The sequence below is a fragment of the Chaetodon auriga genome, chromosome 10 (genome assembly GCF_051107435.1).
Source record: "Chaetodon auriga isolate fChaAug3 chromosome 10, fChaAug3.hap1, whole genome shotgun sequence".
In the NCBI taxonomy this organism is placed as follows: domain Eukaryota; kingdom Metazoa; phylum Chordata; class Actinopteri; order Chaetodontiformes; family Chaetodontidae; genus Chaetodon; species Chaetodon auriga.
In genome coordinates this window covers 5,261,366-5,312,374 of record NC_135083.1, presented here as the reverse complement: position 1 = coordinate 5,312,374, position 51,009 = coordinate 5,261,366, and the positions used below count along the sequence as shown (strand labels likewise).

The 51,009-nt window shown below is 43.2% G+C and overlaps 3 protein-coding genes across 3 annotated transcripts; all 3 read right to left on the bottom strand.

Moving 5' to 3' along the window:
• Positions 1 to 11,972: 11,972 nt before the first annotated feature.
• On the bottom strand, positions 11,973 to 23,561 carry tamalin (trafficking regulator and scaffold protein tamalin). Its single transcript, XM_076740687.1, has 8 exons — positions 23,265 to 23,561; positions 20,819 to 20,871; positions 19,544 to 19,598; positions 17,665 to 17,767; positions 16,444 to 16,537; positions 15,476 to 15,542; positions 14,587 to 14,653; positions 11,973 to 14,414 (listed from the first exon to the last, which is right to left on the bottom strand). The coding sequence occupies exons 1-8, from the start codon at positions 23,460 to 23,462 to the stop codon at positions 13,930 to 13,932; spliced, it is 1,122 nt and encodes a 373-aa protein (XP_076596802.1). The 5' UTR covers positions 23,463 to 23,561; the 3' UTR covers positions 11,973 to 13,929.
• Positions 23,562 to 25,258: 1,697 nt separating this feature from the next.
• Positions 25,259 to 42,379, bottom strand: dgkaa (diacylglycerol kinase, alpha a). The gene is made up of 24 exons (XM_076740686.1): positions 42,114 to 42,379; positions 35,323 to 35,426; positions 34,903 to 34,979; positions 33,561 to 33,690; positions 33,304 to 33,378; positions 33,167 to 33,216; positions 32,935 to 33,009; positions 32,499 to 32,615; positions 31,299 to 31,416; positions 31,035 to 31,123; positions 30,801 to 30,920; positions 30,348 to 30,446; positions 30,026 to 30,112; positions 29,785 to 29,858; positions 29,629 to 29,703; positions 29,384 to 29,469; positions 29,184 to 29,273; positions 28,832 to 28,992; positions 28,679 to 28,743; positions 28,250 to 28,340; positions 27,920 to 28,106; positions 26,670 to 26,787; positions 26,392 to 26,452; positions 25,259 to 26,245 (listed from the first exon to the last, which is right to left on the bottom strand). Exons 2-24 carry the CDS (start codon positions 35,396 to 35,398, stop codon positions 26,165 to 26,167), a joined length of 2,202 nt encoding a protein of 733 aa, XP_076596801.1. The 5' UTR covers positions 35,399 to 35,426; positions 42,114 to 42,379; the 3' UTR covers positions 25,259 to 26,164.
• Positions 42,380 to 44,219: 1,840 nt separating this feature from the next.
• On the bottom strand, positions 44,220 to 49,543 carry rnf41 (ring finger protein 41). The gene is made up of 7 exons (XM_076741916.1): positions 49,202 to 49,543; positions 48,244 to 48,340; positions 48,017 to 48,132; positions 47,656 to 47,927; positions 47,263 to 47,398; positions 45,892 to 45,995; positions 44,220 to 45,788 (listed from the first exon to the last, which is right to left on the bottom strand). The coding sequence occupies exons 3-7, from the start codon at positions 48,104 to 48,106 to the stop codon at positions 45,434 to 45,436; spliced, it is 957 nt and encodes a 318-aa protein (XP_076598031.1). The 5' UTR covers positions 48,107 to 48,132; positions 48,244 to 48,340; positions 49,202 to 49,543; the 3' UTR covers positions 44,220 to 45,433.
• Between the last annotated feature and the right edge of the window lie 1,466 nt (positions 49,544 to 51,009).

Here is a 51,009-nt window from a genome sequence, read left to right as displayed (position 1 = left end):
TTCACTGGTCTTTATATTTAACTCCTTATTGTGTCTAATATAAATTGTGTATAACACTGTGTGTACAACGGAGTCACTATGTTCGAGTTGGCTGTGGCAGATTATATGATCGTGTGCTGTGAGACAATTTATTATCAGACACTTCAGTATAGAAGCAAGAGACATCTTATCCTTTATGTATGTGATGGCTTTGGAGTTCTCAACTTTTGCTGACGTTTGCACCAACAAGGGGATGCATCACATACTGTTCATGCTCCATCTGGTGGCACAACATGGAAGCATGACTTCAGGTTTAAAAGGTTGATGTACTGTAGTTTGTTTTTGGTCTTGACAGCCACACTTGACACAAGAATACGATGAAGTCACACCTGGTGTAAGTGGAAGAAATCCAGATCAGAGGGAGTGTTTGATGTAATGGAGCTAAATCAATACAAAACATATTGAGAGTGAAAGTTCATTCCTCACTCTTCTTCTACTCCGTCTGCACAGCGAGTCTGAGGGACACGATCGAAAGCTCCAGAACAGCTGCTAATGGACTCTGTGGAGGGATCTGTTTTGCCAACTTCTGTCCACAGTGGTGCAAAAAGTATTCAGATCATTTGTCGGGTAAAAGTACCAATACAACAAAGTAAAAATACACTATTACATGCATTGCATTAAATACTACATTAAATATTATTCTAATTATACCAAATATGTAAAATGCACTTAAAGTATCAAAAACAAAAGCAGTCACCAGATTATTTTATTAATAATGATACTTTAACAGCAAACGTAAGTGCATTTTGGCTGAGGTGGAGCTGGTTTAAACTACAGTTTAGGTACTTTGGTCCAGTGGTAGGACTCAGAGGATGATCTGAGGAAAAATAAAGTCCTGTTGCACAAACTTCGATTCATATTATATATATTTCAATCTGAAACAATGTATTGCATTTGTTAAATTTAATCTGAAAATTAGCCAGTAACTCCAGCTTGTTGAAGTGGAACAGAAATATAAATTAACATGAAATGGAAATAGTCCGGTGCCTAAAAGCTGTGCTTAATTCCAGTACTTGATTAATGCATGGCTGCTGAGCAGGCCTGCTGATCGTAAACTGCGTGGCTGAAACTCATTTTGTTAGCTGGATGCCTCCGACTCTTACTGAGCCTGGACTCAGCACTGCCCTGACCAGCTGACTATGAGTCAGTTCCTTAACTTAATTTATACAGCACTTTTCAAAACAACAGCTACAAACTGCTTCACAGTCAATAATAAAAATGCATCATAGTGCACAGCATGAAAACAGGAAATACAGTTAATGAAATGGAAAAATACACTCAACAATAAAAGCAATATAACAAACAAAATAAATTAAAAAGACAAATTAAACCAATAGGAATATAAAAGGCTTGAAGCATCTTCTTTCATTATATTTAATCATACTGTTCTCTAATTATTGATCTGGAAAAAGCAGCGGCTGAGATGTTGCTCAGCAGCTTCTGTCTGCAACATGAAACCTGAAATTGGCCAAAGGAATCAGATCGGATATCAGCCCTGATATAATCAGAAATAAATCAGCTCTGTCCCTGGGGAAGTGGACGGAGTTAGACTCCAAATTTAGCAGCTGCTAACAGTTTGATGGTGTGCTCATTAACTATCTTGGCTTGTGTTGACTTTCAGGTCAGGGATGAAACTAAGCTCAAGGGTTGTGAGAATGTGTTGAAGGTAATTCACAGGTTACTGAGTCACAGGTGTCAATGCTGCTGGCTACGAGTCTCCTCTGACACCTCAGAGCTCCGTATTTGTTTAAGCTGTGAAAACCTGAGCCTGAAAAAAGTATTGGATGTGTACGCAGATATCTGAGCAACAAAACCCTCATTTCTTGGCATAGAATTTGGACATTTATAAAGACATAAAGCAATTCTAGCCAGTTCAAGGAGAATGTTGATATTTTTCATTGGCTTATAATGTTAACTGATAGAACTGATAACCTTTTTCATGAGGACATTTTGACATGCTGCCGTCAGGCAGGCACAGGTGCAAATAATAAATGTAACAGTGGCTGAAAGCTGCTTCAGTTTCAGGGCTGGAGCACCGAGCATGCTGGCTTACACAGCACACTTGAATATAACAAAGCCATCGTTAATGTTATATGCAACACCTGTGCTCTCTCCTGTGAGAAAGGCCCACATTTTGCTTGTATCTAAAAAGATAGAAATTGAACGCAGATCCCCCCAAAGACAGAGAAATGGCCCCGTATTGTTCAGGAAAAGTGCTCAGTGGAAAAATGACCTACATCTTCAGAGTCAAAGAAAGTATTTTTGACATAAATTAGGAAAAGTCAATTCATTTACATGAATTGAAATGCTGAACAACAGCCTAATTATTTAAATATGGAATATGTCCAGTATATGTCTGAGTATCCCATGACAGCATTTAATGTTTATATTTTCTTGTCTAGCTTATCTTTATCTACCCGATTTAAAAGGAAAAAAGTTGGTTTGTATCTTGAGACTCAGGTTTTCAAGGTGCTGTTGCTTCACTTTCCATAATTTTCCTCCATTGTCCTGACACTATGCAGAACAACCACTGTCTGTGACCACTGGAGGGCAGCATCCTGACATGACTGAGTAACCTCGTGTTAGAGGTCTCTTGTCTTCTAAGTATAATTAGTGATTGATTGTCATTGGCTGGATAATCGACAGCTGTGGCGATTTTAGCAATATATTTTAAAATATAATCAATTCAATGTCCTTTCTATGCAATAGTATCCCTCAAGTGTGGGAACAACTAAGTCTTATCTTGTCTTAAACTAATGATGGTTTTGATTAGTTATTGTGTTATTTGCACAAGTAAGACCTCCCCACAATACTTGATGTATTATTAAAACATCTAAAATTAGGATTTATCAATGGAAAATGGAAAAAACACAATACACAGCACAAATACAGGAGATTACAAATAAATTTATACATGCTAACAATCAAATAAACACACGATACATATGCCAGTTGCTCCTGATGGGCCTAAATACAAAATAGAAACAAGTCGAGAGAAAGACGACCATAATGTACAATATTGAAGCAGTTTGGCTCATCAAATGAGCGATTGTGAGAGACTGATTATGTTGAAATATGGCATTTATTCCACAGCTGAACTGAAAGAGAGTTGTCAGAGATCTTAGAGGATGTAAATGATTATCTAAATATGTGAGACATCTATTAAACATCAAAGAGACTGACTATACAGATGGAGACTAGAATAAATAGGCCTAAATTACACACAACTGAAGTCGTCATGTGGCTGTCAGTGTTGAACAATAGCTTTCCGTCCAGATTACATTAAGTGAAAATGACGCAAGGCCCGGCTGTCATCATTTCATCACAGCCCGGTTTGAATAATGAGCTCTGTCTTCATGCTTGTCTTTGTCAATGGGGAGGACAAAATCTTTTCTGTCATCCGTTTGTAGGTCACAAGAATGTCCCCATTGAGCCTTCCCACTCACATTCCTGCCTCATGGGCTGCCCACAGACACTGGGCCACACACACCGGGCCAGCGTCCATCCTCAGGGACAGACCTGCCCATGTCACTGTGGCAGTCAGTCAACTGTACGTGGTTTGAGCAACACTTACAGTCACAAGAACACATTGATAGAAATACTCTCCTCTTTACGTAAAAGAGTAGTTCCACATTTTAACATACAGCTTATTTACTTTCTGGCTATGTTAGCAGCTGGTTAGCTAGTTAGCTGGTTAGGGAAAACAGGGAAACAGCTAGCTAGGCTGTGTGCTACCAGCACTGCTAAAGCTAGCTAATTAAAACTGTATATCTTATTTGTTTCATTCATACAAAAACCGAAGTGTACACAGGGTATTTTGCTGTGTCATGGGGGCTATGTGCTAGACTATTTCTTAGCTGGGTAGATCACTTCCTCTCTGTCTCCGCTGGTTTCGTGGCAGCTGCTCAAAGCCAAGCCAACACTCAAATACATTTCAGATTTGGATGGATTAAACAAGCATTGATATAACATGTTAATTAGAGGTGCTAGAAGGTGGATTTTGTTACTGTTGCTACAGAGCTAGCCTAGCTGTTTCCCCATTAGCCTTTGTGCTAAGCTAAGCTAACTGCCAAAACCATCACCAACTAAAAAAGCACAAAAGTACCAAAACAAAATGTTGAAAACTTTTAAACTCTACTGGTTTCATCCGTACTGGTATTTATATTGTATTTTATAAGATTATTATATTTTGTGTAAAATATGAAAAGTAACCATAGCTGTCAAATAAATGGATGTAATGGAGTAAAAGTACAGTATTTGCCTATAAATTAGGATAAAATACAAATACTTGAGTAAAGTACAAGTACCTCAAAATTGTATTTACATACAGTACTTGAGTAAAAATACTTAGTTACTTCCTGCCACTGTAAGAAATACGTGTTTAAGGTGACAGTGAGGTCACGGGAGGCACCTCTGTTTTCATTCACGCCTCGGTTTTGTGTCTCTTTCCCTCTGGTTTTGAGGGGATGTCATTGTGGTTGTGGTCATCGCTGCTGTCTCTGAGCAGAGGCGTGTTTGAGTGGGGAATGTTTTCTTATAGGTCCCACAGGAAAACAGCCAGGAAGCATTACATGAGGCCCTAAACACGTCGTCAGGCCACGAGGCAGTGCCGAACACCTCCAGGAACTCCCTATAACTAGCAACTCCTCGCAGGCCTGCACGGCCGCCGTGGTGGGCTGCTGGTGCTTTGGTTTTGATTCCTCTCCAGGCCTGGGACAGTCGCCATCAGTGACTCACACATATTGGCTCTTGGCTGACTTTGGCCTCTTTTCATCTTAAACTTTTTTCTTCAATGAATTTCCTCTTGTTTTTCCAGATACAGTCCATGGATGAAATAGCGGTGTTATTGTCTCAAAGTTTCCTGGACCTGTTCAAGGTCAGGAGCCAGTTGTTTAAGAGTAAGCAGGGGGACTTTATAAAGAGTTTGTGCGTGCACCGGGGTTGATTGCACTGATGCAAGTGAAATCCCCAAACAATACAAAGCCTGGCTTGTCAGTATTAGACGGGGATTGAGGAAACTTGTACAGAGTGGAAGGGAAATGTCAGCTGTTGCAACCACAGCTGCCATTCAGCTGAAAATGGATAATAGCTTTTCCCCCAATGTGCTTATGTTTGGTCTCTTTTCAAATCGCAGTAAATTCCCCAGTCTCATCAGCATGCAGAGGACAGTCACTGTCTGTTTTGGTGCTGAGTTCAGCCCGACAGACTGCTCTCATACGAAACTTAAGGGACCAAATGATGAAACAGGGAGTTGTGTGACCGTTATTGCTCTATTAGTGTTAAAGATTAAACACAAAAGGAGATTTTTCTTTTTTTTATCCAACTCTACATGACCTTAGCTCTAAATTATTAGACATGCTGTGAAAAACAAAGAAACGTGCTGTGAGATGTATTCTAGTAATCATGGGATCTAAAACCAAATGGAAAAAGAGAAGAAGAGGCAGCAGTCGAGAAACCACAAAGTGACTAGACAGACGCACAAACTTCCTCCTTTCCCATTGCTGTATTCAAAAATATAATGATCAGTTGCAGTAGTTTCAGCAATATGATATCACAACTTTCGTAGCGTCTCCTTTCGTAATCGTCATTCGCGTGTCACCTTCCCCCTCACAAAAAAAGAAAAAAGATCTCAGTGTGAAGTGTGTGTGTGTGTGGGTCTCCATCACCGCAGATGAGTCAGTTCTACCTTCTTGAAATGAGAGTCAGAGACTTTGAGGTGGATTGTCTGTGGGCGCAAGGTGGGAACATTTGAACAGCATCAGATAAAAGCCCCTTTCTGTATAATATGTACCCACACAGTGTATAACAGATACAATACTGAGCTTTATGGATACTCAGAGTCATCTCAGGCCACACTCGTATCAGTTTCAGGTTGTTTTAACATGGAAGAGGGAAGAGTATCCCTTTGTGACATTTCCAAATAAAAGCAAAATGTCATCTTCCTTACAGAGAATTTCAGCTAATTGGAATCATAATGTTTTTTGGGAACACGGTACAGTATCTCCAGGCTCCATCCTCCCTGTTTTCCTGGAGCTAGCTCTTGAAAAAAAAAAAAAAAAAAACAAAACCCCGGTGAGTCAACATCCTCTCTCCTCTTGGACAAACACCGCAGCTTACAGCATTCCTGAAGCCCAGGCGCTCCTGCTCTGCAGCCCGAGCTTTCAGGCGGCCATGCTGATTTCATTTGCTCTGGCATGGTGGGAGATGAGGACAATATGCTGTACTCTGCTGTACTGTTCAGTCAGTGTGGAACGCAGTGGTCGTATGTGTTCAGAGCTCCCTGAAAAAAAAAAAAAAAGACGTCAGAACAGGCTGATCCCCACCACTTCCTGTCTCTGCAGACAGGAAGAAGTTACTGTCGCCATTCTCTTTCGTTCAACCCAAACGTGCATGTCTATAGGTCTGCGTATTACTCTAGACACCAGTGGTTACACAGATCGGTCGTTTTAGGGCTTTGTTTTAGAGACACAAGTGGTCGGCTTTGACAAACAATCCAACTGAAATATTTAGCTGTTACAACTTCTGGGAAAAGCTTTCAAACTGCGGCCACACAGTGATTAAAGATATAACCCCATGACACTTCCTGCCATTGTATTTGAGGACTTTCTCTGTCTTTGTGTGCACACTCTGCTCTCACACTCGCAGCTGTCAGACGTTTTATATAACAGCCTTTCAGTCCTCAGCCCTCAGATGCATGCTGGCTCAAAATGAACTGGCTGGTCTGTCTTTTTTTAATTTTGATTTATTTTTTTTCTTATATTTCAGCATTTCATATACTAGCTTGAATTTCTTTTCTTTCTTTCTTTTCTTTTTTTTTTTTTTTTTTCCCAATTCTTGTTTCTTTCAAGAAATGTAGTTTTTGTTGACTTTTATGATCCCAGCTTTCCATAAGTTAGTCCAAATGAACCATATGCATTCATTCTACTGTGGACATTTATAGGAATCTTTAATCCTCATCAGGTAAGTCATGTGCAGTATTCACTCCTGAGGAAAATTCACTGCTAGCTAGCCTTAATTAGCTTTATTTAGGCTAATGAAAATGGCCTAAATAATATTACATATTACAACTCCATTTCCAAAAAAGTTGGGATGCTGCATGAACGGTAAATAAAAACAGAATGTCACCATCACCAAATTAACTGTATTTGCCAACAACAGTTTTCTGAAGTGTTCCTGAGCCCATGTAGTAATATCCTTTATACAATCATGTGTTTCACAAAGTGGTGAAATGGTATTATTGTTGAGAAAGATCCTGAATATAGCTGAATATGGCATAGATTTAGCCTTCACAAAAACTGACTAATGGGGGTATCTCTGGCAAGAGAGGCCGCTTATATGTTAATGATCGTGTGTGTGTGTGTGTGTGTGTGTGTGTGTGTGTGTGTGTGTGTGTGTGTGTGTGTGTGTGTTGGGTGGGTCAGAAAGTGGAAGCGACAGAACATTGGCAGGTGGCGCCTTATCTGACATTGTGTTCTCAAACATCATAAAAACATCATGAAAATGAGGAACCTGCTTAATTACTGAACTTTCGGTCTGAGTCCTGTCGTACACCATCTGTACACACACTGTGTAGGCCCCTTGTTTCACATCCTAGGGAAAAACATCTCAGATACCCCAAATCAAGACAATAACCTGCAGATGATTAGGTTTAATCCAGATTTAATCTTCCAGATCTGCTTCTGTAAGCGGGACAGGAAAGGCAGAGAGAAGCAGAGTTAAAGCCAAACACAGTCACATGTGTGTTGTATTAAGATTTAAGCTTATGATGCACCACTTCAGGATGTTTTTACTACCAACTAATGTATTAAAACAGTATCAAACAATAAACAATTCATTCATTCACCCCTGAATTTATACTGAGATCAGCCACATGCAGCTGTTGTTCTTTCTTGTGTCGGCATTAAAGCTAAATGGTCATGACTGTCTGACATATGAGCAGCAAGGCAGAATAAAAGCATATTCAGTGTCACAGACTTTCACACCTGTCACTCACTTAAACAGGATGTAAGGATGTGGATGTGTGTGCGTGTGTATGCGTGTGTGTGAGTGGGTGGGTTATGGGTTGGGTGGGGGAAGTCATGTAAGGTTGCTTTGTAACTAGAGATAGCCACATGGCGAGATGATGAACAGGAAGTGTTGCTACAGTAACCGAACATGGTGCTCGTTTATATCTGCGGACAGTCAAGTGCTGCCTGTTCAAACAGCTTCACCTTCACTTGTCTGCTGCGTTACAGTCAAACATACCAAACACTGACTACCTGCAGCGGCTTTCCCCGAAAGAATTAAAACAGCTCCGCTTAATAATTAAAGATCTGCTCAGTAAACCCCATTTAATTGCTTCTCCCACTGATCCTTTAAAGGGGCTCTGGAGTCATTTAGCATTGCGCTTTCATTAGCTTGTGAGACTCACAAAAAAACAAAAAGAATAGTCAAACTTCACGCAGCAGATGCTCAGATATCCTAACTTTTAGTCACTAATACGGGTGAGGCTGCTAACGCCATGTCCTACAATTCCCATGATGCAGCATCTTTCATGAGATCCTCCCTGTCTGGTAAACGCCCCTGTCTTTCAAACTCAATCCACAAGTTCTGTGAAAAATACGAAGCAGAGACGCTGTCAGCTGCTTCCGAGGTGCAAAGTCTGAGGAGGTCAGCAGCGACTGATCATCATACAGCGCAACTCTTTACATTACAAGGATTGCTGGAGTTTGAAGTGATGTTGGAAATTTGAAGTCTCATGCATAATTCATGACAACCGTGGTGAGATTATCGCCGTTATTGTCTTTGAAAAGCACATAAAACTGTTTTCACAAGCTTTGTCGCACTCATCATGAGAAGTTAACTGATTTTCACATGTAAAAATTTGAGGGATGTCCCTTTAAAACCCTCATTTCTAGTACAGGAGTCCAACATATGACAGTTTATTTCAGTGCAGCCTCTCTCCAGCTTATTAGCCTCTTTTATTTATCATTCTGCCAGATTCAACAGTATTCATGTCCCTCAGCTGTCCTTTGATGCAAGCCAGAAAACCCAAAACAATTTTCCAGTAAGAGAGTCCAACTGATGCAGTAACCTACTATAACTGGTTTTATTTTGCAAATGTATGCATGTGAAAGTATTCCTCTACAACATGAAACATCCGTGACTGAATCAGCAACGATTAAAGTTGAAGTTTGTAAGAAAACCATCCTTTGCTATTATTCATTCAGCGTTTCACACTCTGCTTCATCGGGGGTGCGTGGGTGTTTGACCAGATTTCACTGATCGTGTCTGGCAACGTTTGCAAACAAACCACACGACTGTCATCAGATTGTGATTTGTGAACGCTGCTTCACGTTGAATGGCTCATGGAAATACAGTATGTGACATCGCCGTCTTCCAGCTGAGGACTTCAAACCAGCACGAGAGCTCTGGACAGAGACGTTTCGTGTAAAATAAGCAAAAAACTTGGGCAGAAAATTTGTGGCTGCATTGCTCATAATAAGAAGCAGATTGAGAAAATATGTTTTCAGGCCCTTTAAACTTTCATAATGTAAGCTGCTATTTTTAAATCCAATGAATCTTAATAATCAAGCAATAATCATGTTGAATTGTGTGTTTGAAGTCTGTTAGACCCATGCAGCTACTGGAGGACATTTTATGGACTGTGTCTAGGGGTTAATAAAACACACAGCACTCCAGTCGCTAAATATGAAGCTCTGACTGTACAACTGAGCTGTCCATTAACAAGCTGTTGGGTGGAAATTATGAGCAGCGACTTCAGGAAAGAGGTTATTAAAGGCACAACGAGACAATTTAACCTTTAAGGTATCAGCTCAGTGCCGCTGCTGGGAAACCAAATGCAGGAGCTTTATCTCAGACGCAGATTATGAACAGCGTTCTGCGGTTTGCGTTTATTCAAGTGCTCAGATACCGTAGCTGCTGACGGTGACAGCTGCTGGTTCTGGAGTAAAGCTGATTCATCCGAGTCACGCTGGAAAGTTTTGCTTCCTGTTGTTGCACGCGTGTGCTAAACTCACCATTTTGTGGACATTTTACAAGTGAAGGATGGATTTTATGTGTAGCTTTTGAGCCTGAACTCTTCCTTAATTCACACCTGTCCTCTCTGGAGGCAGGTGTCCAGTCAGGTGAGGCTTCTTTTATTACCTGCTCTCTCTCTTAGTCAAACACACACACACAGCGGCAAACATGGAGATAATCACACGCACATGAGGCTGGCTTTTTTTAAACTTTGCAGTCGGTTATATTCTCTTATCTTTATGGTGGATTTCCAGCACATTTGAAACCCACATCCTTTGCCTTTACAGGCTCACGCTCCTATCCATCTATCAGACGCAGCAGACACAACTCCAAAATGCCACACAGGCCACCCACGCCTTATGACACCAAAGCTTCCCTTTTGAGCGATATTTCAGCTTCAAACAGGTTTACCTCTTGCATGAGACTAAAATTTGTGGTTTTGCCTGGTGTCTTTCTTGTATCTGTAATACTGCTGCGAGCGCTGAGCACAAACATCCAACCGCTTCCTTATATTTAACCAGCAAGAACATCTGCAGCGATCCATTAATTTGACTGGAGGCACTAACGGCCCGTCAGAGGCTGTGACGCACGCCACACTTGAGAAATAGCACTCTGGTCTGAACTGTTTCACCACAGAGGCTCAGTTTAGTCCTGCAGGCCGTGCTTCCTCTTCTCAAAGCTCATTGCTCATCACTGACGGGCGGTCACAGGACTGGACAAATAGGTAATATGTTTTGGTGACTGAAGATTCAGCGATCAAAACTTCAAATGCATTCATTCATTCATCTTCTATACCCGCGTATCCCTTTTGGGGTTGCGGGGGGCTGGAGCCTATCCCAGCTAGCAATGGGCGAGAGGCGGGGTGAACCGGTCGCAGGGCAACATAGACAAACACCCATTCACACTCACACCTATGGACAATTTAGAGTCACCAATTCACTTGGTGAGCATGTTTTTGGTCTGTGGGAGGAAGCCGGAGTGCCCAGAGAGAACCCACGCATGCACAGGAAGAACATGCAAACTTCACACAGAAAGGCCCTGCCCAACCCGGGGAACGAACCAGCGACCTCCTTGCTGTGAGGCACACGCACTACCTGCTGCGCCACTGTGCCACCCCAAATGCATTCACTTCGTTTTTAATGATTTCTGGTCCTGGACCTGTAACACGAGTCCTCGGCTTCTAAATCTTGCTCCCAGTGGAGGCAAATGTTTTCGCTGCTGTGTCGGTTCGTTCACTGAGGTACAAAACTTTTCAATCCATAATTGTGGACTGAAGGGACACATGGATTCCCAAACAGGCTGACCAGGTCGAGGGGCCCCTCAGCTAGAGACATTTCTTGTTGCAAAATCAAATAGTTCAACAACAACAAAAGCTCACTTCATAACTCCACACCCCCTTCACCCCAGACGGCACTGACTCAAGTGACATCACTTGAGGCAATTTATCCGATTTCAAGCGCCTCCCTCTGGAGCCTCAAAAGGCTCCTTCAACCTTTTTTATACATGCAGTTGTACCCCCTGTACCTGTAAACAGACTTTGATGTGTCCATTTACTTTTACAGTATTTCTGTTTGTTTTCACCTTCCTGATGCAGCTGATGCAATAGGCAACATGCTGCTGCAGCTACATACATGACGGGGGGGGGGGGCATCTATCTTGTTAAGAGTCATATTGGACGAGAGGTTCCATCAGGCTGCAGTGCAACAGTTCAGGAAACTCATCCAAAATTGTCAAAGATAAATATCCAAGTTATTTTTCAGTGTGAGGTTGGAAAATTGTGTTGGAGAATCATGTTCTGGTCCGGAGAGTCATGCCAAGTGTGGGTTTGTCTAACAAGGGAGATTATCATTGTAGACGTGATGTGACCTGATGTGAATGAAAGGCAAGATATGAAACAGTAAACAAACTGCCTTAAATACTCTGCTCATTTTATTTTCCTTTTCCTTTGACCCGTCTAGAGCTGCAATCATTGGTTGATAAATCGCAGATCGACAGAAAATGAATCGAGGAAACGCAGGGGTTTTACATTAATGCCAGCTGAATATTTTCAGGTTTTGGACATTCAATGATTTGATGGCTCAAATCTGATGTTTTATAGACTAAATTAGTCATCTAGAAAAGAATAGGCAGATTAATCCATAATAAAGAGCTTTTATTTGTAGCAGTATTCAGTTTTTAGATGCCAGGATGTCACTTTGTTGATGGTATGAAGAGTTCAGAGGACACGACTCCTGCTGGATGATGCATTTTCAGCTCTCAGTATTTGGTTCCAACCTTTCTTTCTCCTGATTACAAGTCAAATTTTAGGAGTGAATTCTATGTAAAACAGTGGAAGCACCCTGCCTGCAGTTCATACTCAAACATACTGCGGCACAGACGAAATTCACCACACAGTCTTTGAATCAACAGTGGTGTTTTAGCTGCAGGAGGACCTCCAAACATTTTCATCTGTTATTATTGACAAGCCACCACCCTATACTAACCTCCCACTGGGTTAATTACTGAGTGCCAACTGTGCCCTCCTTGTTTGGGCCCTCTGTCTCTGTTAAATGGCCCTTTCAGACATTGTTTTTAGTGTACCGTCATCTTGAATCATTACCCTCTCGTTATGCATTCAGGCATTTCGCTCTACACCCATGTTTTAAGCACCGACAAGCTTGCATAACAATCCCTTATGTCGGCGTCCCCCCCCCCCCCCCAACAGCCAGAGGAGGGCATGAAGAGGGCTCGGCTCTTACACATGGCCACATACCATCGCTCACCATCATCGACACTCCTGACGCATCTGTGAATGAGCGGCAGGGGACAAAAGGGATCAACGGCGCAGAGCCAACGGAGAGAGTGACCACCATGACCTCATGGGTCAGCTGGGATCCAGGAATGAAAAGACTCCAAGCAACCCCCGCCCAAACACACACACACCCAATGAGCTCTTGGACAACTGAAGCCGCCATGGGAATATGGGAGCGTGGAAGAAGAGGAATCGGCATTCGCCTGCAGGAGAAAGAAAGCGGTTGTGTTTGGAATTTTGGGTCATGCCTTTCTCTGCACATTCCTCTCTATTCTCCCAACAATAAAGTGTGTCATAGCTGATACAACAGCCTCCATTCTGGATACCTTGCACAAAAAACCACACACTAACCTCCTAAACTCGTGTGATAACTTAAACCGTGGCAGAGTTGTAAAGCTATAAAGACTTACTATATTTACAAGTATCACATGGAGCGGGACGCATCTCCACTGGGTAAATTACAAACAGATTGTGTATACACTCGAGGTCTGAGCACTAATTTAAGTTTGGCAGCTACATTTCCCACAAACAGTTGTGGCTCGTGGAACAAAATAGCTTTCTTTGCAAGTTCGGCACAAAATAATGAGCATATAATCTGAAAATGCCACATTTTTTATTTTTAGGAGCTGTGACTTAGGCGGAAAAATAAAACAGGATCAATCTGAATCATCTAAAGTAGGTATCAAACTTACAAAACGTCGTGTTGCACAGTCGCAATCATAACGGGTCATTTATTCAGCTGTCAAAAGGTAAAGTGAGTGCATGCAGTAAAAACGGGGAAATCCTTCATTCTGTACATAAACCTGACACGTTCAAATAAATAAATAACTTAAAAAAACAAAACAACTGGAAAGAAAAGTTCTGTACAGCTGTGCCACTGTGAGGGCTACAGAACGCAGCCGAATGTTCATTGGTCGACCCTTTCATGAGGGAGGGGTGCAGCTGCAGAGCCGTTACTTTGGTCTCCGTCTCTTCACTCTTTGGGGCTGCTTGCACTTTTTTCTTTGGCAGTTCAGCTCGACAGTCGCTGGTGCTTTAAGAGTTTGGGTCTGTTCTCTGAAGTTTTGGCAAACACCTCCTCACAGTTTGCTCTCCTCCTCCTCCAGCGGGCGGTTTAAGCCCGGGATGAACTTGAGGAGGCGCCTGCGGAAGCTCTTCTGTTTGGGCTTCCTCTGCAGCGAGTTGAATCCTGCCTGCTTCTCCCCCGAGGCGGACGACGACGACGAGGATCCCCTCATGTAGCTGCGCGTGCTGGCGCTGCGGGTCAGCTGCGTCTTGGCCGTCGCGAAGAGCTCGCTGGCCGGCCGCAGGCGCTGCTGCCTCTGCTGCTCTTTCTTTTTGTCCATGCCAGTGTTGTCTGAGTCTGCGCTGCCGTCCACCTGGTACAGGCAGGTCTGGTAGAGGGGGTCGTCCTCGGTGGCCGTGCTCAGGAAGCTGGCGCTGCTGCTGGTGCTGCCGGTGCAGCGGAGCGCCCTCTGAGCGGCGGGGCTGGGAGTGCCGAGGCTGCCGTAGACGCCCGCTGACTCCAGGGACTCGTACACTGCGGCGTCGCTCATTACTATGCCTACAGGAAAGAGGGGCAGAGTGAGGACAGTGGTCCACGAGCATCGCTGTGTCTAAGCACAAAGGCATGCAGGAAACCATTCAAAGTGGGATGACTACTTCTTACTTTTTTGTTCGTATAACTGTTATATCTGTGACTCACATATGTGCAAAAAATTCCACAGACGACCTACCGTGAACAAGCCTCTGCTCCTGCACCATCAGCGACCGATATTCATCCCATTTCTCATGAAGAGTTTGCTACAGGGAAACAGAGATGATGTTAAGTGAGTGTGAGGGGAAAACCACAACACACAGACTGTGAAAAAACTCATGAAAGGGGATCTTGAACTTATTAACAATTTAAAACTTTACAAAGCAACAAATAAGACTAAAGAGTAAAAGTATCTGTGCTGACGCTGCAGGTCAGCGGCCAGTAAATGCTAAATAACTTAATGTATGAAGGGGGAAATTCTGAATGCGCTGACAAATAACAGGAGCTACAGGCCAAAACTAACAGGAAGATGACGTATCAGAGGGCATTCCCAAATACCACGAACTGGCAGGCAACTTAATATGAATATGACTGTGCCAGTTCTTCAGACAGTGTTTTCTTGTCTATAGTCTCCACAACGATGTCGCCCTGAGTCAGAAATCAGCATCTAGCTACATTCACGTCAAATGCGGCGTGCTGAGCAGCCACGTTAATCTTTAAAAACGCTGGATTAGTATCTCAGAAAGCGGCCGCGTCGCAGCTCTCACACACTCGTGGATTAGAGCGGGACAGCTGCTGTGATCCTGGGGGGGGGGGGGCGCGCTCGCTCGAGCCGCTTCACAGGCAGCTTTTTAACAGCCAAGTCAAGAATGTGTGCAGCGATCAGCGAGCCTGCTGGAGGAACTGCTGAGGCAACAGGTGCTGCTGCTGGGGAGACAGGTGTGGAGGGAGGGGGGTGTCTATATCTAGCATGCAACGTAATGTGTGTGTGTGAGGCTGGGGTGGGGAGGGGGGCACACACAATCAGGCTGACTCACTGCTGACAAACAGTGAAAAACTGCTGCAGCAACACTCAAAGACCAACTCACCTTCAGATACTGCAGCCGCGCCTCCAGCTCCGCTTTTCGGATTGAGTCGCTGTAAACCGTCTCCAGCCTTGAAGTGTAAAACCGGAAGGCAACAGAATTAATAAGTGTAACAGGAAGCGCTTATAAAAACTACAAGGGCAGAAAGCAGCGGTTTTAAAAACAAGTTGGACCATATGAAAGGCTGCTTTCAGAAGACGGTGGTCTGGTGTCAAACGGTTTACGAGAGAGGGGAACGCACACTTTCCACTCAAGATAAAATCCTTTGAATTTCACGAGTGGGCGACCAACTTACAGGGCTTGTTTTCACTTCAACGCTTTAAACACGTCTAATTCGGTGATGTCAGTCCATAAACTGGCACTCTTATGCGGTTCACCTCGCTTCTCCAGCAGCAGCTCTGGAAGCGTACAGGCCGGGCCCTGCTAATTGTCCTTTTAATGTTTTACAAGCAAACGAGGAAGAGAGTTCAGATTAAACACCCACTCAGCGCTCAAACGCCAGACGTCGAGTCCTGACAGCGACGTTCAAGATGCTTCAGCTGCAGATCTCTTTCACCTCAACAAGACTGATTATCTTTAGACTCATAAGCTGCCGGTACGCTTCATCAGAAGTGCTTATCAGGTGGTTGAACAGCTTCTGAAACCCCCTCCCCCGACACCTCTCTGATGTCTGATTAGGGGGAGAGTCTGATCGTGTCTGCTCAGGTTTGAACTTCTCTCTCTGGTGCTCTTTCTTTCAGTCTTAACTTAACTTTTTCTGTCTCTTTGCACGTGAGCGACAACAGAAAAATGATGTGAATTTTTGATTTAAAATAAAGAAAAGCAACATTTTTGCTGAGTGGGAAAGTTAAATCAGTGGTTCTCAGACTGTTTCTGTTCTTCCCTCCTTTGGAAGCTGAAATAATTCCTCCGGTGTGAAGTGTAAAGTGAGCTGACGCGACCCGTCGGCCGTTTCCTGTGACTGAGCGTACCTGATTGTGTTGCCGCAGGCCCTGATGAGCTGAACGATCTCCTTGTGCCGAAATCCCTCCACGGTGGCCTCGTTCACGCTCGCGATGGTATCCCCTGCGCACACACACACACACACACACAAACAAACAACATGTGTGTTAACCAGCTGCCATCAGGTCAGGATGCACTTCAATCCACTGCGGCTTCAATTACTGCAAGCTGCTGCCAGCTGAGGCTCGTTTGATTCTGGATGAAACCGCCATACATGTGCTACACAAATGTGGAGCGCCGTGCGTGTGCAGCCGTGGCAAACGGCTCGTCGCCGAGCTGCAGTTTTCAACATGTTAAGGCCACGTACGTTGATTTGAGAACTGGCGTTCTACTTGAGCCTCTGCAGCTATCAGACGTGGTGTGAACTCTCCTGCGTGACAGCGGCTTTTTGGGAGGCTTCAGGACAAAGTGTGCTTTCCCCTTCCAAAAACCACCGCCTAATCTGCTTCATGCGATGAAGTCACTGTGTTTGCAGCGAGACATGGGGAACAATAGAGCGAGCATGTGAGGAATGTAGGAAGTGAAACTGAAGTGACATGAAGGCTGGATGAAGGAGGGTGGCGGCAGAGAAACAACTTTCTTCTTATTTTCTGACACACTGACGGAGACGTAACGCTGAGAGCAGCCTGTGACTAAGAGGTCACGAGTTTGAAGACCAGAGACGAAGTCAGAAAAGAGCTGTAGTGCTCTTTAGCTCTCCTCCTTCTCATGTCACAAATATTTTCTTCACCTCACTGATAAAAACACGACTGCACACGCTGGTTTATTCCCACACACTTTCTATTTTTGAGGAATTTCTTTAAAAAAAACACCCAAAACGAAACAAACCGTGTTTGCCAAATAAAAATAACACTTCCTTCCAGATTCGAGAGGTCGTCTTTGCTTTACTCTATCTGGCACACCGTCGAGAGGAGCTGGCAAATGCGTGTTGGCTGAAACAGCCGCTCACTTAGTTGTTTGTTGACTGGAAAATGAGTAGGTGCACAGTCATGTTTGTACTTCTCTAAACAGCCGGCTGAAACGCACGAGTGCTTTTGTTGACGTACGGTTGGTGAGTGTCAGCTGGCAAACACAAAAGAAGACCAGCTGAACCAAAACCTCCTGACGTGCTCGCTTCCCCTATTACAAATGTTTTCCAGGTTATTTCAGGCGTCCGTGCGGCTCAAACAAAAACACAAAGACAAACTCACCAACTTTAAGTCCCGCTTGCTGAGCCGGGCTGTCGTCGTGCACCTTGCACACAAACGTGCACATCTCCACCGAGTTCTGGTCCTGATGGTGCAGCCCGTAGGTCTGAAAGAGACAGAGCGATCACAGTGAGAGACGGGGACAGACTTATCACTGCCTCCTTACTCTTCACGTACAGGAATCGTCTTACACAACGTGATTGATGTCAGCAGTTTTGAAATCGTGAAGCCGGGCGATGCAACACCGATAACCACTGAATGACAGGCCGAGGAAGCCGTGACGGAAGGGGAGACGTACGAAAGCAGAGCGAATCAGTGAGAAACATCAGACGTGGTGCAAACATGCAAAGCGAGATAACTTTCTCTTGTCTGATTACACAGAACTGCTGGTAAACTCTTTCACCATCAAACATTAAAGGGTACAGGACTGAAAACATTTGTTGACTGCTGAAGCCTCCTGTTATCTTTAACTGAACGCTGGAATGTATTTTTGCACAGAAAAGAGGATTGTGGATTTTGTCCCCCATCAATTACAGTTAAATCTCTTCAGGAGGAGATCTCCCTGCGGCCTGTAGGGACGGTTCTGTCTACAGCGACAGACCTCCAATAGATGATCCACTTTACAAACCTGCTGCTCCCTCAAAACTCATGAGAGAAACACAGAACGCTGCTAGAAGCTAACAAGAAATCACCATCTCTTCATTATGTGTCTAATATTTTGTTGTCTTGGAAACAGTTTTTGTTACTTCCACATGCATTTGCATGCATCTTCCTCGTTTCAGTCACCGCAGCCTCTGCAGGAGGTCACTGCAGTCGGCAGAGAGACTTCCTCTTGTTACACAACTATCAGTCAGTCGTCACGCTGCTGCTGAGGGAGGCTGAAACTCAGGGACTTTCTCAGCAAACAGGTCGAGACACTCACCACGCTGTCTCGTACAATCGCGCCACTAATCAAGCTTTCCTTCTGTTACAGTCAAGCCTTCTCATTCAAACATGGATCCAACTTGGACGGGTGTCTCACCCGGAAGTCCGCAGCGATGGAGACGTGCCCGTCTGTGTTTGCTGCTGGCGCACTGTGAGCTTCCTTCTCAGCAGCCTGAGAGATAAACACACGCCATGCAAATATGTTCCAAATGCAAATATCACATTTACATGCTGGATCCTCGGCTCCACATCTGTATTAACACAGCAGGCGCTGAGGGAGGAAAACCACCAGCAAGCACAAGACTCCCAAACTCATCTCTCTCTGCGCTGACCGTCAACCTGACCCTCACTTCCTTCTGGCCACAGGCAGGCAGGAAGGGCGGAACCTCCATCGAAACCGTAAATAGAACAATATGTGTTTTCCTGAATGCAGCACGCCACTTCCAGACACGTAAACTGACCAGCAGAACATTAGAAAATCCACTTCACTGTGAAAGAAACACTCAACCTTTAACCCTTTCAGAAAACTACTTAAAGAATGACGTGTGAGTAACAGAGCCGACATTGTGAGGCGACGCTTCAGGGCACGGCGGCACAGATCAGAGATACGGAGGTCAAATGTGCGAAGCGTCTGCCTGCTGGACGGCCGAGGGCGAAGCAGGTATTTCATGGAAGCGTGTGAGCAAACCACACGGCTTAAAATACACGCTGGGAGAGAAAAAAGCCATCTCCTCTGCTCCCGAGTCATGAGATGAACATCGAGTTATTTGACTGATGCGTGACCTTTCGCCCCCGCCGGCGCAGGCGAACGCTGGGATTAAGAGATTTGCGGGATAAGATGTACACGCTTCAGTCACTCAAGAATCATCATCTGCTGACCGGGGACGTGGCCGATCGGGGAAATCCTGTTAAATGGAGCTCCAGAGGTTAAGACATGTACCAGCGTTAATCCTCTTACCTGGATCTCGAAACCAAACGCCTCCTCGTCGTTCTTCTCCAGGACCACCACCTTCCTGGAATAAAGAAAGAGATTCTGTCATTTTTATTTTTGAAACATCAGATCAAAGTGATCTCACACCCTGATAAGCGTCAACTTTGATAATCGGTTCGTCATTTTAGTCATTTTTCAAGCAGAAACGCCAAACTTTTGATAGCTGCAGGCTCTCAAATGTGAGACATCGCTGCTTTTCTTCCATTAAAAGCAGTGCTTTAAATGTAGAAATGCACTCGTGCGTCGTTATCTTGTGATACAGCAGTAAAAATAAATCAGGAGGAGAAAAGGCATAAAAGGCAGGCAATCAATTATCAAAGAGCTGAAACGATTAGTCAATTAATCAGCAACCACTGGGATAAAAGACGGGTCATTTTAGTCATTTTCGCGGAAAAAATGATGAATTTTTCAGGCATGTCCTCAAAGGATGAGAGGATCTTCTGCTTTTCTCTGTTTTACATCATTGTAAATGTTAATGTTCTGGACACCTGAAGACGTCACCTTGGGCTCTTGGATATTTCTGTGATGGACATTTCTCACTGTTCTCTGATGCTTTATAGACCAACTAATTCATCAAATAATTAAGAAAACAATCGCCAGATCGTTTGATAGTGAGAATAATAGCTAGAGCCCTGCTTTCAGGGTTATGTACACAGGAATCGGATATCTCTGTGTATGAAATCACCTTGAAAAACAATGAAAAACCTCACAATGTAAAAAGAAGAAGATCAAAATCGCTGCAGCAGAACCGGAAAAACAACTTTTTCTCATATACCCTCAAACTGTGTAAGTCCTATAAACAGACTTCGATGTGTGAAATCAGTGGAGTTTCTGTTTAAAGCACATAAATATGTGACTGAACAGCCTCCCTTCAGATTCGTGGTTAACGTTACACACAGGAGGAGGTCAACTACACGTTCACGTCCATCTCTGGATTCCTCTCCTCCAAGCGTGTCCTGATCTAAACTGCATAACGAAATGTCTTCACAGGACTTCTTCTGTGTCCGGCAGCGTCTGGACGTCACAGCTGAGCGTCCAGCACGAGGGTCTGAGGGACGTCACAGCAGGGTCTCTCATGCATGAGAAGCCATGAAAATTCATGACGACCCTCAGGAATATCATGCATAACGATGGCGGCCATCGTTAAGGAGCTCTGTCTGAATGAGGGCCTTTCCCTGCTCGGCACCTGTCGTGGTTTTAGCCCTGAACAGAGTGGGGACAAGCAGTGAGGGGGGACTGTACCTTTGTGGCTCTGGAGACTGTGTTAGGGGTTTCCACTTCTGCAGCCCACCGCCCTGTGAGGAGAAAGGAAACAGAGACATGAAGCGTGTCAGACACCTACGCCAGCTTAACCTGATTACTCATCAGGGTTTCTCCCCAACATTTCCTGGACACACCCACTGTACACGGGAGTGCGTCGACCGGTCTGGCGAGTCCTGAAGCCGCACGCGCGTGCCGTGCGGCGTGTTTGTGTTTTTAAGTCACTGAGCCAATATGCATGTATGAAAACATCAGCTCTGAAACCAGAAATGCGTGTCTGGCTGCTCTCTGTTTACTTCAAGCAGTCACAACATGAGAGGGAGACGTCAGAGCGCCTAAATTTAGCCTTCATTTCACACAGAAATCAGCTGCCTTCAGGCACTCGGGCACTTGACTTGTGCGAAATTTAAGATCAATTCAAACAAACTCCAGCCTGCGACAGAAACAAATAAGACACAGCGCTGAGCACTGGGCTGGAAAAGCTGCCACAATACGCGCATTGAGCGAAAAGCCCAGTCAACAGCAGGTCAGCACCGGCCCTACCTGGCTGTGTAAATAAGGAAGGCATCCGTCCAGAAGGCTCCACTAAATCACTTACAATCAACCCTCGTCTGTTCCAACTCAATCATGTTCAAATGCTGCAGCCATGAAAGGCCGCTTTGTGCCGCGGCCTCTCTGCGTAGTAAAATGTTGCTTTCTTTATGTCCCAACACTTACAGGATTGTCCCGCCTGCGTCTCAATGAGTGCATTTATTCCCACAGAGACGACGGAGGCGGCTGCAGCAGGATCCTGTGTGCGCACAATGCTCTGTTGTAGGCCTTCACTGCAGCTCCTGCACACTTGTATACTGTATGTAGGAGAGCTGTGGCTGCCTTTACAGCACGCTGCTGCACATGTCTGACGCCAACGAACTGGGATGAAACTCCAAAGGACTGGAGAATTGAATCAGATGAGCTTCAAATGAAACTTTCAGGCAGTATTATGTAACAGCAGCTACAGCTGGTGTCGTTCCAGAGGAGGGGTCCTGTTCCTCAATCAGTCAATGAACCACTCCAGACAAACATGTTGTTATCGGACTCAAAGGTCTGACTCGTTCACCTCGTCTTCGGCGCGCTCTTATTTTGAAATAAAGGCCACATGGAGAGAGTCAGACCAATGATGCTCAGGCTGAGTCAATGTTGTCAAACTGATGTAGATGTTTTACAAATGACTCATAAAAAGACCCCAGTTTGAACTTGAAACGTTGTTTCAGTCGAGTACTTATGATCTGTCATATGTCGAGCTGCAACAATGAATCCATTCATCAATTATCTTTCAAGGCAAAAAAGTCAAAATTGGCTGGTTCCAGCTTCTTAAATGTGAATATTTTCTGGTTCCTTCACTCCTCTGACAGTAAACCCAATATCTTTGGGTTGTGGGGTAAAAGGAGACATGTGAGGACATCATCTCAGGCTTTGGGAAACACAGATCAATGTTTTTTTCATGATTTTCTGACATTTTATAGACCAAGCAACTAATCGATTAATCCAGAGAATGAACAACAGATCAATCAGCAGTGAACAGAACAGTCAGCTGCATCTTTAATCATGTGCTCAAAGTCTTTTGACATCAGTCTTTTAAGAACTCCACACATTTTAGTCAAGCTGATGTCTCTTTGCTCATACTTATTCGACTTTTTTGAATTTTTTCAGCCCACAGGAACCACTTCATTGTGACAATTATGATAATTACACCAGTGGCTTGAAATGGTTCTCAATTACCTAAATGTAAATAACCTTTAAAATCATAATTATGTCGACACTTCCCATCATCGCTGTGAAGAAAGGAGTCATTTGTATCTGAAAATGAGCTTTTTGACTGTGTTTGACACATGCTGAGAGGTCCACACATGAAGCTCTGTACAGGGACCTGGTCTTAAAGACACAACAGAGATCAGATTCAGTGTCTGGGTGGTCCTCACTTGCCCCTGGATGGGCTTCTGTCAGCTGGCAGGGACACAACAGCCTCCAGCAGAGCTTCCCAAACACCATCAGATGGATAAACTCCAAAAATGTACACGACAAAATGCCATAAAATGTGCAATGCGAACTAAGGTAATGCAAACTAGATGGGTTGTCTGGTCTTAATTAACCAATGGTCTCCTCCTGTGGCAGGTGAAGAACCCATGAAACTCAACGAAAAGGGTCCATTTTGCTGAAAAAGCACAGAAGAGGGGCTGTACATGAGTTCATGCTGAAAATGAGTCAATAAATCTGCATCGAGAGTGGAAAAACTTCATATTCAGCAAATCAAACTGAACATCTGAAGCTTAAAAAGTTCAAACCAACACAAAAGTGCGCAGTTTCTACCTGATGTTTGTGAGAATTGACGGGAAAAAATGAGGTTTCCCACAGACTGATCACAGTAAGTGTTCAATGGACTTCTTACCTTCTTGAAGTTTCTGGGCAGCGTCCCGCCAGAATAAGCCAAAGTCCTGTAGTTGTAAACCTCCGAGGAGTTGCTCGGTACGTCCATAGTCCCGCAGCTGTCTGACTTGGACGAGGGGAAATAAATGTCGTTGTCGTGGGATGCGGGTCCAGTCTCCGGCCCGCTGGAGTTCACCTTCTTCAGCCTCCTGAACGTCATGCCGGCTCGCTGGGAGGAGAGAGAAACTCGGCTGTGCGTTTGTCCCGTGAGAGCAGCGGAGAAAGATGCTGACCGAGCTGTGAGCTCCAGCGTGGAGGCGACTACAGTGTCACTCCAGCGCGTCCCTCCTGAGCAGGCTGCGGGGGCGGGGACTTTGTTGTGAAGGACACGAATGAGTGCCAATGGAGACGTTGACGTGCATCCTTTATGCTGCCTTCAAGTACACCTCGGACTTTTACCTGTCACGTAGATGAAGTGTTTTTGTTTCAGGGTAGCAAATTAAAAATAATAGCGGTTTTATTTTAGCAACTGTTTGTTTAGTTGATTAAGTTTTAGTTTTGTTTTTTTTTCTCAAGCAAAAGATGCCAAACATTCACTGGTGTCAACCTCTAAAAATGTGAGGATTTTCTGCTTTTCTCTGTTTAATTTCTTTTATTCCTGAATATTTCGAGGTTTGTGACAGTTCATTCAGACACAACAAACCATCATAAGATCTAACTTTGGTATTTCAGAAATTGCACTGGGCTTTTTCACTACTTTCTCCCATTCTACAAACCAAATGATGAGTCTGACATAATGTCATGATCAGTTGTCAGACTAACCCAAAAGGCAAAATCCACTGAAATCCACTTGATAATGATAAAAAGGATGAAAATAAAATAAAGACAACACATTCACTGGTTGTGAATATGCACCACTCATTCCTTCCTTTACAAATCCAGGTGACTTTATTGACCTGGAACATTGTTTTGTTGGAGCTCTTGAACCAAAATTGGATTTCAGTTTTGATTTATTCTCAGTAGTAATAAATGTGTGATTTACACTGTGCTCTGTAGGGCAGAGCCTGACTTTACATCCTGGTGAAATAACAGATCTAAAGTCCCCCTGCAGTCAAAATGAGTTTTGCTTCTTGTCACTGCTCTTGGCTGTTTGACCTTCACTGTGCAGAAAGATGTGTGTGTAGGATATGACACAGAGAGCTGTTTTCACATTCACCTGCTGAGGAGGGGAAGTTTCTCTGTGCTCATCTTACGTCTCAGTTTAACACACTGACACACACAATCAGGATTTTGTGACGTATAAAACCTACAAAAGTGTGACGTGGGAAGTTGACGCCTCCTGAATACACCGACTGACAATTGACTTCTCAGTTACATTGTGTCTACAAAATAAAATTGGGAAACTGAAATCATCTGAGCATTCATAAACGGGATTTTTTTTACTGGGGGTTCAGGAGTAGACGCTTGGTTTACTAAACTCTGAAAAGGCAAGAAGTCCTGAGGGGTTTTTTAAGGCATCTTTATAGTTCACTGAAACTGAGCTGTTCTAAGGAACATGTGTGAAATAATTCTTTACATTATTGGCTTACTTCATATTCAAACAGCTGTTTAAATTACTCTGAACAGCAGCTGTTTCAAAGCTGTAAAGTTTCCAAACATGCAGTATGCCGGGAAGTCCTGATTTGTCCAACAGCGTTTGAAGGCAGCATCTGTTGCCTCTCGCTAAAAGTTAGGGGTTAATATGACTCAGAGAGAACTATTATTTACTTTAAGCACAGGTCCTCTCTATGACAACAAAGAGACTAAGCTGCACAATTATGACTTCAGTCTAAAAGAGGAAGAGAAAACAATTATTTTGATTCAGTGGACGTGATCATGTTGCAGCCATCTGTGGTCACAGACTAAAGAGTGGATGACGCCCCTTAGTGGTGGGAAAAGATCCTCCACTACCAAGAATGAAGCAGTGGCTGTGAAGGCAAGCTTATCTAAACGTTGAAAAAAGATATACCAAACACGGAAGTCCAGATGATTTATTAAAATCTTTACACAGTGTATTATTTCAGGCATATTACATTAAAATCCTCCAGATACACTGTGATGATATGAAGCATTTAAATAAGAATTACATATATTTCATTTCTGAACCAAGAATTTCAAATCCAAGTCGTCAGCAATTTATAATTTACACGTGAACATCTCTCATCTCTCTGCACTAAACAGCTACAGCACGATACCTTCTGTCCACACACACACACACACAAACACGCACACACACACACACACACACATACGCACACACACACACAGGAACAGCAGAGTAGGCGACTGCTGCAGTGGATCAACATACAGCCCTTTTGGCAATGATTGTCCTGTTACTGTTCCCCAAAAACACTTTCAAGTATCTCCTGAAATGTATATAAAAAAAAAGTACATTGTCTTCGGCCACCACCTGAAACATAATGTCATCTATCCTCCTCTTTTGGTTCCACATCGACACAGAACATATATCTGGCATTCACAGCGTCTTTACAGCCACAACAAAACAGCAATACTACATGGTTTATGTCCAAAGTGCATGCCTACACAACGCTCTGTACGTCCTCTACCTAAGCCATAACCACAGAGAATAGAGTTTAAAGGCACATGAAGCAAGATATTCTTCTATTAGCGTGATATTCACTTTACTTTAACCTTACTTTAAGTTCCTACAGAGCAACATTTCCACTAACTGTGAAGCATTGAGACAGAGGCAGAAAGAGTTTTCAGTACTGATGAAAACACAGAGTAAATTTGGTCTAAATCATTTTGCCACGATGCAGACATATCTCACCATACGGTTTGTATTCAGTTCTATGCTTGGTTTATGTGTTACAGACATGCAGAAAGTGTCAGTCCCCTATGTACAATAACCTGGAGGCAGTTTTACTTGTAGTTGAAAAAACCAGACGATTTGGCCTGTGGAGCCATCAACATACTGGCCTGATTCTTGTGTGTGATGTGAATCTGCGAAGGAAATATAAAATGCAAAGTGTCCCGTAAATCACAGCGTAATCAAATCAAAACATTTCAACTCATTTCTGACAGGAACATTTGCTTGGCTGTGTAATGATGATGACATGAAGAGGAAACTGTGTCTGAGTGGTATTTACCGTGCAGGGAGGCTGCATCCACGGCTCTCCATCTATCTGCATCGGCAACGCCTTCTTTGTCCTGGGCGTAAAGTAGAGGGGGATCAACAAAGTGCATCAGGTAACAAAACCGATGACCCTAATGTGCAATTAAAACACTCAAAGGAAAGCCAGCATACATAATTATTGTTATGTAAAGATCATCCTCAGCTGGTGATCAAAGTCAACTATAAGCCATTCTCAAGACGTGGAGTCCACAGCCTGACGAGTCTCAACATGTCTGTGAGGCTCTTTCTCACCTGATGGTGAGCTGCGATGTTTTCGCCAGCCTCACGGCGCTCTTGAGGCCCGTGTAAATCTGACCCATCTCCATGGCTCCTTCCAGGCCGACCACCTCTAATCGACGGTCACTGAGATCTGTTGAGGACACGCGGACATATTAAAGATCCGGGGTAATGTTTTTAAGTTCACAGTCACTGACTTCCTTGCTCACTCTCTAACGTATCGTCTTGTGTTTCCCGTGTTTCACTGGAAGTTTTAGCAACTAGAGGGTTAAAGGGGATATGAAGCCACTGACAGGCGATTAAATAAAACGCACCGTTAGCTCAAATAAAACTATGGATTTTCTGGGTTTGTACATTGTTGAAAACATTTGGGATAATGTATTTACACAACTCAATTTTAGTGTGGAAATGTGACATATTACACCTTTAAAGTAACAAAATCACACTGTGCATAAACTGCACCCATATTTACTGCACATGCATCACTGGATACACGCTAATCCTGAAACTACATCTGTAACCAATCAAATAATTGGATGGAGCATTAACAAATGGAGCATTAAGCAGCTTCAGAGCCAGATATTTCCCTCAGCTAAAAGGAGAGTGAACACTGGAAAGATGGACACTAACACCATCTCAAATGAATGCTAATGATGCCGTGTGTCAGCTGGAAGTGTGACTGTCAGCGTCAGTGCTCACAGCTTGTTTTTACTGCCCTCAAGTGGTCAGATAAATCAGTAACTGCATGTCTAAATACGAGAACAGCATGAAAATACATCATCGAGTCAGACCAGTTTTTCAACACGTGGGAGTCTGTTTCATTTAATGTGTTTAATGATTTGTGCAAATGACCCTTTTAAAGCTCCATCAGTTGATTTTTTTTGACCACTTGGGAGCAGCTGATCAAGAAGAAAAGATCTTGTTCAGGCAAGCCTTCGAGCAAACATTTGCCTGTTTCCACACCCAGCAGGCACATAACATTAGCATTTACTCTGGATCCTGTTTGCTTCCCCCTGTCAAATGCTAATCCGATATTCACACGCCTTTTAGCTTTGAATAAAAGCTCAAAGGATGTTTATCAGGAACTTTCTGCTGAAAAGAAACACGGTTGATGAGAGTGGAGTTTGTGACCAAAATGTAGCTGAGGGGAAGCGCAGTTCTGACTCATAACTATGTGAAAAATACTGATTAATGCAGCATTACATCAGATCTCTGGTAATCTCATCCACTCCCTGCTCTGAGAGTTGAGGTCCAAGACAAAATACCTTGGGAGGTCACTTTCAGGATCTCTGGGTTGATGATCACCTGAGGCTCTTCCTGACTCGTCTGTCCCTTAGCGTCCCCTTTTTTGGTCTCGCCCCATAGGTTGGAGCCACCGTGCATGCTGGGAATGTTTAGGACAGCAACCCCCTCTAGAGACAGGCCACTGAGATCTAGTGGAGTACCACAGCACTGCAGCAGAGACAGCAGCAGGTGTCAGAGTAATGTGAAGCATCAGTGCTGGTTATGAGAAAAGCTCTTTTTTCACACTACAGACGGTTTCAAAGGGAAGATGCACCGTTGCAGTGCAGGTAACGCTGATGCTGCGTTCTCACCTCGATTGTCAGGCTTTCGTTCAGTTTCTTGCAGGAAGCAGAGATGGTTTCTGAAGTGGCAAATTCAAAATACCACAGCTTGTTCTTCATTCTGCAGTCATAAAAAAGTGTGTTTTTCAGGTTCAAATTCACGTCATTTTCACAGAGCATTTTCTTCTGTTAGAACACACAGCTCTTTGGAAGGAGGAGGAGTCAAGCTGCAACGCTTGCTGCCGCAGACATCTGCTGTCGCCACCTGCATTCAGTTTTTTTCAGCTTTCAAAAATCCGTTAAGGCAAACAGGAAAAATGAAACAGCTCTGCTTTGTTGTCGAACAGTACAGGTCTGATTTCAAAACATCACTATGAGTGGGTTTTGCTGTTTGTTTGCTGTTCCTGAGGAAGTGACTTCGAGCCTGAATGTGTTCCACCAAACAGTTTAAACGCGTACCTGCTGTTGAATTTCTGGGGATGTTTCTCCCTCATTGTGTGAAACCGGTGGGCTATGGAGGCATCCTGTCAACACAGCATAACGATCCAATTGGTCCAAACTCACGACTGAAAAATGAACACTTCCTCTTGTGTGAAATTTTGATCAACTCACGACGCCGATAGAGAAGTAGTTGTTGATGATTTCGTATGGCACTGGGTCGCCCTTCTCCTGATTCTCATCTGTGATGACCTGCACGCTCCAGCGGTCCATCAGCACCTGAGAGCTCCCCTCGATGTCTTTAAGAATACGACTCAGATCCTCTCCATCGTATCCTTCAAAGAGGCAAAACACACAAAAAGCAACATGACTCACTGCCTTCAGGTGCGCACAAATTTAGCACAAAACATTGGCAGAACTTCTCTTTTGCTGAAGCACATTCAAACAAAAACACACACACACACACACACACAGAGCAAACTGTTTCAGCTATAAGGAAACTCTCCAAGTCTCATTCATTTCTCACCTCCTCCCCATCGCAGACATCGTGCAAGGTCATTTCCTGTGCCCAGAGGAAGCACCGCGACAGGTGGCCGTACCAGCAGATTGCCTTTATCTGATTGCAAGAAAAGGAAAAAGGAAGTGCGTCAAATTGCTTTTCACCAGAGGCTCGTGGTGTGGAAGCTGACGCATGCCTTTCATACTGCTTGCTCCCGAAAATCTCACCTATTGCGTCCAGAATCCAGCCAACTGTTCCGTCTCCCCCGCACACCAGGATCCTGTAATCCTGCAGATTTCTGAAGAAACTCAATCTGAAAGAAAGATGACGGGAGCATGACACAGAGCTTAAAGGAGTATTCAGGTCAGTGTGGTCTGAAAGGATCTAATGTTTATGTATGTGTATTTTAAAAGAGAAACTACAAAAGCTTTTATGAAATAAAAGACCAAAATGTGTTGAACCAATTACTCACCCTGGTCCAGGTCCGCCATTGGAAAGGTTGTATACCTGTCGTGGATTCAGTAAATACTGAAATTTATGCAGGACTCTGAAATACATAAAACCAGGCTAAACACGTGGACTCATTAGACATCGATCAGTTCATGGATTTACTGTTGTTTAGACTCACCTTTCTCCCTGCTTGCCGCCACTTTTAGGGTTGACAAACACGAGAAGAGGATGGGTGTTTGGTACAGGGCTGATCTGTTGAATGATGAACGAACGTTATAGTTGTATTAAACAGATGGGACAAGAATATCCATACTGAGATATATATATATATATACACACACACACACACACACACACACACACACACACACACACACACACACACAGCCTACTCAGACCTTTGCTGGGGAGATTAATACCTGAAGCACTTGGCCATCAGGAGTGGTATTGAGCTCGCTGTCATCTGTGGAGCCTGAGCAGCCATTCTTTACATTGTTTGGTCTCTCCTTTAGGGACCAAAACAAAGGCACAGTGTGAATAAACAGGAGAAAATGTAATAGCTTTTCTTGCCTTTCGAGGACAAAGAAAAATCTTTACATGCTGTACCTGTCAATATGCCACATAGGTGAGAAGGGCTCACCAGCAACAATAAACAGCCCTGGGCTGATGTCATGCTCTGCGTCGGAGTGACAGGCTCTGCTTGTACATGTGCTTGAGATGTGCCAGAGGGTAATTTTGTACCTTTATAACAGGATATATTGCCCACGGAGGCAGGATATGGTCTCTGAGCTGCCCACAGGTACACTCTGTTGGTTCTTGGTCTGCGCATTCATCATGACGCTGTTAAAAAAAAAAACAACACAAAAACAGGCACATTACATAAACTCCCACCACAGCAGTGATGACAGCTGACAGCATCCAAATTTATCCTTATAAAATATTTTGTTTTGCATTTCTGCTTCATTTACTGTTGTACTGCCCACAGCGGACAGAGACAGGACAGTTAAGAGAAAAACAAGCGCCCCCCCACACTGAACTTGAACTCAAAGCATTATGGGAGTATGGCCTACAATTAGGTCATTTAAGCTATAATGCCTGATGACCAAAAAACACACATTTTCTCCTCATTGCTCATAAACTACGAAACTGTTTATCCCTTAAAAGAATCAGTGACACGCTAAGATGCTTTCTCACCATGGTGTGGCACCACACACAGTGTTTGCCCGTTAAGCCTTGGAAGCTCTTTATCTTCTTCTGGCATTTATCACACTTCCTCGAGTCACAGTTCCCACTCACCCAGTCGTGCGCTGGAACCTGAAATGTGGGATGAATGTTTTAACGTTCGCATACGAGCACTCAGACGCAGGATAATGTCTAATTTAGACCATGAGTGACACAGTAAATGTTGTCATGGAGATACTGGCCTACCCCCGTCTCTTTCTTTGACTTCACGTACGTCCTGGTGCAGGGGGCTGGATTCCTGTTCGCGCAGCGTCCGTGGACTGTGTATTTGCAGCCTGCACAACAGGAGACATAACCCAGCTGTCACGTGATGTTTACTTTCATATAAATCATGCTATCAAATTTACGGCTGACAGATGAGCATTAATCAAGAAAGCATCACGCATTCAGTTTCAGTGACAGATGCTGTCGCTGCAGCATCGCCCCCTTCTGGTGACTTCAGGTACTCACAGGTGCAGCACAGCCCTTGCTTCCTCAGACCCAGCAGCATGCTCTGGCACACGTTGCAGTAAACAGGTTTGTTGAAATGTTTCATCCTCCAAAGGTGCTGGCCGTCCTTCTGAGTCATCTGGTTGTTGAAGGAGCAATCATTGAAGAAGTCAAGGCAAGAAAGATTTCAGCTTTTTGCTACTCAAAAAAATACTTAATAAAATGAATAAAAGCTTGTAATGAACAAAGCTTGCACCTGTTTCTTTTGTTGAATTTTGGGTCAAACCACACAAACTGCATTTGACAGTTGTTTTTCACACCTACCAAAGACTAGCCTTGCCTTAATGAGATTTCTGATTATGCAGTATGGAGTGGCTCTACATATCAGGACATGCAGTGCAGCCATGGATATTCAAATCAACGCTGCTATAATCTCAAACTCTCAACACAAGATTATAAGATTGCTGTCAATCTGTTTATAGAGCGACCAGCGCTCTTATCCAGATTACACACTTTTTAATGCTTCAGCCTATCACTTACTGCATGAGGCATAGCGGGCAGCCCGTGAGGCAGCACAGAGCAACTGTGAGGGGGCTGAGTTCACCCCAGGCTTCAAATGTCCCTTGGTGGCTAGAAATAGCCCGAGGGGAAGTCCCTGGCATTGTTGTAGAGGCCAAACCCAGTGACAGAGTCCAGTTCATGGTTTTAGATCACCACAGTGATCAGGCAGACACGCAGTCGAACAGTAAGTGGCTTTTACATTCCTGGTAATACATTTAACAACACCCATAACACAAAGCTGATCTGTACTTGATTTAAGCCAACCTTTTTATGCGTACGCCCAATATTAGAAAGATTTATTTCTTCAGGGAAGTGTAGTGCGGCAGTCTTAAAATGGCTATTTTATGCAAGCACTTTGTTGAATGCGGGCACAGATTGTGCAGAGTAAATGGAAAACACTAAAGCGCTCTGATGGTGCAGCGCTTGCATGAGAGCAGATGACATTACCACACCCTGTAACACTGAGTCGGCAAAATGGCCCTTATAGACAGGGAGGAGACGAAGGACAGAGGAGACGCACGCAAGGCCAGGGTTTCACAAGAGCAGTAAAAGTAGGTTTTACCACTTTGTGACACCTGCTGTAAAAATGAAGTACATTTGAGGCCAGGCTTCTGAGGCCAAACACTTAATGAAAAGAGCAACATTCTGCTCTGAAAGCACCTTCAGACCCAGCAACACCAGCAAGGGAACGTTGTTCATGCCTCCCTCCACCCACTCCTCCAGAGACACGGTGCCGCTGCTGTCGGCGTCGATTGCTGTCATCATGTCCTTCAGAACCTGATGATGTGACAGATGATTGTTATCATCCAATCAGCACATACATTTCTATTACCTAAAAAAGACCCTGTGTTTTCTGAAACAAGTCAGGCGTGGAAACTTGTTGGTTTTCTAGCTGGAGAGAAGCTTATCATTTCACCAACCCCTGCTAATGAGTAACAAGTCCTGCCGTATACTTTACGTAATGATGCAAGAGATATTTTGTGCAAACAAATGTGTCCATCTTTCTGTAATTTTATATTAATGAAGGTACAGTAAGTACGAGCTTTCATGTGTCTGAGTGAGTTTTCATTTCAGAGTGGAGCATTCTGGGACTTACCGGCCTCAGCTCTGACACATCCCATCCGAGGTATTCTGCTGCATGCATCATCTGAGCAATAATCCTATCCACTTCCTGTTTCAAAAGTAACAAGACTTTTGAGTAGTGTGGCTGCTGTGACACAGTGCTTTAAATGAAATGGTGCTCAAACTTGAACTGAATAAGCAGGATTCACAATTAGAGCAGAATTTTACATTTGATTTTTGACAATCACGCCTAAAAGACAACTTACAGAGCTGTCGAGGACTCCGTTGCCATCTCTGTCATACAGCTTGAAAGCAACTAAAGAGAGGGAAGAAATGAAAGTGGAAGTGCTGGACCAAGTCATCGCTCATTTTACTCTGCGCATAAAAGAAACCGAGGACTCACACTCCAGCTTGTCCCTGGGCTGGCCATCCTCCAGCAGAGAGAAGTAACATGAAACATCCTTCAGAAAGACCTCCTCTACGGGAGAGAGAGGGATGGCTGTGAATACTCTAGTCACCATATCTGCACAAACAGTACCTCACAGGCATGTGGTGATAAATGAATGTATGCCAAATAGGCCATGGCGTAAATTGATAAGGGCCTGCTGCGAAGTAGTGTGGAGGCAGTGAGTTGTGTTAATACATGGTGTATAATCTCACTGGCACTGTCTTCCTGGGTGGGTTCAGAGTTTTGGAAGGAGAGAAAGAGTCGCTGGCAGAGATCCACAGGGAAGTCCTCCACTTCTAAATAAGTCTTCAGGAACAGGCGAAATCCTTCTTCATTGATGCACTGGAACAAAATGAATGGGAGAGAAATTGTTTGTTTACAGTGGTTCTGTGAAGTGTAAAAATGTTTTTTGTTTTTTGTTTTTTTTTTCTCCTCTGTGTGTGTGTGTGTGCGTGTGTGTGTTGTGCATGTTAATTCAACTTCTGCATTTTTCGAATTTGCCTCTTCTGAAAATAAGAGAAGATCATTAACGCATCATTGTCAGTGTGTGATGATGTTGCATCTGTTGCTTTTAACAGAAAAGCAGCCTTGTTGAGAGCTTGAGAGTCTTCTAAGGTCATCCAGTGTGAGCTGAGGGGCGTTCAAAAGCCCAAGAAGTCTCTTTAATCTGTGGTTTTTTGTTAAAAATATGATAGTCTCCAAAGTTGGAGTGGTTAGCAAGTTTTCACTTGACGATGAAAACAAACAAGACACAAGCTCATGGTTCAAGATTTCCGTCCATCTGTCTGGCCTGGTATCGGTCTCACATGATAATATGCTGCAGGGTTAACAAGGCATAGTCCCTCGACAATGGTGAACCACAAACCCACTTCTTGTTGACTTTATTCCATTTCCCTGGTTGATACCCTGCAGAGCTGCCCCAGTAATAAATAATGTCAATGCAAGGCAGCTACATCGTTAATCTGCAGGCATACCAACATTCACAACAAAGCACGTCATTGTTCTGGGTATTTTAAAAGCTATTAACTCGTACTTTATGACAAGATTTGTGTTTTCTCCCATAAAAGAGAACGGCTCCTTCCAATGATCTAATTAAACTGTATGTAGCCAAATGATCCATCAGAAATTAGTGCATTTGCTTCCTGCCCAAATTGCTTGGCAGCGTCACCCACTGATGTACAGTATTGGAAAGATCTTCTTTCAATCACAATTGAGCTTACACTACATGAGGGCAGCCAGCACACTGTTCAGCAAAGCCCTGCTGCGTGGGCAAAACTAAGGAGGTAATTTACATTTGCAACCTCGCTCGAGCGCGCTGAAGATATTTCTCACTGACAGCTTCGTCAACATGATCAATAGGTTTGAATCAAATTAATCAGCGGAGGACAATTAATAACTGCCCAACATACATAAATCCAATGCTCGTTTCTCACTAAACTGCTCTGCTGAGAGCCATAATTCGGTTCAGTTATGTGCCTCGTAGCTGAGATCGCTGTGGCTGAGATTTGCGGGAGTGGACCTGATGGTGAACAGCAGGACACGCTGTCCCCTCACCTCTCCATGTCTGTGCCGGGCCAGACTGCCATCTGCGTCAAATTCCCTCAGCACGTCTTTCACCTTCAAGCTGCAGTCTGGAAGCAAAGACACACAGGTTACCCAGGGATACATGAGTACTTCTCTACATGAGGGCAGTTCACCTATTACTCGACTCTTTGTAAACATCTTCAGTCCACATCATGTGCACATATGATTACACAATGAACACAGATTAAGCTGGAAAAAAAGACAAAGATGTGCATGCTTTATCTGCAAAAAACAGACTGTGGCAGACTGCTACCTCCTCTAGATATGAGAAACCATGAGCGAGTGTAAATGAGTGTGTGTGCGTGTGGGTGGAAGTGGAAGTGGGGGGGGGGGGTGTTAAGCGCTGAGAAAGCTGCCTGCCCGCCCGCCCGCCCGCCTGTCTGTACTCACATTCGATGTACTGCTGTAGCTGGATAAAGTCGACAGGGCTCAGTTCCTTCACCTCTGGGTTTGTGGGGGTGGACATGGTGCCTGCTTCTGCACTAACTGCCTGCCTGTGCACGGGCGAGAGAGAGAAAAGAAAAGGTGGGTGCACAGTAGCCTGCCTCTTTGGAAAACATAAAAGCATGGCTGCAAGCAAAAGATAGCATCTTCCATCTCGCACTACAAAAATCCATGAGTGTAGACAGGGAGAATTACACTCAACATCCAAGCAGAAGCAGAAGCAAGTCAGTAACTGCAAGAGAATATGTAGAGCCATGCAGAACATCTGCTGTCAACACTGCACACCTGAGAAAAATGCCTTTTCCCTTTTGGTAAACACAATGATTATAATAGGCTTTTACGGCTCACTGCCATTTTTTTTCTGCTCTGAAATGGAGACACTGCCAAACATGAACAATTTTGCACGCTCGTGTCCATATACTATATTTATTTTATATCTCTCACTATCAATAACATGTGACTAACCACAACTGGGCCAAAAGTCTGATAGAAATTATGTCAGGCTAAAGGTACCCATGGTATTTCGACTCTAGAGATTCTCTGCACCCAAAATCTCTTTCCACATACTCACTGGCCTATATTTGATTTATAAAATGCCAGATATAGGGTGTGTTTGGTTTAGTTTCGCACAAAAGAGTACAAGGAAATGTTAAAATACAGAGATAAACAAAAAAATCTTGTGGGGATGTCGAAAAAAACTGGCTTGTCGAGGGACCTCCCCGCCAAACAAAAGGAAGAGACTTAAATGTCAAATGAGGCTGAAAGCGGTCATGAAATCTGAATCTGACACAGAGAAGGAGGTTACAATGGCAATGAACACCGGCCAAGTATGTCAGAGGCATGACATCTGGACGAACATTTGGCGAGTTAGTTCTGAATACTTTCATCAGAAGCAAACATGCTTGTTAAAGCATAATGGAAGGAGATTCCCTAATGATGGCAAAACAAACAAATGCAGTTCATTAATCATTGAAGTAAGGGGAGGAACTAGATAATGGAAGGGAAAAAGCTGCCATCCGGACATCCTGTTTGACGTTGCTGCATTCGTGCGCCGATAAAATAGTGCAATAGGAAATACAGGGATAGATCAATACGGAATTTATAGAATGCCTAATGCGGTTGATAATCAATATGTACAGCAATTATGTTAGCCAAGATCTCTCCAGACAGGTCTGTCATAATAAGCAGCCTGCATGACTCACTGATGCAGTCCTTTCTTGGCAAGAGGAGCATTTAAGAGAACATTTGTGTTGAAGCCAGACTATGAAATACTTCTGAAGATCAAAGAACACATTCTGAGGTTTCCAAACAAAATGTCGAGTTAATAAGAAATAAAATATAGTCTTGCGCTATTTAATCCTCTCTGACATTTTGTTGCTATAATCTTATGTGGTCTGGTATGACCAGTAGCTCATGGCTAATGTTGACTAAAGTTAACAAACTTTAGATGCTGTCGCTGACATTACTGAGTCGGTTTACTGACTTTTCTACATGTCTACCTTTTACATTTTGTTTCACCATTATTCCATAATCATCATCTGTTTTGTAAAAATTATATATTTTGTCTAAATTACATTACCATTAAGGGGTAATGCAATGGAGAATCAATCTGCACTTCACCTGCATTACCATACAACCATAATGGATCTTTGGCAATAACAAATACAGTCTTTTCACTTCTCAGTGCACAAGTTAAGAAAGTTTAAATAGTCTGCTAATTGATTTTAATACCGTATGGAAATGAAAGGCAACGGAAGGCTGGAACGTAAAGTAGGAAACGCACATTCAGAATGGGAAACTCTACAGTGTACTTTGGGAAATGGTCAGTGATAATTATGTGCACTTGAGGAGCTAAAACTAAAAGAAAATGTGCCATTAGTTTGGTCCTTTAAGAGCAGCCTGTTGGCTTAAAACTAGGTATCCAATAACAATTCTGGTAACTCCCACTTAGCAATGTGATTTTTACTGAGGAAAATAAAAGGAGAAAGAGTTTAAAATGGAATAGGATAAATATACTGAACCTGGCCCGAATAAAACACTGTGGTGGTTTTCAGTCCAGGCTGATGAATGGGACCTCGCTGGAAATGTGTTGTTCACACTGCTGTCCACAGGTGTTTTCACACATTAACATGCAGCCAGTGCAGGTATCAGTGATGGCTACCAGCACTGAGCACAAAATTAGAGTACTTAAAGGACAAAGGAAATACTGAGAAAAAGAAATGAAATAAACTGAACTACCACCCACTCTTTACACGTGATTTGGATCCATTTGCTGTTTTTGGACTCTGAAAGGTTCCCACTGTCCTCTCCTAATTCCCTAAAAAGGTCAGCAGCTTTGCCTTGCAGTTGTGTTTTTGAAGCCGATCAGCTGGACCAGGTCTGACTTCAACAGCAAAGTGTCATATGTAGAAATCGTGAAAAGCCATCTGCTACTGACCACCTGATTACAGCCTCAAACTGTTTATTCTAAAAAAATGTGGTCCTGACTCCATCTTCAAACACTGTCTTATAAATAAATAAAAAAAACCCCCCTAAAAATAGGCATGAAACACACCTCTCATTTTAGATGACTCCTCTGCGCTGTTTTTCCTTCCCTGTTTTTATGCTTTCAAGAGGAGCGTGATGTCACGAGCAGCATCGTGTCTATTTTGTCTCTTCACCAACTGAGTGCCATCATCATTATTGTCTGGTTCAATGAGATCTCAAGCCTATCTGAGTAATCTGACTCCTCACTTCCTGATTAGATAATGATTTGCATGCACGATGCAGAGTGGGAATCAGTACCAATCAGGACATGGAGCACAGGAAGAGGCATTCCCTGCACTTAGAGGAGAGGATATGAATAGTGCAGTATGTACTGAGCCAGTTGTCTCCAATCTCAAAAATAAATGGGATAGAGTTTTTAAAAACAATGGCTCTGTCTAAATGAGCTTAGTGGAGCAGGTATAAATATTTCAGGAGGTTTGAGGAATGTATGATGTTTGTTAAGACTTATTACAGACCATGTGACGAGCTGTTTCTGGGCTGGCTCTCGGTAAGGTTGTGCTGTTGGGCTGAAGTTAAATGGTAGGTGCTTTATGAGGGAACTGTTTATGTTGCTTTATAGAAACATTTATGTGGCAGAGACTCAGTTGTGTAGACATGAGAAAGATTTAAATGTGGGCTAACAGAAGTCACATAGCCGTCATACTGTGTGATTTATATTCTGAGGTATAATTCTGTTTGAACAAAATGTCACTCCATGTAATCAGTACAGAATAAATGGTGCAGCACATGTTCTGAGCTGAAATGCCTAGAGCTACTGCCTCCTGGGTGCATACAGGGCCACGAACGGTTCTTCAAATAGGAGTAAAGAACAATTTAAATGTTAAAGTGGTTCTTCAAGTAGCGACAGCTTGTGAAAGCAACATCAACTCCCCCATAAACCTCTGAAAAACTGTCTGTTTAGAGCCTGACACAAGCCTTTACTTCTGACCACTCAACTGAAAAACACCAAAGCAACAGCTTTATAAAAACTCACACAGTGAAATAATTGGAGAGAGAGAGAGAGAGAGTGGACAATTCAGTTGACATTTTCCTTCACACATGCCGTGCATTTAACTACGAACCCATAGTGTCTCCATGAAAAACTGTCAACAACCATACAGCACTCTCTTTATAAGTATGATTTCAAGGTACACTTGGGGATGACCTTTTTCCATGCAGGCTAATGTTTGTGCAAGCTGTCATACCGCCCACGCCTTGTGTCAAGGAAATCTGCTGTTTTGCAACACTTGCACGGTGCAAACCATTGACTCCGTCATTCTGTGGTTGGAAAACACTACGCAGGTTCTCTAAAGGGAGAGTGAAGTCTACATCTAATGCTGAGCACTTGTTTTCCTTGTGAAACTACTAAAATTCCCTTCATTCAAGTGCGTACAGATTGCATCAGATTAACAGAAGGGGGTGGACGGACATGCTTGGTTGCTATGGAAAGTGTTTCCCTCCATCAGCTGCTCTCTGTCAGAGTGCTGCCACGGGTGACTAACAGGTAGGAGGAGGCACAGACAGAGGGGGAGGCAGCCAGCTCAGGGAAGGGGGAGCCCAGTCAGTAGCAGTGAGTCTTCCCCCTGCAGCTCCACCTCCGCCCACACCACGAGCCTCTTCTGGCCCTCAAAACCAGAGGTCAGGCTCTAGATTGCATTCTACATGCAGATGCTACTGTGAGTAATTCCATGAGCAAGTTAGCGCTCCTTTACTATAAATGAACTGTTTGCTCAAGGTTTCACTTTGCAGGCCAAACTAGAAGTTACAAAGCAGCAGTAATCTTTGACTTACTTAATGGATCTTCTTCTTGTTCTTCTTCTATGTATCCCTAGAGGTACAGCCCTTAACCACTACTTCCCCTGCTTGTTTTATATCTTGACTTCAGTTCAGTATAGTACACATCACTGTACTGTGTGCTGGCAAATGTGTTGAAATCTACTGAAAGCACCCTGGCTTGGATATAGCCAATATATTTTCTTTATTCAAGTATGCTATACATGGTCTAGGATAGACGGATGTTTTGGAAAAATACAGATCTGGCTGGTGTAAGACTTATCAATTCAATAAGACTGAAACAATGAAAAAAGCAAGGTCAAAAAGCAATGGCACGGTCACAGCTGGGCTGGTCTGTTAAAAAGGGTCTTCCCCTGGTCTAATGCTGCATGGTAGCATTTGAAGAATTGAGTGGTATGCAAACTACAGCAGCCTCCGGTTAGTAGAGATACTAGAGAACGAAATAAACACGATTGCAAATCAGACAAAAACACGACAGAAAAAGAAAAAACAAAAGGCATTCACCACAGCATGAATCACAGATTTCTTGGAAAATGTAGGCGAGGCTTTGCTCGCTCCCCGGCTTCAAAGAGAGGACTGCCCATCACACGAAGTTCAGACTTGAATGTGACTTACATAATAGCTTTTTTGTGGAGGCAGCCTTGTAGAACACACCACCAGTCAGAAAAAAAAAAAAAAAAAAACATCAAACCTGCCCAGACTTGCGAGGGTGCACGCTGTCATACAACAGCCACATTGCTTTTATGGTGTAAGTGTTAGCACGTATCAGGGAGTCTCGTCTGGTTCGCCCACAGATCTATCTACAACTGAAAAGGAAAGATTAAATGTTACATTTTTTTGATGATTCAATCTGAAATGAAATCACGTAGTACTCTCCACCATTGTAACTCAGGGATCCAGGGTCTTCAGAAATAACTAAAATATATTTGATTATATTTGCTCATGTACGCCCAAATATGAATGAATGAGCCTAAGCAGGAGGGAAGAGTGATGGAGTCACTTACAATATTCGAGATTTCAGCTGCAATATGGCAAATTCTTTGATGGGATAATAAAGTACTGACTTATTATTGAAAGCCAAAGGGGTTAAGAATAGTCATTATACACAGTCAATATACAGGATTACGGCAGACTCAGGGCAATGACATAATGAAGGAAGTGGGGGCCAAATGGAAGATACAGCTACTGTATTTAGAGAAGTGAAATAGTCTGTAAACAAAAGGTGTGCATGTCATTTCTCTGATCACATCTGAGAGCTGCACCATACAGTAAGTGTGATCATTTAAAAATGGACGCACAAACTGCCATTAATCCTCGTTCATCGACAGCCTCTAGCGTCTGACGTAAACGTTAACAGTGAGATAAATGACCTGACTACAGTATAGATTGCCTGTGCCTGAAGACTCTTCTTGTGGCTAGAAACAGAAGAATACCGAGACTCCCCAGCTTTGAAATAACCTGATGATAATGAGCACACAGCTCCACCAGGAAAGTCTGGAAATAAAGTGGTTCAGCCAAAAGACGTGATCAATACTTTCCTGTATGTTTTCTTTTTCCGGTTAGTAAGAGGGCCTAAAGTCACATCCACCATTTGCAGTTAAACGACATTAAAAAATGACCACGCAGCATTGACAGTGCCCACCAATGCCCACCATCATTTACTTCACACCATGTAGGATTTTCCTATCACAAAAAGAAAAAACACAGTGAAAACCCTGTATGGTGTTTGTTTTGACTGAGGTTTCACTGTCCCTGCTGGTATAGCACCATATCCTGCAACAAGCCTAATCTCAGATAGGGGTCACTCAGATAAGATCTTGTCAAACAGAGAGAAAAAGCACTATAAATCTGTTTGCACAACGTACCAGTGACACACAATATCAAGCTGTGGCATATGCTGGCAAGTTTAAATAAAACACACAGCAGGGAATCTTCACACATGAAAGTACTCTTTCAAATACCTCAAAACCCCCTGAATGCTCCGCAGTCCGTGCTCTGACAGATGAACTGGTCAATTCTCTAAATAGACTGAGAGAAGCTTTCTCCGGCGGGTAACTTAAGCAGCCTGACATTAACAGTCATGACACACTGCAAAGGGAACTGAAATGATGCATGCTTATTAGGTTCAAAACGAAGGCAGCGGACCGTGCATTAAAATGCAATCGGTCTCCTCTGGTGAGCGTTATCAACACACGACTTTCTCTTGACTGAATCCCATGCACGGAGCTGAAAGCCGTCAGATGCACCTCCTTAGATCTCCCGGTCGATTCTTGACAGCAAAAACAACACGCTAAAATTACCGCTCCGCGTTTGGCTGTCGTTGATCTGCAGCTGAACGCCGTTCAGCGCTGCAATGAAACTTCACTCAATACGCCGAATCCGGATCTCTCAATGTTTGTTTTTGTGAGTCATCTTACCTTTCTGTCGCCGCTCCGTTGCTAGTCTTTTCGTGGTATCGTCGCGGTGCAGCTCAGCAACCGGTCAAAAGCCTGCGAAGGGAAGTGGCCGTTAACTTTGAACGGAGGGTGCGGGTCGGCGGAGTGGAAGCAGTAATGCGGGGAAGAGACTGAGTGAGCGGATCCCTCCTGTCACAAGCACCGCCTCAGCCGCTCTGCTCCCTCTCTGCTAACCAATACACTCCGTCACACCGGCGTGCATCCGTCAGCAAAGTTGTAATGCAGCTGTAACCTGTGCAATCATCAAACTATCAGTGGAATAAAAACCACTGGGCGATTTATCTGAGAAAGGCTGTAAACAAACTACTAATTGCAGTAACCATTAACATTGTTCATGCTGAGGGTTAAAGTGCAAGCAGTAGCTGACTGAAATGAATGCATTACCATGGTACAGTAAGTTATACCTAATTCAGTTACAAAAAAAGAACTGTTTTATGTTTTTTAACATAACACCAAAGAGACATACTTGTCCCACATGCTAGGCTAGGCTAACTTATATGATTTTGTAGTAACTTGCCACAAGCTAGTAAAATATGAACCCATGATGCTGGACAATATATTGACCTTAATTAACTGACCTTACCAAACAAGCCCAGCTTACTTTCACTCCTCTCTGACTGTTTCAATAAAAAAATAAACAATAAGCCTCACAAATCAAAGGTTAGCTTACTTACGATAGAGCTAACGTTATAGGACTAAGTCCAGTCCAGACTTGGTGGAGGCCACTTCACTCTCTTTCTTCATCATTTTCTCATACCTGACGTGGCTATGTTTTAGTTAGCAGCCATTATTACTGACCCACCAAAAGATAGAAACATTAATAATACATGAAGGACTAGCTGTCCACTTAGTAAAGTTAGTTCATTAACTCCATGGTTCAGCTGTTTTCCACCACGAGACAACCGGTAACGTCTCATAAATAATGTTACTGTGGTTACGTGCCGTTTGACGTGCATTGCGCATTGATTTACACGGTGATTAAACTTGGTGGGAACTATGTTTGAAGATGAGTTCAGCCTATCAGAAACGAGTATTCTTACTGTCTTATACGATGGTGAAATGTAACAAAGTAGTTACCACAATACTGCACTGAAACACAACTTTATGGCACTTCTACTTTAATTAAATATTCCAATTTCATGCAGCTTTATACTTTTTATTTTACTACATTTATTTGTCAGCTATAGCTACTAGTTACTCCACCAGCTTATATTTTACATACAAAACATATGATGGAAAGAAACAGTTTTAATTCAGGACTATTACTTGCAATGTAGTATCTAAAAGTAGCAATACCACAGTGTGGTATTGCTACTTTTAGATCTGAATACTTACGCCACCGCTGCAGACAGGCCTAAAGTAGCTGTTTTTGTGCTACTTTTACTTAAGTAAAGGATCAGAATTCAACTTCCACCACGGCGTACATAATTGTGCTGCACATTTTCTGTGAATATGTTGCTTATAAGGATATTTTGAGGGCATTGAAACGTATTTTTAAACATACTTTCAGTTATACATGATGTGTCGCTTAGTGTGGGGACAGCTGAACGCTGAGTAACAACCAACGACATCACATAATAATGTGTGTGGACAATAACAGAGCCACAGTATTTGGTAAAGCACATGATTTCACATTCCAGTGACCACAATGGTGAGGGATTAGGCTCCACAATGAGTACGAGGCTGGCAAGAGAGGATAACAGACATGGAAAGCATGTGGGTGTCTGGGTTAGACAGAGAAAAGGAGAGTGAGTCAGGTCAGAGCAGCCAGACCTTCCTCCCCCTGAGTTTTGTGGTTAGACTTTCCTCTTCATTTTCTCAACCTGGATCAACGGCATTTCACATCCGACATTTCCTGCTCACTGGCCCCGTTTCTTAAAAGCAGCAATCATTTTCTCCAGATTGAAGTTTTTGCAAAATGCATTAAGCCGACGTGCCCTCAAGAAATGTACCTCCCTGCAGATCTCTGATGACATGCTGTGGTAAAATAAGGAACTGCATTTTTCCTAATTAAAATGCTAAATATAAAATCTTGTTATCCCAATGAGAAAATACATTCTTTTGGGATGAAGTTTGACATTTTTTTTTTATTACTTTCTCATCTGTACAGCACGGTACATAGCAGACACAAAACAAATAAAAACATTAACAGGGAAAATAATAAAGGGCACAATCCAAACTCAGCTGTTTACTGCACTTGTGTGGGCTTTTATAGTGGACATCTGAAGTCTTGTTTGTCTTACTACAGCAGCAAGTGACTAATGGTGAAACATTTTACCTCTCAAAAGCCATAACTGTGACTTTACAAATATTTTTACAATCTCAAAGCTATGGTTTTTTTTTAGTGACACGTTAGTGAACATATGTTTGTGAAGAATGAAAACATCAATGCCTATATTTCAATCACCAGGAAAAGACATGAGGACCATTGAAAATATGAAGTGACCCATTATGATTTGTCAAATAAAACTCATTATACATAGTTAAATCCCAAATGTTAAACTTCAAATTTAACACCTAAATTGGGCCCAACATTCAGACTCTATATACAACTGAGGCAACAAAGAAAACACAAACCCAATTTTCTTCCTGCAATTAACTTCAAATGCACCGAAAAAGGCAGATTTCCATACATCAAATGTTAACATCTTCAAGCATGTTTGTGTCAAAGGCAACACAATAAATAAAACAAATGGCACAGAAGGTTTAGACAATCTAAACTGAGAAGCACAATGTCTTGTGAAATATTCACAGGAAACTAAACACTAAAGCAAGCACGCGAAAAATCTTCCGAATCAACGTCCCTGCACAGTAACACAGGCTGACAAAACAGAACTGAGATGAACAAAAAATCACAATCTAATTACAGTGAGAGGAATAAGAGAATGACATTTCTAATTCAATATAGTATTTGTATTTACAAGCATTTATACAACTGAGGACATTAAACTGGGGTTCAAGCTTATTACTATATTAGGACATGGAGCAGAACAATCAGATCATATAATGCACCAAATATAAACCTTGTAAACATCACATCTCACCTTTTATCTTAGATATCAGTCAGATTAAGTTTCTATTTGACAGGTTCATAATACATTTGTCCTTACTTTAAGGCATAGGTATCAAGCGTAGGAGTGAGCCTCTTATAAGATTTTATTTTAAATAAGCCAGATTGATTTTGAAGGTTTCACTCCAGTGAGGAAAAACCTACTGGTCACAGCAAACCCCCAAGCAAAACGTCCCCACTTGTCTCTGGATCAGTTCAACTAGCTGTACAGTTATAAGATCTCCTCCACTCCGTGCGCAAAGATCATGACCAGGCCGGGCTCCAGGATCATATCCTCCCCCATATGCTGATTCTCGCAGGCCATCACCACCACCGCCTGCTTGCCAGGGATACGCTTGGCAACATAGTTCTCATAGTAGCGCCTGTTCATCTGCCGTGTCTCAAGCGTGGCCAGTCCCTGCGGCCAGTTACGCTCGTGGGCATTCTCGATCAGGTCGTTTACAATCGACAGGGGACAGCCGCTGTCGATGAGGGAGCGCTTGATGACGGCCTGGAGCACGGCGTCAGGAGTGGAGATCATGCCACCCCAGCGTGTCACTCTGGCAGGCTGCATGGAGTTCACCCACCTGAAGAGAAGATAAAAGTGAAAACCACAAGAAAATTAGGGACTGAGCTGGAGCTCCTTGACAAAGTTGATATTAGAAGGAGAGAAGATCAAACTTCACTTACTCCAAGATCTCATTGTACTCGATGCTCTCCTCAAGGTTTTGCAGGTTCGGGTTAGCGCTGCGGATTGCCCTCATGTAGGCTTTTAGCAGCTGAATGTCCCGTTTCTGGAAATTAAAAGCATCATCTTCAGAGACTGATTTCACAAAATCAGGAATTTCTAACATTTAACTCCTCCTGTGGGCCTGAAATGCTGCATCACACATCAGGACGTAAGATAGTTCTATCAATGTCTTTGGATCCAGAATTCTGCCCTTTCCTCACTTAACTGGATTTTTGACAAATACTGATTCGCAATCGCTCCAGCTTTGTCAGATTCCAGTCTTGCTATTAATATATATTGTAATAGCAGTGCCTTATAGGTTACATGACAGTTGTATGCAAATATTCTTCTTTGACCAAACTAGCATTTCTGAATCTCTTATCTCATGTCTGAAACACAACAACAAACATAGCATTAGACTTTAAATACTTGACTGTGTTCAATTAAGGTGCTAAAAAAATAGTTTTAAAAATGACGCACTGGACCGTCTCCCTCTTCTGGAAGTGACAGTAATTACACAAGCACTGTTAAGGCGCCTACGTTGCCACATTCTCCGCCATACTCCTGGTCGCTGAAGCCAACTCATTCGCGATAGTTACTGCACCCTGCAGCTAAAGCAAACCAGTCATTCCTGGATGACATAAAAGGCATCACTACTGGTGTGCGAGTGCAGGAAAGCTGCCACAGACACTAGACCAGAAAAAGTCCAGGATACTACGAAATACAGAGAAATTTACCTGGCAGTGATAGGCATTTGGAAAGGGCTTGAATGTAAGGGACTTTTATTCTTGTTTATGTCCAGTGTTAAGTCCAACACTGCTGATATAACTGTACAACTTACAACTGTACTAATATTCTTTAGTCGCGTTACAAAAAAGATTCTGTCCAACATACCTACTCAATACCACTCTTCAAAATATGCTCCTCACAGAAAGAACGAGTTCAAAGCACAAACAGATGATACACAATCAGACGGAACCTGTTCAGAGACATGATTCCATACTATCCTGCACCACAAAGACATATCACACTCCAATTCCTCAGAGGGACTCAATCAGGCAAACACTCTACAAAACAATAATCCTAATCTGCACCCAAATGTTTCGAGCACTGAATAAACCCAGATCCTGAAATATTTTAGGAACTTTAGAGTGAACTATAATACCTGTTCAGTAGAAAACTGTCCATATAGAGTGGTTGCTACTGAAAAGAGATCTGCCTTTGGCTATTTCTAAACGTGTTACACATGCATTTGTAAAAAATATTATTCAGGATGACACCCACAAAGTATTTTGTAGCTACCAGTCAGATGAGCGGGTAAATGTTCTTACTTGTTCTCCCAACTGGTGTTTATGTTCTGCCACAGTTTTCTCCAGCTCTGAAATCTTTGTCTGCTGTTGCTGGACGACGCTCCGCAAGTGTTTGATGCAATTATGGTTGGGCAACTCATCTTTGGGCATCTCAAGCCTGCAAGAGTGGGAGAGGTAGAATAACAGGAAGAGATTTAATACCATACACAGGATGAGTCATACATTTTCGCAAATCATATATGAATAATACAGCTCAAACATTTAATGGTGATTATTATTCAATTTGGCTGAGCTACTGTTGTGTTCTTCTTGTGAACCTAGGCTCTGGTTCTAAAGGGTGATGAGAAATCCATAATCAATGCACCCATCATTTAAAGCGCAGCGTACATTTTCTGCCAAATGGAATCCACTCACCCACATCCCTCCTCACAGTTGACAGGCCTTTTGGGGTTGTGCTCACAGTCCTTAAGGTGTGACTGCAGCTGGTCTAGCCGCAGCGTGGCTGTACAGCCAAATCCAGCATTGTCACAGCTGATCTGAAGCTTGGACAGCATGTTGCGCATGATGCGGGGCACAGGCCGGAGGTGAGCTAGGGTCACTACTGTGCGGTCAACTGGACAGATCTGCTGCTGGGCAAACCACTGTGTTATACATGCATTGCAGAAGGCATGCTCACAGTGTGGAGCCTGAAATGAAAATGACCACAAGGAGTCACAAAAAATGAAAAATTCGTCGATCAAATCAAGGGCGAGTAATCGTCCAGACAGGGACTCACCTGCACTGGTTCTTCAAGCACTCCACTACATATAGGGCACAGCAGGTCTTCATCCACCTCCCCTTGGAACCTCGTAACGTCGTACCCCATGGTACATTACTGGGATCCACAACCTCCTGAGCAACACACAACCCGGCAAATTAGGTTTTCAGACAACTTAACTGCATCAATACACAACTGTACATATTTCACACATACATACAAATAATTTAAGCATTTAAGCATACCTCACTCACAAAAGGCCTCAAATGCTTCCATTCAGCTCTTGATGTACGTCATATCTGGCCGAAATAATCTGTCTGGTGGAAGAGACACAGACAACCCCTGCAAAAAATGATGTTTTTTACAATGGTTATGTAGCCGGCTATGTAACCCCACATGATAAATACAACATCTGTACATCTCATCTACAGACGTATTTAAATGGCCGAGAGATCAGTGATTTAAGCTTCCTGATCATCATCAGACACAAGCTAGACCCTTTACTGGGATGCCTCTGCAAAGGTAAAAACGAGTGGACTACTGTCATCTAACATACACATTTTGTCTCAATATTCAATCAAAGTAAACGCACAATGACTCAATAAATTTGAGCACACAGCCATATCATTCGCATCCTAGAGCCCAAAAGCGACGTCCTTGATCCGTAACGTAGTATGGCTTTCTAACATTATCTGAGACTGCACCAGCCGAGCTCCAACATCTGAGGAGAGCATCCTGTTGTCCCAGCTGACTGGTGGTTGACCTAATTTCAGTGAAAGCAGCATTTACCGGTCTGGAGGCGATTTACAGATCCTTTTCCTCCCATCGAACTCAGCATGCCTTGGAAACAAGCTATATCTCCCTGCTAACGTTAGCTACGTGCTGGATGCCATTTCGCTGTTAACGTCACACTAAATCGCAATGCCTTTGGGTTTTCTCTGCTAGAGTGGAGTCATCCTGAATAAATAACCCAGTGCTTGAGTTCAGATGTCACTGTAGCTTGCTTGTCATGAATTAAATGTGGCTAGCACTTGCTAACTAGATAGCACTGATAGCACCTACGGTAGCGTTACCGTTGACTTCCTCTGATATTAGCTATCGAGCTAACCAGACAGACCTCAGTCTGGGCAAACTACACCAACAAATAGCCGTTTACAATCAGCCACACTAGAAGAAAACATTATAACTGACTTATATACTTACTTGTACACGTAGTAAAACAGATCCCAATCACGATGTTTTTATATTTTCGGACGTCCTACTGTAACTAGTAGCTCGCTAGCCACGTCCTGTGCTACATCCTACACTTCTGTGTCGTAGATACGCAGGCGGGGTGGGACGTCATGACGCACAACAGGAGCCCCTGATTGGTCAGTATCTATCTATCTATCTATCTATCTATCTATCTATCTATCTATCTATCTATCTATCTATCTACTGTAACTCCATGATGACCTGTTGGTATCTAGATGAAATTTCGTATTAATTTATAGATATTTCTCAATTTATGAAGGCGTGCTTTTGCTTTATCCAATTCATTCCAACACATTAGAGGTGCCTCTCTCTCACCCATGCCCTGTTCCAATGCTCTGTATGGGGCAGAAGGTAAACAGGAAGGAAATGAACTGCAGCCAGCCTGCACAGGGCACACTGCATGTAGTGTGTGAAAATATGGCTCAACAGAAGGAGGAGCACATTGAAATCTGAGTCATCCTTCATTAACTGTGTGACTGCATGTTCCCACACCACCAAAAACAAATGTCATCACATTTCGACAAACCGTGTGATTGAAAATACAATTCAGCCCAGGGCAGTAGTAATGTTAGCACAGTTATTGTTCAACCAGTTATTGCAATATTTATAATTCTTTCTTATTTAAGCCCTCTTGCTCTTATGTGGATGTTTCCTGTTGCCTCTGTATGCAATGCAATTAGTGCCCGAATAAAAGCGTCCGCTGGTAGATTATTACACAATTATTTTCATGTCTATGAGTAGTGCTGGGCGGTATACCGGTTCACAGCGAATACCGGTGAACATTTTTGTTATGAATTTTTAATATACGTCACACGGTGTATGTGATTACACAATGTTCGGAACGCTGGAATATTAAGACTGCATGAAGTCAGGATCAGCGCCCTCCACATCAGCAGGTAACACGGAAAAAGCAAAAGAATTAATGGAGCCGAATGTCACTGCAAGGCGCGTTTGCTGGAGGGCCTCCCTACCACAGAAAAAGCAAACAATGGATCGAGATTACAAATTCTATCACTGTCCACCTATCCAAAGACATGGGCCCGCTTAACACAGTAGAAAAAGAAGCTTCAGGCAGATGATCAACACATTGGATCCCAGGTATGAAATACCGAGCAGAAAATACTTCAGCCAAGTTACAATCCCCGACTTTTACCAATTAAAACCATAGGAGCGCCGCCTGCACAGGGGGCAGCCAGATGCGCAGTTCAGGTCAATGCTCACGCTAGAAAGCACCAATCCTGACTTGCAGCATATCAGAATGACGGGGAGAAACTCAACTAAAAGCCTCTACCAAGCAATGCCACCCAACGAAACATAATTCATACAGCAATAAATTATATGCGCATGTAACAAAAAGACGAAAATAGCACATGTCCACTTTAGAGCGTCTGCTCATTTCACCACCCCAAACAAACCACACAACCCTGGTATCATATGAAAGCAGGAAGTCTGCTGATGACGAAGATGTCTGCCTCCTCACTGTGTGACGGAAACTTGGCGAGCTATCAGCCAAAGAGTAGCAGAAAAAAACTTCGCTAAATCATTAAGTATGTCTTACCTTTGCTGTTTTGTGGTCAAAGTTATATTCCAGCTCGCTGCTAATGTCTCCTCCTGTGACTCTGCGTTAGTTTAAGGTCAATCACGAAGGTCCTGGTTGTTTACATAAAGAGGAGGGGGTCTTTATGGTGGGGGTTAGGGTTAGATCATCAAAATTGACCAATGGGTTGCTGAGCTATTGGCCGGTGTAAGTGCGCACT

Excerpts from the sequence above, each read along its gene's own strand:
- rnf41 (XM_076741916.1), bottom strand. The coding sequence starts at position 48,106 with ATGGGGTACGACGTTACGAGGTTCCAAGGGGAGGTGGATGAAGACCTG. Across the intron at positions 47,399-47,655 it reads AACTGTGAGGAGGGATGTGG|GCTTGAGATGCCCAAAGATG; the intron begins GTGAGTGGATTC and ends CCACTCTTGCAG. Across the intron at positions 45,996-47,262 it reads AACACCAGTTGGGAGAACAA|AAACGGGACATTCAGCTGCT; the intron begins GTAAGAACATTT and ends TTTAATTTCCAG.
- dgkaa (XM_076740686.1), bottom strand. The coding sequence starts at position 35,398 with ATGTCCACCCCCACAAACCCAGAGGTGAAGGAACTGAGCCCTGTCGAC. Across the intron at positions 33,010-33,166 it reads ACGGAGTCCTCGACAGCTCT|GAAGTGGATAGGATTATTGC; the intron begins GTAAGTTGTCTT and ends CTTTTGAAACAG. Across the intron at positions 28,993-29,183 it reads ATGTCTGCGATGGGGAGGAG|GATACGATGGAGAGGATCTG; the intron begins GTGAGAAATGAA and ends GCCTCTTTGAAG.
- tamalin (XM_076740687.1), bottom strand. The coding sequence starts at position 23,462 with ATGACGTTCAGGAGGCTGAAGAAGGTGAACTCCAGCGGGCCGGAGACT. Across the intron at positions 16,538-17,664 it reads GCAAGCGGGACTTAAAGTTG|GGGATACCATCGCGAGCGTG; the intron begins GTGAGTTTGTCT and ends GTGTGTGCGCAG. Across the intron at positions 14,654-15,475 it reads CGCGGCTGCAGTATCTGAAG|CAAACTCTTCATGAGAAATG; the intron begins GTGAGTTGGTCT and ends GTTTCCCTGTAG.